The sequence below is a fragment of the Heptranchias perlo genome, unplaced genomic scaffold (genome assembly GCF_035084215.1).
Source record: "Heptranchias perlo isolate sHepPer1 unplaced genomic scaffold, sHepPer1.hap1 HAP1_SCAFFOLD_60, whole genome shotgun sequence".
In the NCBI taxonomy this organism is placed as follows: Eukaryota; Metazoa; Chordata; class Chondrichthyes; order Hexanchiformes; family Hexanchidae; genus Heptranchias; species Heptranchias perlo.
The window spans coordinates 1,340,776-1,400,895 of NW_027139623.1; the positions used below are offsets into that span (position 1 = coordinate 1,340,776).

General features: G+C 44.7%; 2 protein-coding genes and 8 non-coding genes across 11 annotated transcripts in view; 4 read left to right on the forward strand and 6 right to left on the reverse strand.

The window, feature by feature from the left end:
• The window catches only part of LOC137316732 (zinc finger protein 664-like), a 2,129-nt gene extending 1,947 nt beyond the window's left edge, over positions 1 to 182 (reverse strand). The window contains exon 1 of the mRNA XM_067980591.1: positions 1 to 182. This exon is cut by the window's left edge and continues 137 nt beyond it. The gene's annotated coding sequence lies outside the window, so the exon portion shown is untranslated.
• A 2,299-nt stretch (positions 183 to 2,481) lies between these two features.
• On the reverse strand, positions 2,482 to 2,553 carry trnag-ucc (transfer RNA glycine (anticodon UCC)). Its single transcript has one exon. It is a non-coding gene; the product is annotated as a tRNA-Gly (tRNA).
• A 3,668-nt stretch (positions 2,554 to 6,221) lies between these two features.
• LOC137316724 (zinc finger protein 436-like) lies at positions 6,222 to 14,221 on the forward strand. Of its 2 annotated transcripts, none has more exons than XM_067980576.1 (3): positions 6,222 to 6,470; positions 7,073 to 7,159; positions 12,865 to 14,221. In XM_067980576.1, the coding sequence occupies exon 3, from the start codon at positions 13,215 to 13,217 to the stop codon at positions 14,055 to 14,057; it is 843 nt and encodes a 280-aa protein (XP_067836677.1). In that variant the 5' UTR covers positions 6,222 to 6,470; positions 7,073 to 7,159; positions 12,865 to 13,214; the 3' UTR covers positions 14,058 to 14,221. The 2 variants fall into 2 exon arrangements, with proteins under 2 accessions (XP_067836677.1, XP_067836678.1); XM_067980577.1 differs by having other exon boundaries at positions 6,222 to 6,403.
• A 17,303-nt stretch (positions 14,222 to 31,524) lies between these two features.
• trnaa-ugc (transfer RNA alanine (anticodon UGC)) lies at positions 31,525 to 31,596 on the reverse strand. Its single transcript has one exon. It is a non-coding gene; the product is annotated as a tRNA-Ala (tRNA).
• Positions 31,597 to 33,021: 1,425 nt separating this feature from the next.
• Positions 33,022 to 33,093, reverse strand: trnaa-ugc (transfer RNA alanine (anticodon UGC)). Its single transcript has one exon. It is a non-coding gene; the product is annotated as a tRNA-Ala (tRNA).
• A 472-nt stretch (positions 33,094 to 33,565) lies between these two features.
• On the reverse strand, positions 33,566 to 33,637 carry trnaa-cgc (transfer RNA alanine (anticodon CGC)). The gene has a single exon. It is a non-coding gene; the product is annotated as a tRNA-Ala (tRNA).
• Positions 33,638 to 33,886: 249 nt separating this feature from the next.
• Positions 33,887 to 33,958, forward strand: trnaa-cgc (transfer RNA alanine (anticodon CGC)). The gene has a single exon. It is a non-coding gene; the product is annotated as a tRNA-Ala (tRNA).
• Positions 33,959 to 34,419: 461 nt separating this feature from the next.
• Positions 34,420 to 34,492, forward strand: trnaa-ugc (transfer RNA alanine (anticodon UGC)). Its single transcript has one exon. It is a non-coding gene; the product is annotated as a tRNA-Ala (tRNA).
• A 1,845-nt stretch (positions 34,493 to 36,337) lies between these two features.
• Positions 36,338 to 36,409, forward strand: trnaa-ugc (transfer RNA alanine (anticodon UGC)). The gene has a single exon. It is a non-coding gene; the product is annotated as a tRNA-Ala (tRNA).
• A 1,710-nt stretch (positions 36,410 to 38,119) lies between these two features.
• trnaa-ugc (transfer RNA alanine (anticodon UGC)) lies at positions 38,120 to 38,191 on the reverse strand. Its single transcript has one exon. It is a non-coding gene; the product is annotated as a tRNA-Ala (tRNA).
• Positions 38,192 to 60,120: the final 21,929 nt, after the last annotated feature.

Sequence of the window (60,120 nt, forward strand, 5' to 3'; positions counted from 1 at the left end):
ACACCGAGTGCGGCTCAGACCCCGAATCAGAGCCGGGGGGCCCGGCGGACGGGCGCGCGGGGAGCCCCTGTCACCATTAAACCCCTCACCCAGCGCCTCCCCCTTCCGACCCGCCGCTTCCCGGTTTCTTCTCCCGTTTCCACCGAGTCTGACTCGCGACAAACTGAAGGAGCGACGCGCTCCCAGAATGCAAGGCGGGCCTGGGGAGCATGCGCAGTCTGAGCGGAAAAATCAGCACCTTGGATAGAGGGGTTTCTGGGGCGCGGCGGATTGTGGGGCCTTCGGCCGCCATTGGTCGCCGGGTGTCGGTCAGTGTTTTTTTGCCCGTGTCGCTCACAGAACCGTGTCCAGTGATACGGACTGAGGAGTTCAGAGCCGGTTTGCTGAACAGACACTGACCGTCCAATGTAGAACAGTGTTTCTCAAACTTCTTTCCTCTTGACCCGGTGGAAGAAAAGCACTTCCCCCAGGGACCCAAAACGAAAATATCTTCTGACTGGAGTTTTCATCAAATCTCAATAAAGGTCAGTCCATGCTCGCTCTTCACTTCATTTCAAGTAATAACTAAAATTAGACATCGACGTTACTTGAACAACATTTTAAATACAGTATAAATACAGTAAAAGATCAGGTTCAGTTTTACTTACTTAATATGACGGGTGGGTCTGCCTGTTGTTCATGATCTCCTTCCAATCTGGATCAAGAGATGAAAGCGCTGCACGCAGATCAGGTGCGCTGTTGAGTCGGTTTCTTTCTCTTGTTTTTAACCTTCTCAAAGTCGAAAATCCCAGTTTGCACATGTCGGTTGTTGTGAACGGCAGCAATAACAGAACACTAATCTTATTCTACAGAGGATATTCTTTGAAAGCACTGATCGAAAAATATGACAAACTGAATGACTTGTGGCGTGTTTTCAGTGTGTTATCACAGGTGAGTCGCATCAGCTCGTTTTCTTGCTCAGGCATCAAGTTTCGCTTCATTATTGATTCAGGATTTTCGAAAGCAAAAGGATCTTTCACCCAACGCTTTTCCATCAAATTTTCAAATCCGTCTGCAGGGAAGTAGCGATCAAAATGGTCAGACAGAGCAGCGAGATGTAATTGTATGACACAGTTCATTTCATTCCCTTTATCTTCGTCGATACAGTTCTCTCCACCCCAGAGGGTTGTGGGTGTTCAGTCGTTTAGTGTATTCAAGATTGAGTTTGATAGATTTTTGTACAAGGCAATCAAGGGATATGGGGATCGGGCAGTTAAGAGCAGATGATCCATTGAATGGCGGAGCAGGCTCGAGGGGCCGTATGGCCGACGCCTGCTCCTATTTGTTATGTTCTTATCCTGCCAGAGGTGCGGTGCCCAGAGCTGAACACAGTCCTCTAAATGAGCTCTAACCAGAGCTCTGAATAACTGTGACATAACTTCCACTCCTTTTTATTTCATGTCCCTTGAAATAAACATCAAAATACCATGAACAATTTAAATTATTTTTCCACCTTTTAGTGAATTCTGTACTTGGTCTCATTAATCCCTCTGCTCATCCACAGTTCCTAGTTTCTTGCCCTTTAGAAAATACTCTGATCGATCTTTTTATGGTCCAAAATGGATGACCTCACACTTCCCCACGTTGAACTCCAGCTGCCACAATTTCACCCACTCACTTAATCTATCAATGTCCTTTGCAACTTTCTGCTCCCATCTATAATATTGACGGTGCAAGCTAACTTAGTGTCATCAGCACACTTGTATAAAAGGCTCTCTTCATAAGAATATAAGAAATAGGAGCAGGAGTAGGCCATACGGCCCCGCGAGCCTGCTCCGCCATTCAATCAGATCATGGCTGATCTTCGACCTCATCTCCACTTTCCCGCCCCATCCCCATATCCCTTGATTCTATTCGCGTCCAAAAATCTATCGATCTCAGCTTTGAATACATTCAACGACTGAGCATCCACAGCCCTCTGGGGTGGAGAATTCCAAAGATTCACAACCCTTTGAGTGAAGTAATTTTTCCTCATGTCCATGCTAAATGGCCAATCCCTTATCTTGATACTCTGACCTCAAGTTCTTGACTCTCCAGTCAGGGGAATCAGCCTCTCCGCATCTATCCTGTCAAGCCGTCTGATAATTTTACACGTTTCAATGCGATCATCTCTCATTCTTCTAAACTCCAGCGAATATAGGCCAATTTTACACAATATGTCCTCATAGTACAATTGCAGCAAGTCCTCATTCCTCTTATATTGCAACACCCTTGCAATAAAAGCTAACATATCATTTGCCTTCCTCACTCTCATTAGACCCTTGGTAGCTCACTATTTCCAGTATATTTGTCATCTATTCCTTCTATAGGAAAAATAAATTAACGTTGAAAACATTTTGCTGTAATTATACCAGTTTATGTTTTGGAAACAATATCCAGCTGAACTGCAACAAATTCGATGGCAAACTTAATGATGGAAATAATTTAATAAGAATACTGAAATGCGATGGCCGGGAATCGAACCCGGGTTAACTGCTTGGAAGGCAGCTATGCTCACCACTATACCACCATCGCTGACAATCAGGGATGATCAAATTGCTCTCAAACATCAGACCCTGAACAGACACTGCAGGCTGTTGGATTTTGTTCTTCATTGAAACTGGTTTCTGACGGATCCTTTCTCGCTCTGTTGCAGTTCCCGTTTCCGCCCAGTAGATGACGCCAACCCCCAATCAATGGAAATTACACAACAGCCAGTAATTCTTCACCTGATATCGGACTGAAGAGACAGTCGATACCTGCAATACTTGACCGGCTGGAAATACATTTTGCCGCAGCTCACATCAGCCATTGAGTAAAGTTAGATAATTACATTAAATCATTACAGAGACCTGACTACCAGCTGGGCACGAATGGCAGCTTCATATTCAAGTCTATAAGATCGTTAGAAAGGAAAGGGAAAGAGGGAAAGGAGGAGGAGCAGCAATATTACTAAAGGACAATATTACAGCAGTTCAAAGATAGAATATCAGTGAGGGTGAGCGGGCAGTGTAAACACTCTGAGAGAGACCCAAGGAGAGCAAGGTTCATGTAATTGATGCAATATATTTGGATTTTCCGAAGGCCTTCGATAAGGTAATGCATTGTCCACTCATGGCTAAGTTCAGAGCACGTGGGTTCAGGGACAGGTGATAGAATGGTTTGCAAGCTGGCAACAAAACAGAAAACAGAGAATAGAGGTTAAGGGTAGTTACTCAGATTGTCAAAAAGGTGGGAAGTGGAGTTCCACAGGGATCGGTGTTAGGACCACCGTTCACAATTTACATTAACAATTCGGGACTCGAGAATCGGAAGTACAATTTCAAAATTTGTGGACGACAACAAATTGGGCGATGTAGTTAATACAAAGGAAGAATGCATCAAAATGCAAGAGGACATTAATAAAGTTGCAGAATGAAGAATAAGGAGGTCACACACTGCTTGGATAATAAGAGTCGAAACGGGCTAGAGTAGCAAATGGATCTCGTGGTACAGATATAAAAATTACTGAAAGTAGCGACGCAAGTTAATAAGGTCACAAAAAGGCAAATCAAACAATGAGATTCATTCTAGAGAGATAGAATTGAAAATCAAAGAAGTTATGTTAAAATAGTATGGAACTTTGGTTCGACCACACTTGGAGTACTGTGCACAGTTCTGGTCTCCATATTATATAAAGGACTTAGAAGGTGCAAAAAAGATTCTCATGATACGAGAAATGAGAGGATATTCTTATTGGGAAATGCTGAACAGACTGGGGGTCTTTTCACTCGAAAAGAGAAGGCTGAGGGGTGACTTGATAGAGGTCTTATGATAGGGTTTCATAGGGTAGACATAGAGAAAATGTTTCCACTTGTGGGGAGTCCAAAACTAAAGGTAATAAATATAAAATAGTCGCTAATAAATCCAATAGGGAATTCAGGAGAAACTGCTTTACCCAAAGAGTGGTTAGAATGTGGAAAATGCTACCACAAGGAGCAGCTCAGGCAAATAGCACAGGTGCATTTAAGGGGAAGCTAGAGAAACACATGAGGAAGGAGGGAATCGAAGGGTATTCTGATAGAGTTAGATGAAGTAGGGAGGGAGCAGCCTCGTGTGGAGCATAAACGGCAACACAGACCAGTTGGGCCGAATGGCCTGTTTCTGTGCCGTAGTTTCGATGTAACTCGATGTAAAGGCTCTTTTCAGAGCCACCCACTGTATCTGTGAAAGGGCTGGTTACTGTCTGAAGGGAGACGCTGATATCATGCTACCAGCGTGGCTTTGAGCTGCTTTATTCTCGTTGTAGCCGAGATGAGGTATTAATGGGACTGGAGTCAGGGCACCGACCACAGTCCGGTAATTTAAATGGTGACTTATGGACCCCAGTCCACACATCACCAGATTTCTTGTGTTTATTTGAAATACTTGCCATGCTGGGCTCGTAAAGCATCACCAGAACTGCTCGACTAACCTTTCTACATCTGTGGGATTCAGCGCTTCGCTCCCTTTCTGTTCTATTTTGTTAGATTATTTACATAACGCATTAAACACACTGGGGAATCATTGAAATGTAACTCTGCACAGAAACAAATAACAGTGAATTGCCTGGTGCTCAGGAGATCAGAAACATTACTCGCCTTTTGTCTTGTTGACTAATGAACCGAGTTTAGAGTCCAGCTATCCGCTTTGGTTCCATATGGGGGATTGAACAGAGAGGGAGGGAGCGGAGGAGACAGTGAAAAACAGAGCAGAGAGCGGCCTCTGATCTTCCAGCTCCACCTCCAGCTTTCTCCATCCGCCAATTTCAAACCGTTTATCGATAATAGAACCGAAACACAGCGCTCCGCACAAACCCTTACAGACTCGGGCTTCATATTCAAAGATTTCCAGAAATCCGGAGCTTTTAAATAAGCCCCGTTGCAATTAACAGTCAGTAATATTCCTGCCGAAATACAATCCCTTCGTTAACAAGTCAACCCGCCTCCTTCCATTTCAGTCCCAGACCCGATTCTATCTCCCCACACATTCCCTCCCAGACGGGTTCAGCAGTTCACAAACACTTTATTCCAGCTGATGTTGAGAATCTCATCTGTTGGGGTTTGAGTTATGACGCGGAGTTTCTCCACCAGTGTTACCTTCTCACAGAGACACTTGCCCTCAATCTGGGAAAAGATGATGACCTTGAACTGGGACTGGAGCCGAACACATCCCCAGTTACAGTGAGGCCCGGCCCGGACATCCCATTCCCTCTGTTTTATATCAGACAATATCACACCTTCATGTCCAGCATTAGAGAAAGACAAACATACACTGTCAGTCTTACACTTCCTATCAGTGTGTTCATCTCCAGCACCAGAAAGCGAGATAAAGCGAGACAGATACGGTGAGAGATAGCGCGGAGAGACACAGTGCCAGAGTATCAGTTGCAGACTGAGCTGCAAAGCTAAGTGTTATCCAGAAAGATCCCATTGGAGAGACAAAAGATGCAATCTCATCTCTCACTGATATTGGACCAGAGGCAGACACACTATTAATCCCACCCTCAGTTCAGAGAGTGAAAAAACAATGGGCCACATTTGACTCTCTCTTGCCTGTTGTACTTTATTCTGTTTTGCAGCAGAGGGACGTTCGGTATTACTCTCAGTCATCGAGAGTATTACTCTGATTAAATTAATCTGGGACTTCTGCTATCGGATATTAATCCTACATGGTCCCGACAAACACACCGACTCACTCTTTCCTCCATGTTTTTCCAGGATTGGTTTGAGAAATCCTTCCTCCAGTTTCTTCCTCACGCGTCAGTTTCATCATAAAAGGGTCCAAGAATGAACAGAGCCCATTGGCTCATTTCAGAGCCGCCCACTTTATCACTGAAAGGCTCTTTACCATCAAAAGATACCGAGAGAAACAGCAGGGATGGAAACATCTAGTTTAATAGTTAGAGATTGTAAAGTCAGTCTGGATTCCAGCGTTAGGCACTGGTGGAATCCCATCTGTTTCCCATTCTGGTGCCTGTTCCTGCACTGCCTGTGGACCCCATTCCCTCTGACCTTTCCCCCAGACCCACTTCCTTTGCTCAGACTCTGAAAAATTCCAATTGGGGAAAGTTTCCATCGATTTTTGTATTGGGAATTAAACCAGATATCTGCGCATGCGTGACTCAGCCCCGCCCCCAGCGCTGGCCGTTGGTGAGCAGAAGAGCGCATGCGCGCTCCCCTCCCCCAGCTCGGCCTGTGGGCGCCATTCCCTCAGTGAGCGGAAGAAGATGGTTTAAAACAGCCGGGAATGGAGAGATCACGGCCCCCGGGGGAAGGGAGCAAAGAGCAGCCTCGTTACAGCAGCTCATCGCTTCGGGACCGTGTCCGCAGATGGGCTCAGAGATCGGCATTGAGTCCGGGGGAAGGTCAGGGGGAGTCCGGGGGCTGTTTGTAAGAGGCGGAGTGGATAAGGAACTGGTCCCGGAACATGGAGTGAGCGGGGGAAGGGAGAGGTCATTCTCGGGCTGGGTGTGTCCAGGGTGTGTCCAGGGGAAGGGAGACAGAATGGGAAGAACCTGCTATTTAAAATCATTGCTGCTTTCTCTCCCCAAATCAGTGGTGAATGTTCCTGGTTCAGTTCCAGTCTCACCCCGTTACTGGACAGTGAACAGTCAGGATGTGGGGAGTTAGACAAACAGTATCTATTGCAGGCACCAGGTGAGAAGTGTGAAGGACACATTTTAAACAGCGGTTGCTTGGTTTCGGGTGAACGGTTAGTCCCATGTTCGAGGAGTTGAGAAACCTGACCGGTTAAAAAGGTCCCTGCCCCATCGGGTAGTCCCATTCACGGATCAGTGCAGGGGTTGGGTTGTGTCTGGATGTCACGAAATTGTTTTAAAATCGTCGAACACACCTGGTGTGCAGAAACTGAGTGTTGCAGTACTGCAGTGGAGTCAGACATTGACACTGTTTGTATCACTGGTTTTCATTTGTGGATATTCAAAATGATCATTAACAGAGATATTAAACTGATCACTTTTGTATTTTCTACCTCACCTGTTCCTGAGTAACAAGAGATAATTTTCTTTCTACAGGCAAATCCTTGAAGGATCCAGAATGAATGTGATGTTTCCTCCACCCGAGGCACAAGGAACAGTGCAGCCAGCTCCTTCTCACACACAGTAAGTACGGAATCACAGACAGCTCATCAGCTCCACAGTCTCAGACAGCAGAAGTCGTCAGTCCCACACTGATCCCAAGACCCAGGGACACATTTTCAATCTCACTGTCAAACAGAGCAGGTGAGGCAGACACTGTTCCATTTCCCCCTAACTCAGTCCCGCTGACAGGTGGATACATAAAGCCCAGTCCAAAATCACACTCTCGGATTGAAAGGCACTGTGTCAATCTCACAATAGGGCAACATTAAATACCAGATAGAAATCACACATGGTACTCAATTGAAAGGGACAGAATGAACCCCAATAATGTACCCTGAGATTCCAATTGAATACCACCCCACAACTCGCACATGTGACTTTAATACATGCAGTATCCATTTGAATAGTGTATCATGAGATACAAATTGCAGCCAAGTCCAAAACTCATCTGCAGTATCAGACCGAGAAATGCTGTGACAGTGTAACCTGAGAAAGAAATTAGAAACCAGTTTATAATACACTCATAGTATGAGAGTTAAAGATACAGTGTCAATTCTATTAGTGCAGACTGAGATACACATTACATACCAGTCCAAAAATCTCATACAATATTAGACTGAAAAACACAGTATCGATTACAATAGTACAGACTGAACTACACATTATATACCAATTCAAAAATCATTATCAGTTTGAAATATATATTACCATTCACAATAGTACACAGAGATATTGATTTAACAGTAGTCCAAAGATACACAAATTATCTGATTAAAAACCTCCAGCATGAAATTCTAAAGTTTAGCCATATTTACCAATTAAATGAGAAAAAACTATTTAAACATGAAGATATTAAAGCTACAGTATTGAACACTATAATGTAATCAGAGAGAATAATTATAGACAGATACAGAATAAATCTCACACTCTTTTATGGTACCAAAGTTGACATAAAATGAATCCCAAATATCTCATAATGTAGCAGAGACTGGCAGATAAAGTCTGAATCCCACACTCACACAGCATCAGAGACTGTATATATTGAATGAATCGCAAACTCAAACAAACTACTCACAAGATACACAATAAATCCCACACAGTATCACGGACTGAGAGATACAAAATGAATCTCACAGTCACCTACATTCGTGCAGACTGAGTTACAAATTAGGGACCAGTCCACAAATCTCAGTGTCAGATTGAAAGATACAGTATCAATTCCATTAGTGCAGACTGAGCTACATATTATATACCAATACAAAAGACCAATACAGATTCAAAGTGAAATATACAGTGTTCCATTTATGCAGACTGAGCTACACATTGTAAACAAGTTCAAAAATGTCACCATATCAGTTTGGAAGATACACTAAATCACAACTGTGTTCACATCGATGCAGATTTAGTAGTAGCCCAAAAAGTGCACTCATTCTCTGATTATGACCGACAGCATCAGATTTTAAAGGATATGATTATCTACCACTTAAATACTGGGAAAAATTATTTATACATTTAGGTATTAAAGATACAGTTTTGAGCACCATGCTGTAAACTGAGATACAAATTAGATACAGATAAATAATGAATCTCATACTCAGATCCAGTGCCAGAGACTGACATATAAAATGAATCCCTCACTCACACAATGTACAAGTGACTGACAGATACAGAACGAATCCCACACTCACATACAGTAGCACAGACTGACAGATACAGTATATATATCACTCATATACAGTATCAGAGATTGATGGAAATGGAATGAATGTCTCACTCACATACAGCACCAGACACTGACAGATATGGAATTAATCCCAAATTCACACACGGTGCCACAGACTGACAGGAACAGAATGAATCTCATTCACATACAGTACCAGGGACTGACATATAGAGAATGAATCCTACACTCACACACAGTACAACAGGCTGACAGATACAGAATGAATCACAAAGTAACAGTCAGACAAATACAGAATGAATCTCTAAGTCAAATTACTGCAGACTGAGTTACACATAACATGCCAGTCCAAAAATCTTAGTGTCAGATTGAATGATAATGTATCAATTCCATTTGTGCAGACTGAGCCAAACATTATATAGCAGTCCAACACTGTCAGACCATACCAGACTCAAAGATACATCAATTCCATTCGCACAGACTGAGCTACATGTTACACACCAGTCCAAAAATCTCATACAGTAACAGACTGATTGATACATTATCAAATCTATTAGTGCAGGCTGAGCTATATATTACATTCCAGTCCAAAAATCTCAGTGTCAGACTGAGATACAGAATTAATTCCATTATTATCGACTGAGCTACACATTATATACCAGTTAAATAATTTCACCATGAACAGATTGAAAGGTACATTATCATTCACAACAGAGTTCAGAGATGAAGATGTAATACTACTCCAAAACTCACACACGTTGTTTGATTAAAGAAAATCCAAAAGTGTATCAATATTTACAAATTAAACACTCGATAAATACTGCATATACTTTAAAGTATTAAAGATATAGTTTCAAATACAATAATGTAAACTGAAATAAGAATATAGAATGAATCCAGACTTGCACATGGTCTCAGAGACTGAATTATAGAATGAAACCCAGACTGACATAAATTAGCTGAGACTGACAGATACAGAATGTATCCTAAACTCACATACAGTATCAGAGACTGACAGATACAGGAGAAACCCCACATTTGCATACAGCACCAGAGACAGACAGAAACAGAATGAATCCCACACTCATACACAGTACCAGAGACAGACAGATACAGAATAAACCACATACTCATGTACAGTACCAGATACAGTATAAACCCCACACTTATATACAGTGTCAGAGACTGAGAAGTACAGAATAATCCACACACTCCTATACAGCACCAGAGACAGTCAGAAGCAGAATAAACCTGACACTCGCATACAGTACCCGTTACAGACAGATACAGAATAAACCCCACACACGTACAGTACCACAGACTGACAGGCACAGATTGTATCCCACACTCACACACAGTACCAGAGACTGACAGATACAGAATAACCCTCACATTTATATTCAGTACCAGACACAGACAAATAAAGAATGAACCCCACACTCATTTGCAGTACCAGAGACTGACAGATACAGAATGAATCCCACACTCATACACAGTACCAGAGACAGACAGATACAGAATAAACCACATACTCATGTACAGTACCAGATACATTATAAACCCCACACTTATATACAGTGTCAGAGACTGAGAAGTACAGAATAAACCACACACTCAGAGACAGCACCAGAGACAGTCAGAAGCAGAATAAACCTGACACTCGCATACAGTACCCGTTACAGACAGATACAGAATAAACCCCACACACGTACAGTACCACAGACTGACAGGCACAGAATGTATCCCACACTCACACACAGTACCAGAGACTGACAGATACAGAATAATCCTCACATTTATGTACAGTACCAGACACAGACAAATAAAGAATGAGCCCCACACTCATTTGCAGTACCAGAGACAGACAGATACAGAATGAATCCCAAATTCACACACAGTACCAGAGACTGACAGATACAGAATAAACCCCACATTCATATACAGTACCAGAGTCAGACGGAATACTGAATAAACCCCACACTCACATACAGCAGCAGAGACTGACAGATACAGAATAAACCCCACATTCGAACAGTACCAGAGACAGACAGATGCAGAATAAACCCCACACTCATTTCCAGTACCAGAGACAGACAGATACAGAATGAATCCCAAACTCACACACAGTACCCGAGACTGACAGATACAGAATGAATCTCACAATCAAATACAGCACCAGAGACTGACAGATACAGAACAAAAACCACAATCATTTCCAGTATCAGAGACAGACAGATGCTGAATAAACCCCAAACTCATGTACAGTATCAGCGACTGAAAAATACAGAATAAACCCCACACAGGTACAGTACCACAGACTGACAGGCACAGAATGAATCCCACACTCTCACACAGTACCAGAGACTGACAGATACAGAATAAACCCCACACTCATATACAGTACCAGAGACTGACAAATGCAGAATAAACCCCACATTCAAACAGTACCAGAGACAGAGAGATACAGAACAAAAACCACACTTATTTCCAGTATCAGAGACAGACAGATACTGAATAATCCCCACATTCACATACAGTGTCAGAGACAGACAGATACAATATGTACCACCCACTCATATACAGTACCAGGGACAGACAGATACAGTATATACCCCCCACTCATATACAGTACCAGAGACAGACAAATACAGAATAAACACCACACTCATATACAGTATCAGAGACTGACAGATACAGAATAAACCCCACAATCACATACAATACCAGAGACTGACAGGAACAGAATGAATCTCATACTCACACACATTATCAGAGACCGACAGATACAGAATAAACCTCACAATCATGTAAAGTGCCAGGAAAAATTGTTTGGTTAGGGAGTGTCTGTAAATGATGGAAACATGGTGTCTGGTAAGGGAGTGTCTATACATGAAGGAAAAACGGTGAAGGGTCAGGGAATATCTATAAATGAAAGAGAAATGGTGACGTGTCAGGGAGTGTCTATAAATGAATTTGAAATGGTGTCTGGTAAGGGAGTATTATAAATGGGAGAAGACATGGTGACAGGTCAGGGAGTGTCTAAAAATGAAGGCGAAATGGTGACGGGTGACGGAGTGTCTATAAAGGAGGGAGAAATGGTGACAGATGAGGCAGTGTCTGTAAATGATGGAGAAATGGTGACTTGTCAGGCAGTGTCTGCAAATGAAGGAGAAATGGTGTTTGTTCTGGGATTGTCTGTAAATGAAGGCAAAATGGTGACTGGTCAGGGGGTGTCTGTAAATGAAGGAGGAACGGTGATTGGTCCGGGAGTGTCTGTAAATGCAGGAGAATTGTTGACAGGTCAGGTCGTGTCGATATCTGAAGGACAAAAAGTGATGGCTCAGGGAGTGTCTATTAATGAAGGGACATGCTGACGGGTCAGGGAGTGTTTGCAAATGAAGGAGAAATGCTGAAGTGTCAGGGAGCGTCTATAAATGTAGGAGAAATTGTGTTTGATCAGGGAGTGTCTGAAAATGAAGGAGAAATTGTGATAGGTCAAGGAAAATCTTTAAATGAAGGAGAAATGGTGACTGGTCAGGGAGAGTCTGTCGCCAAAATTGGGAGATGGACGGCATACAGGCAGCTATAGGGAGGGACATTGTGTGGAAATGAGGGGCAGAGCATATACACACAGCCAGAGTCAGCATATTCAGGAGAGGAGAGGGGAATCAGTGAGTGTAGAACTGAATCCAACCAGAGTCAGCAACTTCAGGGGAGGAGAGGGAGGGGAACCATTTAGTGCAGAACTGAACCCAGTCAGAGTCAGCACCTTCAGGGGAGGAGAGGGAGGGGAACCACTGAGTGTAGAACTGAACCCAGTCACAGTCGGGATCTTCAGGAGAGAGAGAAAACTTAAATAGAAGGAAAAATGTTGGAGGTGGTGCGATCGGTTTGGCTTTCAGCAGAGGGAGGAGGGTGAGTGTGTGGACGGGGATTTACAGTCTGGGGGAATGAGCGGGAAGAATGTTCCATAGGAACTGGAATTGCCTGTTCTGAATTTCTATCCTGTATTCACAGTGAGGACTTTTGTTATCTCCTTTTACAGGGTATTACAAGGGGCGGATTTGCAGACGAGAAACTCAAACCAAACATCACGTCAAGATCTGACTCCATTCACCAGCACCTGAAGATTATCGGCCTTAAAATATAGGAGAAATGTTGATCTGTTCGATCTGTGGGAAAACATTTCAAACATCACTGTGACTGCAATAGCAGCGAGACACACACACCCGATTGAGAGTGTTCCAGTGCACTGACTGTGGGAAGAGCTTTCACCAGTTACACAGCCTGAAAAAAACATCACACCATTCACAGTGGGGAGAAACGAGACACGTGTTCTCTGTGCAGACGAGACTTCGACTGATCTCCAACGTGGAGAGAGAGGACACCCGCACCATGGAGAAACCGTGGAAATGTGGGGACTGTGGGAGGGGATTCAGTTACTCATCCCGGCTGGAAACTCATCGACGCAGACACACTGGGGAGAGGCCGTTCACCTGCTCCGTGTGTGGGAGCGGATTCACTCAGTCATCCCACCTCATTGAACATCAGCTTGTTCACACTGATAAGAGACTTTTTAAATGTTCTGTCTGTGAGAAGAGCTTTAAAAGAAAAAGTGATCTTCTGACACACCAACGTACTCACACTGGGGAGAGGCCGTTCACCTGCTCCGTGTGTGGGAAGGGATTCACTCGGTCATCCAGCCGACTGATACACCAGCGAGTCCACACTGGGGAGAGGCTGTTCACCTGCTCCGTGTGTGGGAAGAATTTCACAAAATCATTCCACCTGCTGAGACATCAGCAAGTTCACATCGGGGAGAGGCCATTCACCTGCTCCCTGTGCGGGAAGGGATTCGCTCAGTCATCCACCCTGCTGACACAACAGCGAGTTCACAATGGGGAGAGGCCGTTCACCTGCTTCATATGTGGGAAGAGAATCATTCAGTCATCCACCCTGCTGACACACCAGCGAGTTCACACTGGGGAGAGGCCATTCACCTGCTCCGTGTCTGGGAAGGAATTCACTTGTTCATCCGGCCTCATTGAACACCAACTTGTTCACACTGATAAGAGACCCTTTAAATGTTCAAACTGTGAGAAGAGCTTTAAAAGAACGTGGGATCTGCTGAGACATGAACGTATTCACACTGGGGAGAGGCCCATCACCTGCTCCGTGTGTGGGATGGGATTCACTCAATCATCCCACCTGCTGAGTCACCAGCGAGTTCACATGTGACTGCAGGGGTTGGATTCTGCTGTTATTGCTGATGTTAATCACATCCAGGACTGAACCATGTTCATTCTGACAGTTGGGGTTTGTTTCTGATGTTAATGATCCCTTTAACTGGGCTGGCGTTTAATATTCTGTACAAGTGTCAAATAAATCAGCTTTCTTTTAAACACAGTATTTCTAGTGCTTGATATCTCGATGATAAGACAAGCTGATTGAGGACTGATGATGAAGTGAGTGGAATCCATCTTGGAACTGAGTTCCTCCACCATTTTAAAAGATGGATCTACAAGATGTCCAACTCTGACAGGACAGAAAATTTTATTATATCACAGGGTCCACTTCAATCAGCCTGAGCAGATTTCCACTACCCTTGTGTGAAAAAGAGTTTCCTGATTTCATTCCTGGACCTCACAGCTCTAAATTTAAGTTTATGACCTCTTGTTCTGGATTCCCCCACCAGAGAAAATAGTTTCTATTTCTACCCTATCGAATCCCTTTATAATTTTAAATATCTGGATCAGATCACCCCTCAAACTTCTAAACTCAAGGTAATGCAAACCAAGTCTATACAACCGGTCCTTATAATTGACCCCTTCAAGCCCCAGTGTCATTCTGGTGAATTTGCACTGTACCCCCTCCAAGGCCAATATATCCAATATGTCCCAGCACTGACTGTGTGTATAACAAGACTGACTGTCCCAGCACTGACAGTGTGTACAACAGGACTGACTGTCCCAGCACTGACTGTATGTATAACAGGACTGAGTGTCCCAGCAATGACTGTGTATATAACAAGGCTGACTGTCCCAGCACTGACTGTGTGTATAACAGGACTGAGTGTCCCAGCATTGACTGTGTGTATAACAGGACTGAGTGTCCCAGCACAGACTGTGTGTCCCAGCATTGACTGTGTGTATAACAGGACTGAGTGTCCCAGCATTGACTGTGTGTATAACAGGACAGAGTGTCCCAGCACAGACTGTGTGTATAACAGGACAGAGTGTCCCAGCACAGACTGTGTGTATAACAGGACAGAGTGTCCCAGCACAGACTGTGTGTATAACAGGACAGAGTGTCCCAGCACAGACTGTGTGTATAACAGGACAGAGTGTCCCAGCACAGACTGTGTGTATAACAGGACAGAGTGTCCCAGCACAGACTGTGTGTATAACAGGACTGAGTGTCCCAGCACAGACTGTGTGTATAACAGGACTGAGTGTCCCAGCACAGACTGTGTGTATAAGAGGACTGAGTGTCCCAGCACAGACTGTGTGTATAACAGGACTGAGTGTCCCAGCACAGACTGTGTGTATAACAGGACTGAGTGTCCCAGCACAGACTGTGCGTATAACAGGACTGAGTGTCCCAGCACTGACTGTGTGTATAACAGGACTGAGTGTCCCAGCACAGACTGTGTGTATAACAGGACTGAGTGTCCCAGCACTGACTGTGTGTATAACAGGACTGAGTGTCCCAGCACTGAATGTGTGTCTAACAGGACTGAGTGTCCCAGCACTGAATGTGTGTCTAACAGGACTGAGTGTCCCAGCACTGACTGTGTGTATAACAGGACTGAGTGTCCCAGCACTGACTGTGTGTGTATAACAGGACTGAGTGTCCCAGCACAGACTGTGTGTATAACTGGACTGAGTGTCCCAGCACTGACTGTGTGTATAACAGGACTGAGTGTCCCAGCACTGAATGTGTGTATAACAGGACTGAGTGTCCCAGCACTGAATGTGTGTATAACAGGACTGAGTGTCCCAGCACTGAATGTGTGTCGAACAGGACTGAGTGTCGCAGCACTGACTGTGTGTATAACAGGACAGACTGACCCAGCACTGACTGTTCTTCCAGTGTACATGGGCTGTGGAGGAGGTAAATGGGTGGGGTAGAATCCATGATAGGGTGGAGTGACATCGGGTTTTTGGTCGAGATGAAATCGGTATTCGAGGAGGTTACAGAGATCGGGAGAGGCCGAAGACCATGGAGGGATTTGAAAAATAGGACGAGGGTCTTAAAATCGAGGCTTTGTCGGATCGGGAGCCAATGTAGTAACACACGAACAGAAACTTACGGTTCACTGCCCGGCAGACATGTGGGGAAGACATTGACGTCCACGGGGGAACAGTCAGGGTCACAGCAGCAGTCGAGTTCGCAGACTCCGCCAGTCAGGTCACAGGTACAAATGGGAACGGCTGGAACAAGACACACACAGTGAGATCTTATAACAGAGCACGGACGGTCTCAAAGACCACCTCCCTCCCTTGTCTGAATCCACGATCACCGTCTTCACCATCTCCCAAAATCAATCTGCAGACTTATCCTCCCACTGCTTTCTACTCACCGAATTACAGCTTCCAGATACCCAGCACAACCCACTTAATAAATAATAATAATTATGAGGAGAGAATAGAGAAGCTGCGATTACTCTCTTTGGAGCAGAGAAGGTTCAGGGGAGATTTACCAGAATGGTACCGGGGATGAGGGACTTCAGTTCCCGGGAGAGACTGGAGAAGCTGGGATTGTTCTCCTGAGAGCAGAGACGGTTAAGGGGAGATTTAAGAGAGGGGTTGAAAATGAGGAGGGGTTTTCATGGAGTCGATGGGGAGAAACTGTTGCCACAGGCGGGAGGGTCGGTAACCAGAGGACACAGATTGAAGGGAATTGGGAAAAGAGCCAGAGGGAGATGAGGAGAATGTTTTTAGGCAGCGAGTTGTTCTGATCTGGAATTCACTGCCTGAAAGGGCGGTGGGAGCAGATTCAATAATAACTTTCAAAAGGGAATCGGGTCAATCCTTGAAGGGGGGAAATTTGCGGGACTGTGGGGAAAGAGCAGGGGGGAGTGGGACTAATGGGATCGCTCTTTCACAGGGCCGGCACAGGCGCGATGGGCCGAGCGGCCTCTTTCACAGGGCCGGCACAGGCACGATGGGCCGAGCGGCCTCTTTCACAGGGCCGGCACAGGCACGATGGGCCGAGCGGCCTCTTTCACAGGGCCGGCACGGGCGCGATGGGCCGAGCGGCCTCTCTCTGTGCTGTTTGATTCTCGCTCACTTTTGGGCTCCGACCCACGGCCCGTTTGACGGGGAGGCGGGAGAGTGACTCCCCCCCGAGCCCAGCTCGACACCGGGCGCTGACAGAGTGGAGATTCAGGAGGCCCCGAGTAACTTCCCCCGTCACCCCACCCTCCCCTCTCAGGCCACTCCCGGGTGCGGGCCCTCCCTCTGTCGGCCTCGCCCCCGCCCACAGCACCGCCCGCCCGCCATCATCTTCCCGGCCTGTTGCTGAGGGAACGCGGCACAGGAACCGCGCGGCGCATGTGCGGCATCCCTCTGGCCCGAGCGGCACATACGCCTCGTGACGTCAGCGCGCAAAGGTGAGTGACGCTTCAGAGTGTCACGTGGTGGAAGGTGTCAGCCCAGGAGACGGCGGGAGGAGAGAGCTGTCAATCAAAGGGCCCGGATTCAGCACTCACTGCGCACAGGGTTTGGAGAATTTGTTTAAAATGCAAAATGTTCATGAATGAAATAAAATTAGAAATGTACCAAAAAGGGAAAAAAACTGCAAATACAATAATCTGAATTTAAAACAGAAATGTCTAAACTCACATAAGGCTGATGGTCTGGGTCCTCCCGCGACTATCAGTCTTCTCGACCTGGGGCTTCGGATGAGCAGAATGCTTGAATGTACCTTTTTTTAATGCAGATGTATGGAATGGACCAGCGAGGGAGGCTGTGGGGCCTGATTGTATCAGCAATTTCCAGAGAGTTGGCGAAGTACCTGACAGTGGTACCTTGGGATACGACAGCCTCGAAATTTAAAATTATTTTGGTACATGTGCACTCCCTTTTTGTGATTGGTGTACCTGGACACTTAAACCCCTTTGCTCCTCTACAGTCTCTAGTTTCTCACCGTTAAGAAAAGTCTCCTATTTCTCACTTGGTGCCAAGTGAATGTACAGAAGGCCGGTGTTTATGCTCTGCATGAGCCTCCTGTCACCCTTCTTCATCTAACCCTAACAGCATATCTTTCTATTCCTTGGGATATGACAGCCTCGAAATTGGGATCTTCAATGTTGTTTTTGATACATGTGCACTAGATTTCCAATCTTCGCCATCCAATAATAACAGACTTTTACTGATTGGTGCACCTGGACACCAAAGCCGCTTTGCTCCTCGACAGTCCCGACAGATGCTCTTTGTATTACTCCCCGCATCTTTACAGTCTGGCAGTGTTTACTCTCTTCACTGTCCAATAACAACAGAGACGGCGAGATTGGAACTTTTTTTTGTATTTCAAAATATAGTTTAATTCATAAAAACAATGAATACACACAGATCAATGTAAATATTCCAGTTACAATTCAAAACAATCAATACAGATCGTGCACACTACGATTCTATTTTTACAATTCAACACACAGTATATATTTTCTCGGACATGATGTACAATACAAGGTGAAATAGCCTTACACAGTGGCCTTTCCCCATAGAGCCTTTGCCTAGGCCGCACCTCGCTTCAGTGTGTCCCACTGCTGTCGGGGGTGAACCCCTCTTCGACTCCATTGTATAGTGATCCTGTCTCTGTGGATGGAGGTTATCACCTTTTACCCGAATACATGGATCCATTCGCCCACATTCATGTTAGTGTTTGGCGAACACTGTCTGATGTCTTTCACACACCTGTAGAAGCTTGGGGTCAGAGACGTAGGGGGTAATTTCACCTTCACTGCTTGGGCGGTAAACTGACGGAGCAGAAATTAAAATCGGGCCGGTTCGTTAAGGGCGGGGGGGGGAGGTGATCCACTCCATCGGTTCAGCCCCCAGCGATGATGAAAATTTCCCTCCACGTGTTGTGAACCGGTGCAGTTTGAGACAATGGACCAGCTTATGGGCATCGAAGATTGATACGAGGGCGGAGGTCAGGAAAGGTGTGGCCGATTTTATGCATCCCCGCCGGGCGGAAATGGGGCGGTAGAGGCGAGTAAATGGTGTCAGGTCACTTACCGCCCCTTTAACGTTGGAGTTCCTGCCTCCACCACCGTGGGTCGGGTCCTGAGAAGAGCGGCCGGAGCAACACCCACCTGTTTCCGGGTCAGACCACGTGTAATATGTAAATCAGAGTATTATGACGTAAACGGGACACCATTTAATGTCAGTTACAAATGGGAGGAGGAGCCGCCCTATCGATGGGCATTGAGTGATCCAGAACACTGAGAAGTTTTTTTTAACATATATTTTGTGTGGCGAGGAGGAGCAGGAGAGCTTTCCATTGGCCTGCTGCGGCCGTGAGAAATCTCCCGCCTCCTGATCGTCTCAGAAATATATCAGGAGGTTTCCTTATAGATCTGTGTAACCAGGCCCAGCCTCATGTCCCATTAAACTCCCTGCAGTGAGTAAACATTGCTGCACAGCAGCTCAGAGAGGAAACGATATCCGGAACTCCCCACTGGAGTTTGAAATTACATTAATATTTTACCAGTTAGTAACGGTCCGGGTGTTGGTCCATTATTATTCTGTTCTGGTCAAAACAAATGTCCCAATGAACAGGACCCTGACAGCTCAACCTCAGTCCATCCCACCGGGCAGTGTGTGTGATGGGAAATTCATATTTTATTCATTTCAGGATTAAACATTTAATATTGAAATTGTATTATTTACAGACTAATAACAGCAAACCATTTCATGTTAGAATCACATCTTGTATCATTTCACAACACCGCATTTGTCGGGTAAAATATAATTCCTGTCCGCTGTTTCCAAATTTATTTGAAGTATTGGATTGATATCAGTTACTTTAGTGAGCTCATTGATGTCAATAGATAGTAAAATCAGGCGCAGTGAATAACAGGCGGCCGATCAGCTACCGCCGACTTACACCACCGCCAAACCGGAAAATCCACTCTCATTGACTTTTTATGCAATTTCGGATGAAAAGTCTTGAGACGTTTCTATGATTTAACTAATGTAACAATTAGATTCAGTGGGTATTTCACCCCGTTCTTCAGCTCCTCTCTGAATTTAGTCTGGGTCACAGCATAAATACACGTGTTGGTGCAGGAACTGAGAAGTTGAAGCATGAATCCGGCTGACTCAATGTCACTGGCCGTATAGTACTGGGCGTTTTTTGTATGCAGAGAGATAACATAAAAAACGAATGTGCTCCATAACAATATAAAACTGCCTGATATACTGAAGAGTAAAATGATGGATTTCCTTCGGTTCTCCATCTCTGGATCCTTGTGATTCTCTCCATTGCTGCGGCCCCGGAGTCCCCTGCGGACTCTACTGGCCGCTAAAATGTGCCTGGCGGTGAGAACATTGAACAGCAAAATCAGAATGAATGGGAGACAAGGCATTAACACAAGATGAAACAAGTCAAACGCTGTCCATGTGGGTGAAGTGAAAAAGGTCGGTTTCCAGACACAACCCCGGGGTACATTGTCCATTATATATTCCGGATCAAATACAAAGTACCAGGGAATGTTTAGTAAACAGCTCAGCGCACTCACCACCCCGATAACAACAGCCGCCGTTTTCTCGGTGCAATATTTTGTTTTCAGCTTCTGACAACAAATGGCCACAAATCGATCAAAGGTGAAAACCACTGTGAACCAGACAGAGGCCACTGTGGCTGAAAAAGTCATGGTGACAATAAGACGGCACACGGGGGTAATGGTCAAGAATGAAACTGGGAAATATATCCTACCAGTCACCCTCAATATCACATCAGTGATAATGACCAGGAGATCGGCCGCCGCCATTCCCACCAGGTAGCGAGTGATACATTTGGAGAGGCCGCACTTTCCTCGGGACAGGATCACAATCGCCACCAAGTTAACTGTAAGAGAGAGAAACGGAAGCAGAGAAATTACTGATCAGACCTGGAGACAAAGCGGCAGTTTGAGAGGATCAGGGTGAAATTTCCAGCTTTGTTGCTGCATCAAACGGTGGAAACTGATTCACTGACCTGGGCAGCGCTTTCGGGCAGAGAAATGTTTTTAAACACAATTATAAACAATGAATTGGGAAATTGATACAGAAAGTGAATAAAGTGAGCACCGGATCCACTCAAAGAGACGAGAGAGGGCGCAGAGCCGGTGGGCAAGGGAGAAGGGGTTTTACGGACAGTGAATCCAATAGATTAAATCCGAATTTGGGCTCCAGATGGACGGGAAAGTGACTGAGAGCCTGGAAGGTGATGGGACAGGGGGAGGTGCTGCTGGTTTGTTACTCTGGGTGAAGAGAGCCGACAGGGGCTGGCACAAGTCGAGGAAGACTGACATCCATGGCGGTGAGTTTGAGGCTTCGGATCGGATTGGAAGAGGCTGTTGGAGGCCGAGGCAGTAAGTGAGATTCGGAGGGAGACAAGGAAAATGGCATAAGAACTGGAGGGGAGACAGGAGCACGTGGTTTGGAAAAGCGGATCAAATGAAAGAATGAATAAGGAGGCAGAGAATTCAATGAAGCGGGAGGAGAGGCTGGGATTCACCGGGAGAGACTGCAGTTGGAGGAAATCTAATCTACTCGTCCCAGTAACACAAGGCAATTAATGAATTCAAATTTTATTTTTTGTGGTTATTGGTTGCATAATATTTCCAATAAATTCACTTCGCACATTCAATTAAAATTAAAATAAAATCCAATTATTAAATTAACCTCGTTCTTTGAAGCTGACACATGGCTTCTAGAATACAGCATCCTAATAATTCAATGCTATCAACAAATCACTGATTTTATTCATAAAATACATTTCAGTTTTGTTTATTTATTCAGTCAGTAAACAAGTGAACGGAATATTCACATAAACAGACTGAGGACCTGATAGTGATAAACACACCCGGAGAGAGTACAATAAAACTCTCACAATCTGACAACATCATAATAACACCTTCAATTCACATTTCATTTTCATAATTGTACTGGATGTTTCAGTAATTCATTCCGGTGAATTATTCACATCGCTGTCGCTCTGTCTCTCTCCCCCTCTGTCCCATTCTGTTTGTGTGTATCTCTCTCTCTCTCCCTCATTCTCCATGCGTCTCTCTCTGTCTCTCTCTATTCCTCTCGATCCTTCTCTCCCCCTTTCGTTTTCCATCTCATTCGCGTTCTCTAACGCCCATCTCCAGCTCTCCGCACTCTCTCTACTCTCTCTCTATGCCGCTTTTCACATCCGAGTAAATCCTAACATCCTGCGCCTGCTTTCTCTTCACCAGCCCCGTGTTCCAACGATCCTATTCTTAGTGTCAGTTTGTTAAATGGTGAAGTCTCTGTGAATGTTTCTTCAGACCATCCAAGTCGCCACCTGTTCACCTGCACTGTTCACTTCATCTACAATGTATGGAATAAACAGAATCGAATGCCTGTTCCAGACACACCTCACAATGATTGAAATTCCTTCTCCTGTAATTACAAAGTACAGCGTTAGATGGCGGCATTGTTCAATTAACAAAACACCAACATCACCGCTGCAACTTATCATCTACAGATAAATAGAAAGGCTCCTGATTCCAACAGATAAAGTTCAAACTGATACAACATAACTTCAAAACATTGCATTTTACAGTGAATTCATCCACAGTGAAGCAGAGAATGAGATGTGAAAGAATCAGCAGCAAACTCAGTTCAGCAGCCAGACTTCTGGAGCTGTGACAGACACACACATAACGAAATATTTCATAACAGTGAGAACCAATAAGTAGATTGAAATCCCAGTTAAACTGAACCATGTTATTGTGGAGGGAGGACATTGCGCTGCCTCCTTGTAACACTGAGACCGTGAGCTGTCTCATTATCAATCACTGAAAACACATTTATGGAAATATATTTCACAACATGAAACTGTTCCAGTTCCTGATGGTCTGATACCATCTCTTAACCCACACACCTGATTCCAATGCATTCAGTACAGAGAATAATCCAGTAACAATGCCAGGGTTGGATAAACAGTGTTCACGGCAGAAATAATGCAATTGCTACAGGACCGAAGGATGGACCGTTATTCCACAATAAATTCAGTGCAGAGAATAATCCAGTAACAATGACTGTGTTGGATATGTAAAGATCATAACAGATATAATTCAGCTGTTACAAGACTGAACGTTTTGAAGTTAAGGACATACCATTAATCAACAGTATATTGAGTACAAAGAAGAGTTCAGTAACAGTGCCAGGGTTGGAAATACAATGTTCATTACAGATATAATGCAGCTCCGACAAGACCAAAAGAGCAGAGACTTTAAACAATCTATCATTCAACTGAAATAAGAGAACGGCTGGCTGCGTAAAATATGGTGGGAGAAAAAATAATTAACCAAGTACAGCAGCACAGTTAACACCGATTTACAATATTCACAGATGAGATAACGGCTTACCTGGAACTCCAATGGCTGCAAGAACAGGATAGTAAATGCGTTCAATCTGAAAAATTGCTGAATATCCCATTTCTGTGAGAAGCAGTGACTTCTGTTGAACTGAAAACCGCAGCTCCGGCAGGCACTCTGAACTGATACATTGCAACAAGCCCTGATTTATACAGAGGATGAATCTCCACTGACACGGTTATACCCTGGATCATTGCTATTACTTACAGTCGCCGAAACAAATACATTGCATCAGCAGCTTTGTCTCCAATGTAAATAATGACGTGGATATATCGCAAACATCTCAATGTCCAGAACATTATCTTAATGAGACCTCTCTCAGGAATAAAGTTAAAAGCTGTGCTCAGAAAGGACTGGTCCAACAACAATGAGCGGCTACATTTACAGTTTTCATATAATTGTATTGATCATGTTCACTCCTGACGATTCATCTATAAATTTTACCGATTTCTCTGAATGTACACTGAATCCAGGGGCACAAACAGACCCGTTTCACTGTTCCTGCAGATTCTCGGTCAAAATATGAATTTTGTGTCTCTGGCACAGGGACAGTTAAAGGGCACGTTGAGGATTGTAGCCGAGAAATGACAGTGGGTGATATTGGGGGTTGGACACTGAACGAGCTTTATTGCCATTCCTCTCTCCGTTATTTTACTGCAGATGTTTACCCGTTTATTTTACATTGGTTGATGGCTCCAGTAAATTGGTCCGGTGTAAACCCGCTTCCCTCACCCGCCTTCATTCATTCCTCAGCCAATTGTCATTGAAACCCTCATCAATGCCTCTGTCCCCTCCAGACCCCATTCCTCCAGTTCACTCCTGACGGCCAGCCACCCTCCACCTTCCAACCAGCAGCAGGTCACTGACCCTCACTGACTCCTAGTTCCTGATCGCCCAATAGTTCACATTTTCATCCATGGCCCACCTCTCCCAATCTCCGCCCTCTCCTCAACACCTACAGGAAACCCACCCGTCACCTCCTCATTCATCGATCGTTGGCCTCTTTTGGTGGGACATCCCTCGCTTGGTTCCACTCACCTATCTGATCATAGCCAGGAGAAGCTTCTCTTCCCACCCTATCACCGTTATATCTGATGTCTCCAAAGGTTCAATCCTTTGCTCCCTCCTCTTCCTCATCTACATGCTGCCCTTTGGTGACATTGTCCACAGACATGGACCAGTTTTCAGCTGGACTTCCAACTTCTTTGTGTTGTCAGAGCGACATTCTGTTTAGATGAGCCACGAATTCAGCCAGTAAAAAATTGGGAACTCATGATCTTTGACCCCACAATCTCCACATCATTTCGACTGATTTCATCCATTCTCCTCTCTTTTTGATTGGAGAGTCCATCACTAATCATCCAAATTCTCAATGGCTTCCAGTCTCCTAAGCCTGTAGTTTATTTTTATTCTTTCTTACACTTAAATCCACCGGGGCCTCACCCCTCCCTATCTCTGTAACCTCATCCAGCCCCGCAGCCCCTGCCAAAGACTCTGCTCCTCCACCTGTGGCCGCTTGTGCAGCCTCAGTCCATTTGCCCTACTTTTGACAGCCGTGCCTTCAGCCATATCCACGCTCCAGGATTCCCACTCTGTACCACTCTATCTCCCTCTCCACCTTTCAGGTTTCAGCCGTGGTTCACTGGCAGCAGTCTCGCTTCTGAGTTAGAAGGTTATGAGTTCAGTCACAGAGACTTGAACACATAATTCAGGCTGACATTGCAGTGCATCACTGAGGGAGCACTGGACTGTCGCAGGTGTTCACTTTCTTAGGACATGTTAAACGGAAAACCTATCTGCCCTCTCAAGTAGATGTAAAAGATTCCACAGAAGTATTGGAAAAAGAACAGGGGAGTTATCCTGCTTTCCTGGATAATATTTATCCCTGAAACCAACATTACTAATCCCTTGCTTCATGATTTTGTTATCCCTCCTAATATCTCCTTCTTTGGCCGGGGGTCCATTTTTGTCCGATTATACTTCAGTAAATCGCCTTAGGATATTAATCTATGTTAAATCCGCTGTATAAATACAAGTAGTTATTGTTATATTTTACCATCCTCCACTCTCTTCATCTCACCATTGGCGGCCATTCCTTCAGACAACTAAATTCTACTTTCAAAAACCAACCTTATTCCCTCCGTCTGTCCATTTGCTTCTCTTCATTTTACACCCTCCTTACACCCACTCTTTGACCAAGGTTTTTTCACCAGTCCTCCTGATATCTTCTTATTCCTTTAGTGCCCGTTTTTACCCACCCCTCCGTGAAGCCCCCTGGGAATGTTTATTACATTAAAGGCGGTCTGTGAATGCGAGTTGTTGTTAACTTTCATTGGACTGTGTTCATTAGTTGTCCACTGAATGAACAAATCTAATTTCTGGGCTAATATTTTTGTACCAGAAAAAGATTTATATAATAGACGGACTTGTTGAGATAAATTAACATTGGCCATTACTTGTGGACACTGTATTGTTTGAACAACATAACTCGGTTTATCTACAACCATCGCATTGCAATAGAGGGCATTCTAGTGCATGGATATCGCTGAAGGCAGGGCTGTCAAAAATGGGACAAATGGACTGCGGAGGCAGCCTTTAGGGAGTCGTCTATGTATAATGAGACCAGTTACAGTGACCAGGGTGAAGGTTTATTAGTTATTTGTCTTTTCTCTCTTTGGTAAAACCTGGTTTACTTCTGGCTCGGGCTGATAGGAACATATAAATATAGAAAACAGGAGCAGGAGTAGGGCCATTGGGGCCTTCGAGCCGGCTCCGCCATTCAATATGATCATGGCTGATCCTCTATCTCAAGACCATATACCCGCTCTCTCCCCATACCCCTTGATGCCTTTTGTGTCTAGAAATCTATCGAGCTCCTTCTTTAATATATTCAGTGACTTGGCCTCCACAGCCTTCTGTGGTAGAGAATTCTGCATGTTCACCAGCCTCTGAGTGAATAAATTTCTCCTCATCTCAGTCCTAAATGTCCTACCCCGTATCCTGAGACTGTGACCCCTCAGCCAGAGGAAACATCCTCCCTGCATTCAATCAGAACTTTATACCTTTCAATGAGATCCCCTCTCATTCTTCGAAACGCTCGTGAATACAGGCCCAGTTGACCCAATCTCTCCTCATGCGACGGTCCTGCCATCCCAGGAACCAGTCTGGTGAACCTTCTCTGCACTCCCTCTATGGCAAGTATATCCTTTCTTAGGTAAGGAAACCAAAACTGCACAGTATACTCCAGGTGTGGTCTCACCAAGGACGGGTAAAACTGCAGTAAGACATCCTCGATCCTGTACTCAAATCCTCTTGTAATGAAGGCCAACACACCATTCGCCTTCCGAACTGCTTGCTGCACCTGCATGTTTGCTTTCAGTGACTGTTGTACAAGGACACCCATGTCCCTTTGTACATCAACATTTCCCAATTTATCATCATTAACATAATACTGTGCCTTTCTGTTTTTGCTTCCGTCACGTTATACTGCATCTGCCATGTATTTGCCCATTCATTCAACTTGCCTAATTCGCCTTGAAGCCGCTTTGCATCCTCCTCACAACTCACAATCCCACCAAGTTTTGTGTCGTCAGAAAACTTGGAAATATTACATTTGGTTTCCTCACCCAAATGATTGATATATATTGTGAATAGTTGGGGCCTAAGCACTGATCCCTGGGGCACATCACCAGTCACCGCCTGCCACCCCGAAAAAGACCCATTTATTCCTGCGCTCTGTTTCAAAAGACCCATTTATTCCTACTCTCTTAATATGATGCAGCTTTATGAGTGACTCTCTTTGGTTAAAGCCCGTAGATCCAGAGTACAGTCTGCAGTTTTGACGGCCATTATAGAAACTGCACTCAACGCATAGAAAGCACAATGTTGATTGCCTCGAATGAGGCCAGGGAAGGGAAGCTGTATGAGGAAAGACGTGAAATTCCGGGAATTTTTCTATGGAAATGGAGGAGAGGAAACTTAAATTTCAAATCATGAAGTTGTTTGATAGAGTAATAGAGAATTACTGTATCCTCTGGTTGTGAGGATCAGTGATAGAGTAATAGAGAATTACTGTATCCTCTGGTTGTGAGGATCAGTGATAGAGTAATAGAGAATTACTGTATCCTCTGGTTGTGAGGATCAGTGATAGAGTAATAGAGAATTACTGTATCGCCTGGTTGTGAGGATCAGTAATAGAGTAATAGAAAATTACTGTATCCTCTCGTGTGAGGATCAGTGATAGAGTAACAGAGAATTACTGTATCCTCTGGTTGTGAGGATCAGTGATAGAGTAATAGAGAATTGCTGTATCCTCTGGTTGTGAGGATCAGTGATAGAGTAATAGCGAATTGCTGTATCCTCTGGTTGTGAGGATCAGTGATAGAGTAATAGAGAATTACTGTATCCTCCGGTTGTGAGGATCAGCGATAGAGTAATAGAGAATTACTGTATCCTCTGGTTGTGAGCATCACTGATAGAGTAAGAGAGAATTACTGTATCGCCTGGTTGTGAGGATCAGTAATAGAGTAATAGGGAATTATTGTATCCTCTGGTTGTGAGGATCAATGATAGAGTAATAGGGAATTACTGTATCCTCTGGTTGTGAGGATCAGTGATAGAGCAATAGAGAATTACTCTATCCTCTGGTGTGAGGATCAGTGATAGAGAAATAGAGAATTACTGCATCGTCTGGTTGTGAGGATCAGTGATAGAGTAATAGAGAATTACTGTATCCTCTGGTTGTGAGGATCAGTGATAGAGTAATAGAGAATTAATGTATCCTCTGGTTGTGAGGATCAGTGATAGAGTAACAGACAATTACTGTATCCTCTGGTTGTTAGTATCAGTGACAAGAGGTCAACAATTCCAGCTCATCATGAAAGAGTTTAATTTTAAATTCTTCACGCAGAGATTTTTTGGAGCATGGAATATTTTACCATCGGGAATGGAATAACCAGAAAAGGTACAATAGCAATTTTTACCATTGTATCATTTAAGAGAAAATTGAATACATTTTTGAAATTGATGAAGATAAAGGGCACTTGGGAGAAAGTTTGCCATTGCATACATTTTGAATTGCTTTAACCATGAACAGACACTGACACGATGGGCCCCTGTTCTGTAATCCTCTAAGCTTCATGTTTCTCCTAGATTGTGATTTGTGACGTGCTTGAATGATCCTGGAGGCCGGTGTGCTGCCCCGTGTCTAACAATATGACGGTGTAACCCAGGGATGTAACAATAGTTCCCCCTTCTAATCTAAACTGGATATTCATGTTCCTACACTGCCCAATGTCTAACAATATGATCGTGTAATTCAAGGATGTAACAATAGTTCCCCTTATGATTTGAACTGGATATTCATGTTTCTGCACTGTCGAATATCTAACAATATGACAGTGTAAGCCAGGGCTGTAACAATAGTTCCCTCCTTATAATCTGAGCTGGACATTCATGTTTCTGCACTACCGAATACCTAACAACATGATAGTGTAGCCCAGTAATGTAACAATAGTATCCCTTTATAATCTGAACAGGATATTCATGTTTCTGCACGGTCCAATACCTCACAATACTATAATGTAATCCACGAATGTAACAATAGTTCCGCTTTTAATCTGGCCTGAATATTCGTGTTTCTGCACTATCCAATATCTCACAACACGACAGTGTAACCCAGGGATGTAACAATAGTTCTCCCTCTATTCTGGCCTGATTATTTGTGTTTCTGCACTACCCAATATCTCACAACACGACCGGGTAACCCAGGGATGTAATTATAGTTCCCCCGTGTAATCTGAACTAGATAATCATATTCTGCACTGTCCACTTTCTAACAATATGACAGTGTTACGCATGGATGCATCAACAGATTCCTTTTTAAACTGAACTGTACATTCGTGTTTCTGGACTGCCACATAACTAATAATAACACAGTATAACCCAGGGATGTGACAGTAATTCCCCATATAATCTGAACTGGATATTCGTGTTCTGCACTGCCCAATATCTAACGATGCGATAGTTTAACCCACGGATCTAACAGTTGTCACCCATGGGATTAAACGGACAGTGGCAGCGCGGATACAAAATTGACTAGGAGACAGAAAGCAGAGAGTAATGGTGAACGGTGTTTTTTCAGACTGGAGGGAAGTATACAGTGGTGTTCCCCAGGGGTCACTATTAGCACCACTGCTCCATATGATATATATTAATATCCTGGACTTGGGTATAGAGGGTATCATTTCAAAGTTTGCAGATGAAACAAAACTCGAAAAGTAGTAAATAATGTGGAGGATAGTAACAGTCTTCAGGAGGACATGGACAGACTGGTGAAATGGGAAATACATGGCAGATGAAATATAATCACAGAAGTGTGAAGTGATGCATTTTGGTAGGAAGAATGTGGAGAGGCGGCTCTTCTTTTCCCAGTGAGTAGTGAACCTCTGCAATGCGTTGCTGGCTGATGTAGTGGGTGCTGACTCTCTGTCTGCCTTCTCCAGGGAACTGGACCGGTTTTTGGCTGGGGAAGAGGTCGCAACATATAAAAAGTAAGAGGATTTACTATTAACGTGCTTCTGATCCATATGATCTCCTGGACTGATTTCGATCACTTGAGGGGATCGGGGATGAATTTTCCAGTGTATTCTATCCCCTAAAGGCACAGGATTTTTTCTCAGGATCTTTGCCTCTTCCGGGAGATTCCATGGCTGCGGGCGGGGGGAGGGGGAGTCAGTGTCAGTAATGATGCTCCAGCCATCCCGAGTGAGGGGCAGGCTTGATGGACCAGCTGGTCTTTTACTGCCCGTCATTTCCGTTTGTTCGTGTGCGTCCCCAGCTCGTCAAGGTATTTTCAATGAAGCGATCGTCACACAAACCCACTCCTGCGGCATGTCCTGCGTCTGTCTTTAGTGAAACGAGACTCAATGTCTGTGCGTCTCACGTTATTCTCCTCTGAAGCTCAAGGGCTCGAAATATTCTTTCAGGCCTCTGCTGCAATGTGCCTGAGAATTTCTCGTCCCGTCCAACCGTCCGCTACGTGACTAGGTGGCTGTTGTCTGCTTGGAGCACAAGAGGAGATGATTTTAAGCCCAGTAAATCATTCGGTGGTCTTAAGACAGTGAACACCCAGTTCTTCTACCCTTGGTTATAGGTCTATTGGATTCGGGGTTGCAGCTCAGTGGTATAGCGCCTGCTTTGCGTGTATAAATTTCTGGGTTCAATATCTAACACCTCCACCATTTATTTTCACCAGAATGTCCAACAGAAAGACGAATCGTGCTTTCAGAGGGAAGCGAGTTCCAACTTCTGAGACAAACATTCAATTGTCCCGAAGCAGGATTTCATCTCACGGTCCCCTCAGCAGCTCAGCTCATAACAGCCGCCGACTGACCAGAATTCAAAAGGTAAAGTGTTTGGGGATAGAACCTGAGACCTCATGCACGCGAAGCATTCGGTCATTCACTGAGCTCCATCACCAGATAATAACGACCTCTAACCAAGTGTAAAAGGACTGAGTGCCTCACTTTCCTAAGGAAACCCGAGGATTTAATGTGCTGAAAAGCATTTCCTCTTTTCAGCTGCTTTGAGGTATGCGGACCTGATACTAGTATTTTAATTCCAGATTTTATTTAATTAATTAATGTTAAATTCCGCAGCTGCCGTGGCGGGATTCGAATTCATGACGCCACCTTATTCGTTCAGGTCTCTCGATTGCTAGTCCAGTAACCTAACCACTATTCTACCGTACCCGGTGGGTGAATAGAAGAAACCAGGACTCCTCACTCAAAGAAATGAGAAAGGGAGTGTTGCGAAGAAAGTCTGGGAGAGAGGAGAGTCTCCTCGGGCTGTGCCGACCAGCATTTCTGTTTCAGGTCGCCGTTCTTCGAACTGCTCGCTGGACATTGCACCGTCACACATTCCGATCAGTCGGCGGCTGTTTTGAGCTGAGCTGCTGAGGAGACCGTGAGATGAAATCCTGCTCAGGGGCAATTTGATGCTTGTGGAGCCTCAGAGGTTGGAATTCGCGGCACACCGAAACCAAGATTCGCCTTTCTGTGGGTAATTCTGGTGAAAAAATAGCTTTAGAGATGCTGGGGATTGAACCCAGGACTTCATACATGCAAAGCACGCGCTCTACCACTGAGCTACATCCCCAGATAAGCGCACATTCGAACGAAGAGCTGATCTCCTTCATTTTATGAGACCACAAAAGGTTTTTTTTGTGCTTCAATTCATCTCCTTTTCTGCTCCAAACAGACAATTAAACATGAAGTTTGCGGACCTGATATAATTGTGGGTGAACGGAAGAAACCAGGCCTCGGCACTCAGAGCAATGAGAAAGGGGGCATTGAGAAGAAAGGGTGGGAGAGAGGGAGAGTCTCCTTTGGCTGTGCTGTCACCATCATTCCGATTTCAGGGCACATTTTTCGAACGCTCCCGTTATCAGTCACTTTGCTTACGGTTGGACGGGACTAGAAATCCTCAGGCACATTGTAGCAGAGTTCGGAAAGAATATTTCGAGTCCCCGAGCTTCAGAGGAGGGTAAGGTGAGACACAGACAGCATTGAGTATAATTTCACTGCAGACGGATGCAGGACTTGCCCCTGGTGTGGTTTTGTGTTTAAAGATCACTTCACTGAAAACACCTTGACGATCTGGGGCTACAGACGGACATGATGGTCAGGAAAAGACCAGTTGGTTCATCAATCCTGCCCCACATGCCTGGAGCATCGTGACCAGACACTCCCTACCGACACCACCCGCCCCTCCCACCGGAAACATGTAATCTCCTGGGAGCGGCGACAAACCAGAAACAAATCCAGCGCCAATAAGGAGGGGAAATTCTGGGAAATTCCTCCCCGAATCCCTCCGGCGATCGAATCGAGTTCAGTGGATCACACTGACCATGTGTAGGTTAACTGTAAAACCACTCACCTTCTATATGATGCGATCTCTGCCTCAGTCAAGAACTGGTCAAGATCCATCCAGAAGGCAAAGAGAGAGTCAACACCCACCACACCAGCCTGCACTGCATTCCAGAGACTCAGTACTCTCTGGGAAAAGAAGAACCGCCGAACATCCAGACTATTCCTACCTCTGTGTCGTCTGAACGCCTGTCCGCTGCTCCTCCCCGATCTGTGAAACTGGGAATAATCTATTTCGTCACTCAGAGGGTGGTGAACGTGTCGAATTCTCCACCATAGGATACTGTGGAGGCCAAGTCACTGAATATATTTAAGAAAGACAAATTTGTCCACACAGAAGGCAACAAAGCGTATGGAGAGAGAGCGGAAATGTGGTATTGAGATAGAGGATCAGCCATGGTCATATCTAATGGCGGAGCAGGCTCGAAGGGCCCAATGGCCGACTCGTGATCCTATTTTCTCTGTTATTATTTCTGGGCTCGCTCTCCAGCCCCGGGATGGGAGCCATTTCAAAAGCGCGTGCGTGCTTCCATTGAATTTTATCGTGTGCAGAGCGTTCGGTTTTTCTCGAGGTGAAGAAACCCTTTCCTGTCCTTGTGTGTGAAGGTGAGGTGAGAACAAGAGGGTCTTTTCAAAATTCGAAACATAAAGCGTTTGGAGATGCCGGGGATTGAACCCGGGACCTCATACATGCAAAGCATGCGGTCTTCCACTGAGCTACATCCCCTACCCACAACTACTTCAAATTTAGAATAACAAAAGTGGGCTTCCCGCTCTGTCTCTCCCGGACAACGCGATGCCCAGTCGTCACACGTGCTCACAATGTTCAACCTCTGCTTCATTTCACGGGGTTTCTGCTCCTCTTGACTTTGAACTTTCCAAAAACAATGTCAGCGGAAATAAAAAATATATATAATTGCCACTACTCAGTGACGAGGTTCACATCCAAATTCTGAATCATAAAGTGAGATGGATGAATGACACAGCGTCAAACAAGAGCTGGGACTGCTCGCTCGACATTGCACTGTCACACATTCCAGTCAGTCGGCGGCTGCTATGAGCTGAGCTGCTGAGGGGACCGTGAGATGAAGTCCTGCTCCGGGATAATTTAATGCTTGTGGAGCCTCAAAAGTTGGAACTCGCTGCGCTTCGAAAGCGCGTTTCGCCTTTCCGTGCGTAATTCTGATGAAAAATATTTTTGGAGATGCTGGGGATTGAACCCAGGACCTCATACATGCGAAGCATGCGCTCTACCACTGAGCTACATCCCCACACAAGAAACCAGTCTAACCAGGGAAAGAAGAGCTGATGCATTCCAGAGACTTACTACTCTCTGGGAAATGAAGATCCGACTAACATCCAGCCTATTCTTACCTCTGTGTCGTCTAAACGCCTGTCCCGTGCTCCGCCCCAATCTTTGAAACTGCAAATAATCTATCACGTGGCAGACCCACCTTGGACGGGCTCAGAAAATGAGAACGGTCAGTTCTTCTTTCCTTGGTTAGCTATTTATTGCATATGGGGATGTAGCTCAGTGGTAGAGCGCATGCTTCGCATGTATGAGGTCCTGGGTTCAATCCCCAGCATCTCCAAAAAATCTTTTTTCATCAGAATTACGCACGGAAAGGCGAATCGCGCTTTCTGAGCGCAGCAAGTTCCAACTTCTGAGGCTCCACAATTGTCCCGTCGCAGGAATTCATCTCACGGTCCCCTCAGCAGCTCAGCTCACAGCAGCCGCCGACTGACCGGAATGTGTGACGGTGCAATGTCGAGCGAGCAGTCCCAGCTCTTGTTTGACACTGTGTTATTCATCCATCTCAATTTATGATTCAGAGGTTGGATGTCAGCCTCGTCACTGACTATTGGCAATTGTATTTTTTAAAATTCCGCTGACTTTTTTTTTGGAAGGTTCAAAGTAAAGAGGAGCAGAAACCCCGTGAACTGAAGCAGAGGTTGAACATGGTGAGCACGTGGAACGACTGGGCATCGCATTGTCCGGGAGAGACAGAGCGGAAAGCCCACTTTTACTCTAAAGTGGAGGGCTTGTGCCCGTGGGGATGTAGCTCAGTGGTAGAGCGCATGCTTTGCATGTATGATGGTCCCGGGTTCAATCCCCAGCCTCTCCAAACGCTTTATATTTCGAATTTTGAAAAGAGCCTCTTGTCCTCACCTCACCTTCACACACAAGGACAGGAAAGGGTTTCTTCACCTCGAGAAAAACCGAACGCTCTGCACACGATAAAATTCAATGGAAGCACGCACGCGCATTTGAAATGGCTCCCATCCCGGGGCTGGAGAGCGGGCCCAGTCATAATGACAGAAAAAATAGGATCACGAGTCGGCCCTTCGAACCTGCTCCGCCACGATATATGATCATGGCTGATCCTCTATCTCAATACCATATTCCCGCTCTCTCTCCATACGCTTTGATGCCTTCTGTGTGGAGAAATCTCTCTTTCGTAAATATATTCAGTGACTTGGCCTCCACAGCCTTCTTTGATAGAGAATTCCACAGGTTCACCACCATCTGAGTGAAGAAATAGATTATTCCCAGTTTCACAGATTGGGGAGGAGCAGCGGACAGGCGTTCAGACTACACAGAGGTGGGAATAGGCTGGATGTTAGGCGGTTCATCTTTTCGCAGAGAGTACTGAGTCTCTGGAATGCATTGCCGGCTGGTGTGGTGGGTGCTGACTCTCTCTTTGCCTTCTGGATGGATCTGGACCAGTTCTTGACTGAGGCAGAGATCGCATCATATAGAAGGTGAGTGGTTTTACAGTTAACCCACGCATGATCAGTGTGATCCACTGAACTCGATTCGATCGCCTGAGGGAGTCGGGGAGGAATTTCCCAGAATTTCCCCTCCTTATTGGCGCTGGATTTGTTTCTAGTTTGTCGCCGCGCCCAGGAGATTTCATGTTTCCGGTTGGTGGGGCGGGTGGTGTCGGTAGGAAGTGTCTGGTCACGATGCTCCAGGCATGTGGGGCAGGATTGATGAACCAACTGGTCTTTTCCTGACCATTATATCCGTTTGTAACCCCAGATCGTCAAGATGTTTTCAGTGAAGTGATCGTTAAACACAAAATCACACCTGGGGCAAGTCCTGCATCCGTCTATAGTGAAATTATCCTCAATGCTGTCTGTGCCTCACCTTACCCTCCTCTCAAGCTCAGGGACTCGAAATATTTTTGCCGGCCTCTACCACAATGTGCCTGAGCATTTCCAGTCCTGTCCAACCGTAAGCAAAGTGACTGATAACGGGAGCGTTCGAAAAATGTGCCCTGAAATCGGGAGGATGGTTACAGCACAGCCAAAGGAGTCTCTCCCCCTCTCCCAGCCTTTCTTCTCACGTGGCAGACCCACCTTGGGTGGTCTCATAAAATGAGAACAATCAGCTCTTCTTTCCCTGGTTAGACTGAATTTTCATTTGGGGATGTTGCTCAGTGGTGGAGCGTATGCTTCTGCATGTATGAGAAAGTGGGTTTAATCCCCAGCATCTCCAGCAACATTTTTCATCAGAAGTCCGCACGGTAAGGCGTATCGCGCTTTCTGAGCGCAGCGAGTTCCAACTTCTGAGGCTCCACAAGCATTAAATTGTCTCGGAGCAGGACTTCATCTCACGGTCCCCTCAGCAGCTCAGCTCACAGCAGCCGCCGACATGACTGGAATGTGTGACGGTGCACTGTCGAGCGAGCAGTCCCAGCTCTTGTTTGACGTTGTGTCATTCATCCATCTCACTTTATGATACAGAGGTTGGATGTCAGCCTCGTCACTGACTATTGGCAATTGTCATTTTTTTATTTCCGCTGACTTTTTTTTTGGAAAGTTCGAAGTAAAGAGGAGGAGAAACCCCGTGAACTGAAGCAGAGGTTGAACATTGTGAGCACGTGGAACGACTGGGCATCGCGTTGTCCGGGAGAGACAGAGCGGAAAGTCCACTTTTTATTCGAAAGTGGAGGGCTTTTTTGCGTGGGGATGTAGCTCAGTGGAAGAGCGCATGCTTTGCATGTATGAGGTCCCGGGTTCAATCCCCGGTATCTCCAAACGCTTTATGTTTCGAATTTTGAAAAGATCCTCTTGTTCTCACCTCACCTTCACACACAAGGACAGGAAAGGGTTTCTTCACCTCGAGAAAAACCGAACGCTCTGCACACGATAAAATTCAATGGAAACACGCACGCGCCTTTGAAATGGCTCCCATCCCAGTGCTGGAGAGCGGGCCCAGGAATAATAACAGAGAAAATAGGATGACCATTCGGCCCTTCGAGCCTGCTCCGCCATTATATATGATCATGGCTGATCCTCCATCTCAATACCATATTCCCGCTCGCTCCCCATACCACTTGATGCCTTCTGTGTGTAGAAATCTCTTTCTTAAATATATTCAGTGACTTGGCCTCCACAGCCTACTGTGGTCGAGAATTCCACAGGTTCACCACCCTCTGAGTGAAGAAATAGATTATTTCCAGTTTCACAGATCGGGGAGGAGCAGCGGACAGGCGTTCAGACTACACAGAGGTCGGAATAGTCTGGATGTTAGGCGGTTCTTCCTTTCCCAGAGAGTACTGAGTCTCTGGAATGCATTGCCGGCTGGTGTGGTGGGTGCTGACTCTCTCTTTGCCTTCTGGATGGATCTGGACCAGTTCTTGACTGGTGCAGAGATCGCATCACATAGAAGGTGAGTGGTTTTACAGTTAAACTACACATGGTCAGTGTGATCCACTGAACTCGATTCGATCGCCTGAGAGATTCGGGGAGGAATTTCCCAGAATTTCCCCTCCTTATTGGCGCTGGATTTGTTTCTAGTTTGTCGCCGCTCCCAGGAGATTACATGTTTCCGGTGGGAGGGGCGGGTGGTGTCGGTAGGATGTGTCTGGTCACGATGCTCCAGGCATGTGGGGCAGGATTGATGAACCAACTGGTCTTTTCCTGACCATCATGTCCGTCTGTAGCCCCAGACCGTCAAGGTGTTTTCAGTGAAGTCATCGTTAAACACAAAACCACACCTGGGGCAAGTCCTGCATCCGTCTGCAGCGAAATTATCCTCAATGCTGTCTGTGTCTCACCTTACCCTCCTCTGAAGCTCAGGGACTTGAAATATTCTTGCCGGCCTCTGCCACAATGTGTCTGAGGATTTCTAGTCCCGTCCAACCGTAAGCAAAGTGACTGATAACGGGAGCGTTCGAAAAATGTGCCCTGAAATCGGGAGGATGGTGACAGCACATCCAAAGGAGACTCTCCCCCTCTCCCACCCTATTCCTACCTCTGTGTAGTCTGAACGCCTGTCCGCTGCTCCTCCCCGATCTGTGAAACTGGGAATAATCTATTTTTTTACTCAGAGGGTGGTGAAGCTGTGGAATTCTGTCCCACAGAAGGCTGTGGAGGCCAAGTCACTGAATATACTTAAGAAGGCGATAGATGGATTTCCAGACACAGAAGGCATCAAGGGGTATTGAGAGAGAGCGGGAATCTGGGGTATTGAGATCGAGAATCAGCCATGATCATATCCAATGGCGGAGCTGGCTCGAAGGGCCGAATGTCCGACTCGTGATCCTATTTTCTCTTATTATTACTGGGCCCGCTCTCCAGCCCCGGGATGGGAGCCATTTCAAAAGCGCGTGCGTGCTTCCATTGAATTTTATCGTGTGCAGAGCGTTCGGTTTTTCTCGAGGTGAAGAAACCCTTTCCTGTCCTTGTGTGTGAAGGTGAGGTGAGGACAAGAGGGTCTTTCAAAATTCGAAACATAAAGCGCTTGGAGATGTCGGGGATTGAACCCGGGACCTCATACATGCAAAGCATGCGCTCTTCCACTGAGCTACATCCCCTCAGGAAAAAACGCTTCAACTTTAGAATAAAAAAGTGGGCTTTCCGCTCTGTCTCTCCCGGACAACGAGAGGCCCAGTCCTCACACGTGCTCCAAATGTTCAAGCTCCGTTTCAGTTCACGGGGTTTCTGCTCCTCTTTCCTTTGAACTTTCCAAAAAAAAAGTCAGCGGAAATAAAAAAATACAATTGCCAATCGTCAGTGACGAGGTTGACATCCAACCTCTGAATCATAAAGTGAGATGGATGAATGACACAGTGTCAAACAAGAGCTGGGACTGCTCGATCGACATTGCACTGTCACACATTCCAGTCAGTCGGCGGCGGCGATGAGCTGAGCTGCTGAGGAGACCGTGAGATGAAGTCCTGCTCCGGGGCAATTTCATACTTGTGGAGCCTCAGAAGTTGGAACTCGCTGCGCTCAGAAAGCGCGATTCGCCTTTCCGTGCGTAATTCTGTTGAAACTTTTTTTGGAGATGCTGGGGATTGAACACAGGACCTTGCGCTCCACCACTGAGGGATATCCCCAGATGAAATGCTTTTTTAAACAGGGAAAGAAGAACTGATTGTTCTCATTTTATGAGACCATCCAAGGTGGGTCTGCCAGGTGGTAGATTATTTCCAGTTTCAAAGAAGTGGAAGTGTCCGGGGGTATGCTTCTGACAGGCAACATGTCAGAGTCCATGAGGAAAGGCATCATCATCGTCATCTACAAGCGGAAGGGCGAGAGGGAAGAAATCAGAAATTAGGCACCCGTTTCCATGCTAAATGTTGACTACAAGATTCTGTCTGAGGTCCTCCCAACCGGCTCTGCTCTGGAGCTGCTGATCCACCCGGATCATACCTGTACTGTACCTGGCAGGAAGATGCCTGATAGCCTGGCACGACTCAGTGATACGATCGCCTACGTGCAGGATGCGGGGTGAACACCTGGCTCATCAGCCTGGACCAGCAGAAGGACTTCGACTGAATATCCCACATGTACATGATGGACGTGCTCTTTAAAATGTAGTTTGAGGAGGCAATCTGCGATTGGATCCGACCGATCTACACGGAAATCTATAGCGCAGTCCTAATCAATGGTTGGGAGTCCGAGAGCTTTCCATTCACATCTGGAGTCAGGCAGGGCTGTTTCTCTCTGTGGTCTTGTTTGTGTGTTGTATCGATCCGTTTGCTGCATCCATCAGGAAGGTCGCAGGCATGGGGGAGGGGGGGGATGGGGTTGGTGACGATCCCAGGCAGTGGAGGCTCTCAGGTTAAAGGTTTCCGCTACATGGACGACGTCACCGTCTTCTGCTCTGATCAGCGGTCGGTTCACAGACTGATGGGCATCTGCGACCGTTTCGAGCTGCCCTCGGGGGCTAGAGTGAACCGAAATAAAAGCGAGGCCATGTTATTTGGCAAGTGGAGGCCAAGTCCTTTGTCCCCTTCACTGTTAGGTTCGACTATATGAAAGTGCTGGGCATGTGGTTCGGGGGTCCCTGGCCTGCACCATGAAACGGGGAGAGCGGGTCGCCAAGTCCAAACAGAAGCTTGTTATGGAGGTGGGGCTCTCCCTCTCCATAACCGGCAGGGACCTGGTGATAAGGTGTGAGGTACTCGCAGTTTTGCTCCACGTGGCCAGGGTCTGGCCCATACCCCGCTGATCCGCCGTCACAGTCACCCGAGCTATCTTGCACTTTGTCTCGAGGTCCAAGGCAGAACTTGTCCGCAGGGACACCACGTCCAAGACCCCAGACAAAGGGGGGAAGACTGTCCCCAAAACTACTCTGATGCTGATTGCCACCTTTGTGTGTGGCTGCCTGGGGATATGTGTAGAGCCCCAGTACGCAAACACCAAGTGTCACTACGTGCTGCGTTTTTACCTGTCCCCCACACTGAGAAGGCTGGGTCTGGCCACGCTGGCCGAGCAGACGCAAGACGTCTCGGCCAACTGAACCGTAATCCCCCAACCCCACCTGTCCCAGATGGAGAGGATCCTGACGACCACAAGGCCGCCAGACAGTGGGAGTCCTGCAGGTAAAGGAGAGGGCGGATCTGATCCAGCAGTTCCCCGACCAGACGGTCGATGCCATTTGGCAGAATGACTCATTGCCAGAACTGACCAACCGGCGCCAGGATGTAGCCTGGATGATGGTGAGAAGGGCCCTGCCACTGCGGTCCTTCCAAAACTCACGCAATCTCAGAACCACCGCGAGCTGCCCTCGAGACTGCAGCAAGGAGGAGACCATCGTCCATCTCCTGGTGGGCTGACCCTTGGTGCAGAAGATGTGGAGACAGATGTATTTTTATCTGTCCGGGTTCATCCCCAACACCTCAGTAACACAGGACAGTGTGCTCTCCGGGCAGTTCCCCAGGACGCACACCAAGACAGAAATCAACTGCTTCTGGAAAACCATCAAGTCGGTGAAGTTGGCCCTTTGGTCCGCCCGAAAACTGCTGGTCTTCCAGCTGAAGGAGCTGTCCATGATCGAGTGTTGCCGACTGGCACACTCCAAGTTCCAGGAGTACGTGCTGAGGGATGTAATGAAATGAGGTGCGGCCTACATAAATGCTCTATGGGGAAAGGCCACTGTATAAGGCCATTTCACTTTGTATTGTACAGCATGCATTAGAAGATATGTTCTGTGATTTGAATTATAATAATGAGGTCATTGTGTGAACGATCTGTATTGTTTTGAACGGTAACTGTGATTTACATTGAAATGTGTATATCCTTAAATTTTAAGAAATAAAGTATATTTTGAAATTTTAATAAAATTTCGGGCACAAATACACAAATCACGAAAAGTAGCGACGCAGGTGAAAAAAAGGCAAATCAAGCACTGGGATTCAAATCTAGAGAAATAGAATTGATAAGCAAAGAAGTTACGTTAAACCTGTATGAAGCCTTGGTTAGGCCACACTTGGAGTATTGTGCACAGTCTGGTCGCCATATTATAGGAAGGATATAAAGGCATTGGAGATGGTGCAAAAAAGATTCACAAGGATGATGCCATAACTGAGAGGTTATCCTTATCAGGAAAGGCTGAACAGGATGGATCTCTTTTCTGTAGAAAAGAGAAGACTGAGGGGTGACCTGACAGAGGTCTTTAAGATAATGATAGGTTTTGGGAGGGTCGATGTAGAGAAAATGTTTCCACTTGTGAGGGAGACCAAAATTAGAGGTCATAAATATTAGATAGTCACTAATAAATCCAGGAATTCAGGTTAAACGTCTTTCCCTAAAGAGTGGTTAGAATGTGGAACGCGCTACCACAGGGAGTAGTTGAGGCAAATAACGTAGATGCATTGAAAGGGAAGCTAGATGAGGAGAAGAGGGAGAAAGAAATATGGTGTCCTGATAGGGATAGATGAAGTAGGGAGGGAGGAGGCTCGTGTGGAGCCTAAAAGCTGGCATAAACCAGTTGGGCCGAATGGCCTGTTTCTGTGCTGTGGTTTCGATGTAACTCAATGTACTGTTTTGAGGGCGGCGGAAGAGAAGTCGGACCTGGGGGTGCATATTCACAAATCTTTGAAAGTGGCAGGGCAAGTTGATAAGGTGGTTAAGCAAGCGTATGGGATACACGGGTTTTTACATAGGGGCATTGAATACACAAATAGGGAAGTCATGTTAAACCTTCACAAAAAGACTGGTTAGGCCTCAGCTGGAGTATTGTGTGCAACACTGGGCATCACACTTTAAGAAGGATGTCAAGGCATTGGAGAGGGTACAGAGGAGACTTACCTGGGTGATGCCAGGGATGAGTGACTTCAGTTATGTGGAGGGATTGGAGAAGCTGGGATTGTCCTCCTGAGATCAGAGAAGGCTCAGGGAGACCATTAGTGGTGTTCAAAATAATGAGGGTTTTTTATAGAGCAAATAGTGGAAACTGCATACTCTGGCAACTGGATTGGTAACTAGAGGTCATCGGTTTAAAATAATTGCCAAAACAACGAGAGGGGAAATGTGGAGCATATTTTTTACACAGAGGGTTGTTAAGCACTGCCTGAAAGGATGGAGTCCCTTTTAGAGACTGTCTTCGTGTCAGAGACTCAAAATTCATACTTCAACTGGGAAACTGCAGGAACAGAGTGAAACGGGTTTACTTGTGTCCCTGGATTCAATGCACAATGTGGAGAAATCTGTAAAATTTATAATTGAATCGGCAGGAGTGAACATGGTCAATACAATTATATGAAAACTCTAAATGAAGCCGCTCATTGTTGTTGGACCAGTCCTTTCTGAGCACAGCTTTTAACTTTATTCCTGAGAGAGGTCTCATTAAGACAAGGTTCTGAACTTTGAGATGTTTGTGATATATCCACGTCATCATTTACAAGGAGGCAAAGCTGCTGAAGAAATGTGTTTGTTCAAATGACTGTAACTAATAGCAATGATCAGGGGTATAACCGTGTCAGTGGAGATTTACCCCCTGTATAAATCAGGGATCGCTGTAATGAATCCACACAGACTGCCTGCCGGAGCTGCGGTTTCCAGGCCAACAGAAATCATTGCTTCTCACAGAAATGGGATATTCAATAATGTATCTGATAGAATGTATTTATTATCCAGTTCTTGCAGCCGTTGGAGTTCCAGGTAAGCCATTATCTCAGCTGTTCATGGTCTAAATCGGTATTAACTCTGCTGCTGTACTTGGCATTATTTTTCTCCCATCGTGTATTATACAGTGGACTGTTCTGTTCTATCAGTTGATCGATTGTCCTAAGTCTCTGCTATTGTTGTCTTATAGCAGCTGCATTGTGTGCCTTATGATCTTGTATATCCAACCCTGGCATTGTTACTGTATTATTCTCTGTACTGAATGTATTGGAATCAGGTGTCTGGGCTAAGAGCTGGTATCAGACCATCAGGAGCCGTGAACAGTTTCATGTTGTGGAACTAACCTCTCCTGGAATATTTTTTCATCAATGTGTTTTCAGTGATTGATAATGAGACAGCTCACGGTCACGGTGTCACAAGGAGGCGGCGCAATGTCCTCCCTCCGCGATAACATGGTACGGTTTAACAGGGATTTTAATGTATTTATTGGTTATCACTGTTATGAAAGATGATTTCATTGTGTGTGTATCTGACACCGCTTCAGATGTTTGGCTACTGAACTGAGTTTGTTGCTGATTCTTTCACATCTCGTTCTCTGATTCGCTTTGGATGAATTCAATGTAAAATGCAATATTTTGAGGTTACGTTTTGTCAGTTTGCACTGTTTCTGTTGAGATCATGAGCCGTTCTATTTATCGATAGATTAGAAGCAGCAGCGGAGATGTTGGCGTTTTGTTAATTGAACAATGCCGCCATCTAACGCTGTACTTTGTAATTACAGGAGAAGGAATTTCAATTATTGTGAGGTGTGTCTGGGAGAGGCATTCGATTCTGTTTATTCCATGAATTGTAGATGAAGTGAACAGTGTAGGTGAACAGCTGGAGACTTGGATGATTTGTGGAAACATTAAAATATTCACAGAGGCTTCACCATTTAACAAACTGACACTGAGAATAGAATCGTTGGAACACGGGGCTGGTGAAGAGAAAACAGTCGCAGGATGTTAGGATTTACTAGGAAATGAAAGGGGGCATTGAGAAAGAGTAGAGACAGTGCGGAGAGATAGAGTGCAGCGATAGAGAACGTGACTGAGAAGGAAAACGAGAGGGACGGTGAGGAGGAAAGAGAGGAAGAGATAGACAGAGAGAGAAAAATGCACACACGGAGAACGAGAGAGGGGAGAGAGAGAGCAGCAGCGGTGTGAATAATTAATCGGAATGAACTGCTGAACCTTCCAGTACAATTATGAAGAGGAAATGTGATTTGAAGGTGTTATTAGAATGTTGTCAGATTGTAAGAGTTTTATTGTATTCTCTCCGGGTGTGTTTAACAATATCAGCTCCTCAGTCTGTTTATGTGAATGTTCCTTTCACTTGTTTACTGATTGAATAAATAAACATAATTGAAATGTATCTAAAGAATAGGATCATTGATTTCTTTATCGCATTTAATTATGGGGATATTGCATTCTAGAAGCTATGTGTCAGTTTTATTCAATAAAGAACGAAGCGAATTCAATGATTGTATTTTCATGTAATTTTAGTTGAATATGCAAAGTAAATTTATTGAACACATTATGTAACCAACGAGCAGTTCATTGACACCAATAACCAATAAATTAATGGTTGAATTCGTTAACTGGATTGTGTGAGTTGGACCTCTTGATTAGATTTCCTCTAACACTCTGCTGCAGTCTCTCCCTGTGAATCCCAGCCTCTCCTCCCACGGCATCGAATCCTCTGTCTCCTCATCCGTTCCTTCAGTTCATTCGCTTTCCCAAATTATCTGCTACTGATTCCCCTCCAGTTCATACATGTCCTTTTCCTTGGTCTCCCTCCCAAACGCACTCGTTCGCTCGGCCTCCAGTTGCCTCTTCTAATCCAATACGAAGCCTCAAACTCACCCCCACGGATCTCGGTCTTTCCCGTTTTGTGCCAGCCCCAGTCGGCTCTCTCCACCCAGAGCAACAAACCTCCCCCTGTCCCCTCACCTTCGCTGCCCTCGCTCACTTTCCCGTCCATCTGGAGCCCAAATCCGGATTCAACCTGTTGGACTCCCGGTGTTTAAATACCTCCTCCCTTCCCCACCGGCACTGCCCCCTCACTCGGCCCTTCCAGTGGATCTGGTGCTCACTTTATTCACTCTCTGTATCAATTTCCCAATTCATTATTCATAATTGTGTTTGAAAACATTTCTCTGCCCGAAAGCGCTGCCCAGGTCAGTGAATCAGTTTCCACCGTTTGATGCAGCAACAACGCTGGAAATTTCACCTCAGATTCTCTCAAGCTGCTGCTTTGGCTCCAGGTCTGATCATTAATTTCTCTCCTTCCGTTTCTCTCTCTTACAGTTAACTTGGTGGCGATTGTGATCCTGTCCCGAGGAAAGTGCGGCCTCTCCAAATGTATCACTCGCTACCTGGTGGGAATGGCGGCGGCCGATCTCCTGGTCGTTATCACTGATGTCATAATGTGGCGCATTGTTGAGATTTATTTCCCAGTTTCATTCTTGACCATTACCCCCGTGTGCCGTCTCATCGCCATCCTGATCTATGCAACCACAGCGGCCTCTGTCTGGTTCACAGTGGTTTTCACCTGTGATCGATTTGTGGCCATTTGTTGTCAGAAGCTGAAAACAAAATATTGCAACGAGAAAACGGCTGCTGTTGTTATCGGGGTGGTGAGTGCGCTGAGCTGTTTGCTAAACATTCCCTGGTACTTTGTAATTTCTCGGAATATATAATGGAAAATGTACCCCGGGGTTGTGTCTTGAAACCGACGTTTTTGACTTCACCCGCATGGGCAGCGTTTGACTTGTTTCATCTTGTGTTAATGCCTTGTCTCCCATTCATTCTGATTTTGCTGTTCAATGTTCTCACCGCCAGGCACATTTTAGCGACCAGTAGAGTCCGCAGGGGACTCCGGGGCCGCAGCAATGGAGAGAATCACAAGGACCCAGAGATGGAGAACCGAAGGAAATCGATCATTTTACTCTTCAGTATATCAGGCAGTTTTATATTGTTATGGAGCGCAGAAGTTTTTTATGTTATCTCTCTGCGAATAACAAACGCCCAGTTCTATACGGCCAGTGACATTGAGTCAGCCGGATTCATGCTTCAACTTCTCAGTTCCTGCACCAACACGTGTATTTATGCTGTGACCCAGACTAAATTCAGAGAGGAGCTGAAGAACTGGGTGAAATACCCACTGAATCTAATTGTTACATTAGTTAAATCATAGAAACGTCTGAAGACTTTCCATCCGCAATTAAATAAAAAGTCAATTAGAGTCAATTAGAGTTTCACATTTGTCCGTGGTGGAAGACGGGCGGCAGCGGATCATGCGCCCGTTATTCACCGCGCCTGATTTTACTATCTATTGACATCAATGAGTTCACTAAAGTAACTGATATCAATCGAATACTTTAAATACATTTGGAAATAGCAGACAGGAATTATATTTTACCCGACAAATGCGGTGTTGTGAAATGATACAAGATGTGATTCTAACATGAAATTATTTGCTGTTATTAGTCTGGAAATAATATGATTTCAAGATTAAATGTTTAATCCTGAAATGTGTAAAATCAAATGCTCCTTTCCGGTTGGTGATTATTTCCCATCACACACACTGCCCGGTGGGATGGACTGAGGGTGAGCTGTCAGGGTCAGACAGCGTCCTGTTCATTGGGACATTTGTTTTGACCAGATCAGAATAATAATGGAGCAACACCCGGACCGTTACTGACTGGTAAAATATTAATGTAATTTCAAACTCCAGTGGGGAGTTCTGGAGGAATGTGCAGGTATCGACTGTCTCTTCAGTCCGATATCAGGTGAAGAATTACTGGCTGTTGTGTAATTTCCATTGATTGGGAGTTGGCGACATCTACTGGGCGGAAACGGGAACTGCAACAGAGCGAGAAAGGATCCGTCAGAAACCAGTTCAAATGAAGAACAAAATCCAACAGCCTGCAGTGTCTGTTCAGGGTCTGATGTTTGAGAGCAATTTGATCATCCCCGCTTGTCACCGATGGTGGTATAGTGGTGAGCATAGCTGCCTTCCAAGCAGTTGACGCGGGTTCGATTCCCGGCCATCGCATTTCAGTATTCTTATTAAATTATTTCCATCATTAGGTTTGCCACCGAATTTGTTGCAGTTCAGCTGGATGTTGTTTCCAAAACATAAACTGGTATAATTGCAGCAAAATGTTTTCAACGTTAATTTATCTTTCCCATAGAAGGAATAGATGACAAATATACTGGAAATAGTGAGCTACCAAGGGTCTAACAAGAGTGAGGAAGGCAAATGATATGTGAGCTTTTATTGCAACGGTGTTGCAATATTAGAGTAATAAGGACTTGTTGCAATTGTGCTATGAGGAGATATTGTGTAAAATTGGCCTATATTCGCTGGAGTTTAGAAGAATGAGAGATGATCGCATTGAAACGTGTCAATTTTTTAGACGGCTTGACAGGGTAGATGCGGAGAGGCTGATTCCCCTGGCTGGAGAATCAAGAACTTGAGTTCAGAGGATCAAGATCAGGGGTCGGCCATTTAGCATCGACATGAGGAAAAAATTCTTCACTCAAAGGGTTTTGAATCTTTGAAATTCTTCACCCCAGAGGGCTGTGGATGCTCAGTCGTTGAATATATTCAAAGCTGAGATCGATAGATTTTTGGACGGTAATGGCATCAAGGGATATGGGGATGGGGCGAGAAAGTGGAGTTGAGGTCGAAGATCAGCCATGTCTCGGAGCGGCTACAGAACATTTTGGAGGGGGAGGGCGAACAGCCAGCTGTCGTGGTGCACATAGGCACCAACGATATAGGTAAAAAAGGGGATGAGGTCCTAAAAGCAGAATATAGGGAGTTAGGAGGTAAATCAAAAAATAGGACCTCAAAGGTAGTAATCTCAGGATTGCTGCCAGTGCCACGTGCTAGTCAGAGTAGAAATAGGAGGATATTTCAAATGAATACGTGGCTAGAGGAATGGTGCAAGGGGGAGGGATTCAAATTCCTGGGACACTGGAAACGGTTCTGGGGGAGGTTGGACCAGTACAAACCGGATGGTCTGCACCTGGGCAGGGCCAGGACCGCTGTCCTAGGAGGAGTGTTTGCTAGTGCTGTTGGGGAGGGTTTAAACTAAAGTGGCAGGGGGTTGGGAACCTGAGCAGGGAGAGAGAGGAAAGCGTAACAGGAAGGGACAGAAGGTATGGAGTAATAGGTAAAGTGTTAAAAAAGGAAAAAGCAGGAACTAAGCGTCACAAAACAGATTTGAAAGTTCTTTATCTGAATGCACGTAGCATTCGTAACAAAATGGACGAGTTAACGGCACAAATAACTACGTATGGGTATGATCTTGTGGCCATTACAGAAACATGGCTGCAGGGTGACAACGACTGGGAATTAAATATGCCAGGGTATTTAACAATCAGGAAGGACAGGCAGGAAGGAAGGGGAGGTGGGGTGGCTATGTTAATAAAGGAAGGAATCACTGTAATACAGAGAAATGATATTGGGACAAAGCATCAAGATAATGAAACAGTTTGTGTGGAGATAAGGAATAATAAGGGAAAAAAACATTAGTGGGCGTAGTATATAGGCCTCCTAATAGTTGCAACTCTGCTGGAAGAAGTATTAATCAGGAGATAGTCGGGGCATGTAATAAGGGAACAGCCATAATTATGGGGGATTTTAATTATCATATTAACTGGACAAATCAAATTGGGCAGAGCAGCCTTGAGGACGAGTTCATTGAGTGCATCAGGGATGGATTTCTTGAGCAGTATGTAACTGATCCTACAAGGGGGCAGGCAACCTTGGACCTGGTCCTGTGTAATGAGTCAGGATTAATTAATAATGTCCTAGTTAAGGATCCCCTTGGAACGAGCGACCACAACATGGTTGAATTCCATATCCAATTAGAGGGTGAGAAGGTTGATTCTCAAACAAGCGTACTGAGCTTGAATAAAGGAGACTATGATGGTATGAGAGCGGAATTGATTAAAGTGGACTGGGAAAATAGATTAAAGGGTAAGACGGTACATGAGCAGTGGTGTTCATTTCGGGAGTTATTTTACAACTTTCAAAATAAATATATTCCACTGAGGAAAAAAGGGTGTAAAAGAAATGACAGCCATCCGTGGCTAAGTAAAGAAATCAAGGATCGTATCCGACTAAAAACAAGGACATATAAGGTAGCCAAACTTAGTGGGAGGATAGAAGATTGGGAATTCTTCAAAAGACAGCAAAAAGTAACTAAAGGATTGATTAAGAAAGGGAAGATAGATTATGAAAAGAAATTAGCAAAAAATATAAAAAAAGATAGCAAGAGTTTCTATAGTTATATAAAAAGAAAAAGGGTGGCTAAGGCAAACATAGGTCCCTTAGAGGATGAGACCGGGAAATTAATGGTGGGAAACATGGAGATGGCAAAAATGCTGAACAAATATTTTGTTTCAGTCTTTACAGTAGAGGACACTAAGAATATCCCAACACTGGACAAACAGGGGACTCTCGGGGGGGAGGAGCTAAATACGATTAAAATCACTCAGGAGATGGTACTCAGTAAAATAATGGGACTCAAGGCGGATAAATCCCCTGGACCTGATGGCTTCCATCCTAGGGTCTTAAGGGAAGTGGCAGTAGGGATTGTGGATGCTTTGGTGATAGTTTTCCAAAATTCCCTGGACTCAGGAGAGGTCCCGGCAGATTGGAAAACTGCTAATGTAACACCGTTATTTAAAAAGGGTAGTAGGCAGAAGGCTGGAAATTATAGGCCAGTTAGCTTAACATCTGTGGTGGGTAAAATTTTGGAGTCTATTATTAAGGAGACAGTAACGGAACATTTAGATAAGCATAATTTAATAGGACAAAGTCAGCATGGCTTTATGAAGGGGAAGTCATGTCTGACAAATTTGCTTGAGTTCTTCGAGGATACAACGTATAGGGTGGATAAAGGGGAACCAGTGGACATAGTGTATTTAGACTTCCAGAAGGCATTCGACAAGGTGCCACATAAAAGATTATTACTTAAGATAAAAAATCACGGGATTGGGGGTAATATTCTGGCATGGGTGGAGGATTGGTTATCGAACAGGAAGCAGAGAGTTGGGATAAATGGTTCATTTTCGGACTGGCAACCAGTAACCAGTGGTGTTCCACAGGGGTCGGTGCTGGGTCCCCAACTCTTTACAATCTATATTAACGATTTGGAGGAGGGGACCGAGTGCAACATATCAAAATTTGCAGATGATACAAAGATGGGAGGGAAAGTAGAAAGTGAGGAGGACATAAAAAACCTGCAAGGGGATATAGACAGGCTGGGTGAGTGGGCGAAGATTTGGCAGATGCAATATAATATTGGAAAATGTGAGGTTATGCACTTTGGCAGGAAAAATCAGAGAGCAAGTTATTTTCTTAATGGCGAGAGACTGGAAAGTACTGCAGTACAAAGGGATCTGGGGGTCCTAGTGCAAGAAAATCAAAAAGTTGGTATGCAGGTGCAGCAGGTGATCAAGAAAGCCAACGGAATGTTGGCTTTTATTGCTAGGGGGATAGAATATAAAAACAAGGAGGTATTGCTGCAGTTATATAAGGTATTGGTGAGACCGCACCTGGAATACTGCATACAGTTTTGGTCTCCATACTTAAGAAAAGACATACTTGCTCTCGAGGCAGTACAAAGAAGGTTCACTCGGTTAATCCCGGGGATGAGGGGGCGGACATATGAGGAGAGGTTGAGTAGATTGGGACTCTACTCATTGGAGTTCAGAAGAATGAGAGGCGATCTTATTGAAACATATAAGATTGTGAAGGGGCTTGATCGGGTGGATGCAGTAAGGATGTTCCCAAAGATGGGTGAAACTAGAACTAGGGGGCATAATCTTAGAATAAGGGGCTGCTCTTTCAAAACTGAGATGAGGAGAAACTTCTTCACTCAGAGGGTGGTAGGTCTGTGGAATTTGCTGCCCCAGGAAGCTGTGGAAGCTACATCATTGAATAAATTTAAAACAGAAATAGACAGTTTCCTAGAAGTAAAGGGAATTAGGGGTTATGGGGAGCGGGCAGGAAATTGGACATGAAGCTGAGTTCGGATCGGTCAATGCCCTGTGGGTGGCGGAGAGGGCCCAGGGGCTATGTGGCCGGGTCCTGCTCCGACTTCTTGTGTTCTTTAGATTTGTGGTTGGGATCAGATCAGCCATGATCTTATTGAATGGCGGAGCAGGCTCGAGGGGCCGATTGGCCTACTCCTGCTCCAATTTCTTATGTTCTTATGTTCTTTTGTCATCTTCTTATTTAATATCGATCAATGAGAAATTCCACCAGCTATTTGTGTCTGTTCAGTGGCTGATGATTGTAAACTATTTATTGTCTGTGTTTAAAGTGCTAGAAAACCAAATTCCAAACTCCAGAGAAACACTCTATTTTTCCCTCCTTGTGAACTAAGGTGCTACAGTGGTGAGCAGAGCTGCCTTCGAAACAGTTAATTCTAACAGTTTTGAATCCCAGCACGATTAAATCACTAACACCAAGACTGGAACCGATCTGATGCTGTTCAGAGGGATAGTTTTTCCAAAACCGAAACAGGTCTAATTTGTATTAACAATATTTTTAAAATTCATTTATTTCCCCCATAATGTTGAATTTAACTCTGTTCCTTTGTATTATTATTTCCCCTGATCTGTACAGTGGATACGGGACACAATTGCTCGGATTCAGTGAAATTAATTGATTTTTTGAAGTTTTTCCCTGTGCTGATTCCCGTTCCTTATTTAAATTATGTCGGATTAACCTTTCTGATCTATAGAAGGGTCATAGTCCTGAACCGTTAACCCGAGCTTCCCTTCTCCACAGATGCTGCCGGACCTGCTGAGTCTTTCCAGCATTTTCGGTATAATATTTTGCATAATTTATCCTTTTCACCTTTGACGTTCGCCATTGAAACTTCCAGATTTGCGCTCAGTTTTTATTCGTGTTTCAGTTCGGTTTATTTGAATTAATATAAATCGTGTCCTGAGAAATCAGACAGAAATATTGCGCAATGTAGAGTGAAATTTAATTCACAACTTTGGAATGAGCAAAACAAAAACTTTATTATGAATCAATTGGCTTAATTTTTCACTGAAAAAATACGAGAGTAGAAGATACAGAGAGAAACTATTTCCTCACATTGCACATTTTCCTGTTTCTGTCACAACCACAGATAATGTGAATTTGTTGCACTCTGTTGCAGTTCTCCCTTACGGCCAGTAGATGTCAGACTGTGTGTGAGTGTGGGATTCATTCTGCATCTGTCAGTCTCTGGTGCTGCGTGTGAGTGAGAGATTCATTCTGAATCTGTCAGTCTCTGGTGCTGCGTGTGAGTGTGGGATTCATTCTGTATCTGTCAGTCCCTGGTATTGTATGTGAGTGTGGGATTCATTCTGAATCTGTCAGTCTCTGGTGCTGTATGTGAGTGTGGAATTTATTCTGTAACTCAGTCTCTGAGACAAAATGCAAGTCTGGATTCGTTCCATATTCTTATGTCAGGTTAGAGTCGATTGCTTGAAACAGTGTCTTTAATTCATTAATGTATGCACAGTCTTTTGTCGAGCATTAATTTGTAATTATGGATACACTTTGGGATTTTGTTTTAATCAAACAATGTGTGTGAGTTTTGGTGTAGGATTACATCTTAATCTCTGTGAAGATTATTGTGAATGATAATGTATGTTTCAATCTGTTACTGTGAAATTATTGGACTGGTATTGATTGTGCAGCTCAGTCTGCCCTGATGGAATTGATATTGTATCTTTCAGCATGACACTGAATGTGATTTATGGACTGGTGTAGCTCAGTCTGCACTAATGGAATTGATACTGTATCTTTCAGTCTGATTCTATGTAATATATTTAGACAAGTGTGTAAGGTGTAGCTCAGTCTGCGCTAATGGAATTGATATTGTATCTTTCAGTCTGATTCTGTGTAATATATTTAGACTAGTGTGTACGGTGTAGCTCAGTCAGCTATAATGGAATTGATACTGTATCTTTCAGTCTGATTCTGTGTAATATATTTAGACTAGTGTGTACCGTGTAGCTCAGTCAGCTATAATGGAATTGATACTGTATCTTTCAGTCTGATTCTGTGTAATATATTTAGACTAGTGTGTACGGTGTAGCTCAGTCAGCTGTAATGGATTTGATACTGTATCTTTCAGTCTGTTACAGTATGAGGTTTTTGAACTGGTATGTAATGTGTAGCTCAGTCTGTACAAGTCAAATTGATACTGTGGCTCAATCAGCTATAATAAGAATGATACTGTATCTTTCAGTCCGATACCGTATGCGGTTTTTGAACTGGTATGTAATGTGTAGCTCAGACAGCATTAATGGAATTGATACTGTATCTTTCAGGCTGAGACTGAACGTGATTTTTGGATGGTATATAATGTGTAGCTCAGTCTGCACTAATGGAAATGATACTGTATCTTTCAGCATGGCCATGAAAGTGATTTTTGGACTGGTAGGTAATGCGTAGCTCAGTCTGCAGTAAAGGAATTGTTACTGTATCTTTCAGTGTAATCCTATATGCGAATTTTGGACTGTATATAATGTGTGGCTCAGTCTGCACTAATGGAATTGATACTGTATCTTTCAGTCTGATGCTGCGGAATATACTTAGACTGATGTGTAATGTGCAGCTCAATCCGCACTAATGAAATTGATAATGTATCTTTCAGTCTGATGCTGCGGAATATACTTAGACAGATGTGTAATGTGCAGCTCAATCCGCACTAATGAAATTGATAATGTATCTTTCAGCATGACCCTGAATGTGATTTCTGGACTGGTATTTAATGTGTAGCTCAGTCTGCACTAATGGAATTGATACTGTACCTTTCAACATGTCAGTGAATGTGTTTTTTGGACTGTATATAATGTGTAGCTCAGTCTGCAGTAATGGAATTGATAATGTATCTTTCATCTTGACCCTGAATGTGATTCTTGGACTGGTATATAATGTGTAGCTCAGTCTGCACTAATGGAATTGATACTGTATGTTTCAGTTTCATACTGTGTGAGATTTATGGGCTGGTATGTAATGTGTAGGTCAGTCTATACTAATCAAATCGATACTATATCTTTCAGTCTTATACTGTATGAGAATTTTGGACTGCTATCTAATGTATACCTCAATCTGCAGTAACGGAATTTAAACTGTACATTTCATTCTGACACTATGAGGTTTTTGTACATGTATGTGAGTCAAATATGGGTAACATCTGAACTGGTATCTAATTTGTATCTCAGGGTACACTATTGGCATGAAGACTGCATCTTTAAACTCATAATGTGTGTGAGTTGTGGGCTGGTATTTAATTTGAATCTCGGGGTACACTATTGTGATTCATTCTGTACCTATCAATCAGTACCATGTGTCAGTTCTATCTGGTAGTTAATTTGTAGCTAAGGCTGATCTAATGTGAGATTGACACAGTGTCTTTCAATCTGATACTGGGTGTGATTTTGACTGGGAATTATTTATCTGCCGGTCAGCGATACTGAGTCGTTGTGAAATGGGAATTATGTCTTTCTCTCCTGCTCTGTTTGACTGTTGGATTGGGATCAGTGTGGGACTGACTATTTCTGCTGTCTGAGACTGTGGGACTGATGACCTGTCTGTGTCTCTGTGCTCTGTGAGTGATAATGTACATACTGTGTGTGAGAAGGAGCTGGCTGCACTGTTCCTTGTGCCTCGAGTGCAGGAAACATCACACTGATTCTGGGTCCTTCAAGTATTTGCCTGTAGAAAGAGAAAGTATGTCTTGTAACTCAAGAACAGGTGAGGAGCAATGTAAATCGTGTCCTGAGAAATCAGAGAGAAATACTGCGCAATGTACAGTGAAATATAATGGGGTAAATTCACAACTATCAAATGAATGAAACAAAAACTTTATTATGAATCAATTGTCTTCATGTTTCACCGTCAAAATGTGCAAAAATAGGAGAGTAAAAGTTACAGACAGAAACTTTCCTCACATTGCACATTGTCCTGTTTCTGTAACCACGACAGATAATGTGAATTTGTTCCACTCTTTTACAGTTCTCGCTTACGTCCAGTAGAGGTCAGTTTCTGGTACTGTATATGAGAGTGGGGTTTATTCTGTATTTTTCCCTGGTACTGTATATGAGAGTGGGGTTTATTCTGTATCTGGCTGTCTGTCTCTCTCTGGTACTGTTTTTGAGAGTGGGATTATTCTGCATCTATCTCTGGTACTGTATATGAGAGTGGGGTTTATTCTGTATATTTCAGTTTCTGGTACTGTATATGAGAGTGGGGTTTATTCTGTATCTGTCTATCTCTGGTACTGTATATGAGAGTGGGGTTTATTCTGTATCTGTCTATCTCTGGTACTATATATAAGAGTGGGGTTTATTCTGTATCTGTCTATCTCTGGTACTGTATATGAGAGTGGGGTTTATTCTGTATCTGTCTATCTCTGGTACTGTATATGAGAGTGGGGTTTATTCTGTATCTGTCTATCTCTGGTACTGCATATGAGAGTGGAGCATATTCTGTATCTGACAGTCTCTGGTGCTTTATGTCAGTGTGAGATTAATTCCATCACTGTCATTCTCTGGTGCTGTGTGTGAGTGTGGAATTAACTATGTACCTGTCAGTCTCTGGTACTGTCTGAGTGTGGGATTCATTCTGTATCTGCCATTCTCTGCTGCTTTATCTCGGTGTGGAATTCATTATGTAATTCAGTCTCTGAGACAATGTGCAAGTCTAAATTCATTCCATATTCTTATTTCAGTTCAGAGTATCGTATTTGAAACTGTATCTTTAACACTCCAAATTATATACAGTTCTTTGTTGAGTATTTAATTTGTAAATATGGATACACTTTTTGATTTTCTTTAATCAAACAATGTGTGTGAGTTTTGGAGTAGTATTACATCTTAATCTCTGAACTCTATTGTGAATGATAATGCACCTTTCAATCTGTTCATGGTGAAATTACTGGACTGGTATGTAATGTGTAGTTCAGTCTGCAATAATGGGACTAATTCTGTATCGGAGTCGAATACTGTGTGAGATTTTTGGACTGGTATGTAATATGTAGCTCATCCTGCACTAAAGGAAATGATACTGTATCTATCAGTCTGATACTGTATCAGATTTTTTGACTGAAATGCAATGTGTAGCTCAGTCTGCACTAATGGAATTGATACTGTACCTTTCAATCTGACACTATGAGATTTTTGGACTGGTATGTAATGTGCAACTAAGCCTGCATTGATGGAATTGATACGGTATCTTTCAGTCTGTGACTGTGAGATTTTTGCACTGGTAAGTAATTTGTAACTCTGCCTGCACTAATATAGGTGACTGTGAGATTCACTTTGCATCTCTCAGCATCTGGTACTGCATGTGAGTGTGGGATTCATGCTGTATCTGTCACTCTCTGGTACTCTATTTGACTGTGGGATTCATTCTGTATATACATTCTCTGGTACTGTGTGTGGGTTTTGAATTATTTCCATATATGCAGTTTCTCATAATGTTTGTTAGTGTGGGATTGATTCTGTATCTGTCAATCTCAGGTACTGTGTGTGTGTGTGTGTGTGTGTGTGATTCATTCTGTATCTGTCAGTCTCTGGTGCTGTGTGTGAGTGTGGGATTCATTCTGTATCTGTCAGTCTCTGGTACTGTGTGTGAGTGTGGGATTCATTCTGTATTTGTCAGTCTCTGGTGCTGTTTGTGACTGTGGGATTCATTCTGTGTCTGTCAGTCTCTGGTGCTGTGTGTGAGTATGGGATTCATTCTGTATCTGTCAGTCTCTGGTACTGTATGCCTGTGTGTGATTCATTCTGTATCTGTCATCTCTCGTACCATACTTGAGTGTGGGACTGAATTTATGTCTGTCAACCTCTAGTACTGTATGTGAGTTTGGGATTCCTTCTGCATCTTTCAGTCTCTGGTACGGTATGGTGAGTGTGGGATTCATTCTGTGTCTGTGTGTCTCTGTCCTGTATTTGAGTGTGACATTCATTCTGTATCTGTATGTAATTATTCTCTCAGATTATATTATGGTATTCAATACTGTCGCTTTAATATCTTAATATTTCAGTAGTTTTTCTCATTATTTAATTGGTAAAAATGGATACACTTTAGGATTTGATGCTGGAGGTTTTAATCAGATAATTTGTGTGCTTTTTGGACGAGTATTGAATGTGTATTTCTGTGATTACTATTGTGAATGATAATGAATCTTTCAAAATGATTTGGTGAATTGGTATGTAATGTGTAGATCAGTCTGCACTAAAGGAATTGATTCTGTAACTTTAAATTTTATTTTATAAGATTTTTGGACTCGTGTGTAATGTGTATCTCAGTCTGGACTAACAGAATTGATACTGTTCCTTTAAATCTCATACTATGAGTGTATTATAAACTGATATCTAATTTGTTTCTCAGGTTACACTGTCACAGCATTTCTCAATCTGATACTGTACGTGAGTTTTGGACTAGCAATTTGTATTCGAATGGTACACTATTTGAATGGATACTGCAAGTATTAAACTCACATGTGTGTGAGAGTTCTGGGCTCGAATTCAATCGGAATCTCGAGGAACGTTATTGGGATTCATTCTGTACCTTTCAATCGGGTACCATGTGTGATTTCTATCTGGTATTTAATGTTGCCCTATTGTGAGATTGACACAATGCTTTTCAATCTAAGAGTGTGATTTTGGACTGGGATTTTTGTATCTCCCTGTCAGTGGGACTGAGTTAGGGGGAAATGGAACAGTGTCTGCCTCACCTGTTCTGTTTGACTGTGGATTGAAAATGTGTCTCTGGAACTTGGGATCATTGTGGGACTGAGTACTTCTGCGGTGTGAGATTAAGGAACAGATGACCTGTCTGTGTCACTGTGCTCTGTGTGTGTGATAATGTACTTACTGTGTGTGAGAAGGAGCTGACTGCACTGTTCCTTGTGCCTCGGGTGGAGGAAATATCACATTTATTCTGGATCCTTCAGGAATTTGCCTGTAGAAAGAAACGTATGTCTGGTAACTCAAGAACAGGTGAGGAAGAAAATACAGAAGTGATCAGTTTAATATCTGTTAATAATTGTTTTGAATATCCATAAATGTAAATGAGCGATTCAAAAAGTGTCAGTGTCTGACTCCACTACAGTACTGCAGCACTCAGCTTCTGCATAACAGGTGCGTTGGCTGTTTTACAACAATTTATTAAATCCGGACACAACCCAACCCCTCCACTAACACATGAATGGGACTACGCGATGGGGCAGGGACCTTTGCACAGGTCAGGTTTCTCATCCCCTCTCCCAGGGGACTAACCGTTCAACTGAAAACAATCTGCCGCTGTTTAAAATGTGTCATTCACACTTCTCACCTGATGCCTGCAATAGACGCTCTTTGTATAACTCCCCACATCCTTACTGTCCGGCTCTGTTTCCACTCTTCACTGTCCAATAACAATGAACAGGGTGAGACTGGAACTAAACCAGGAACATTCACTGCTGGTTTGGGGAGAGAAAGCAGCAATGATTTTAAATAGCAGGTTCTTCCCATTCTGTCTCCCTTCCCCTGGACACACCCTGTTCACACACAGCCCGAGAATGACCTCTCCCTTCCCCCGCTCACTCCATGTTCCGGGACCAGTTCCTGATCCACTCCGCCTCTTACAAACAGCCCCCGGACTCCCCCTGACCTTCCCCCGGACTCAATGCCGATCTCTGAGCCCATCTGCGGACACGGTCCCAAAGCGATGAGAGGGGTGGCGGGCGGAGTGACTCCGGGCCTCCTGCGGGCCCCGTGAATCTCCACTCTGGCAGCGCCCGGTGTCGAGCTGGGCTCGGGGGGGAGTCACTCTCCCGCCTCTCGGTCAAACGGGCCGTGGGTCGGAGCCCAAAAGTGAGCGAGAATCAAACAGCACAGAGAGAGGCCGCTCGGCCCATCGCGCCTGTGCCGGCTCTGTGAAAGAGGCCGCTCGGCCCATCGTGCCTCTGCCGGCTCTGTGAAAGAGGCCGCTCGGCCCATCGTGCCTGTGCCGGCCCTGTGAAAGAGGCCGCTCGGCCCATCACGCCTGTGCCGGCCCTGTGAAAGAGCGATCCCATTAGTCCCATTCCCCCTGCTCTTTCCCCACAGTCCCGCAAATTTCCCCCCTTCAAGGATTGACCCGATTCCCTTTTGAAAGTTATTATTGAATCTGCTCCCACCGCCCTTTCAGGCAGTGAATTCCAGATCGGAACAACTCGCTGCCGAAAAACATTCTCCTCATCTCCCTCTGGCTCTTTTCCCAATTCCCTTCAACCTGTGTCCTCTGGTTACCGACCCTCCCGCCAGTGGCAACAGTTTCTCCCCATCGACTCCATCAAAACCCCTCCTCATTTTCAACCCCTCTATTAAATCTCCCCTGAACCGTCTCTGCTCTGAGGAGAACAATCCCAGCTTCTCCAGTCTCTCCCGGGAACTGAAGTCTCTCATCCCCGGGACCATTCTGGTAAATCTCCCCTGAACCTTCTCTGCTCCATAGAGTGTAATCCCAGCTTCTCTATTCTCTCCTCATAATTATTATTATTTATTAAGTGGGTTGTGCTGGGTATCTGGAAGCTGTAATTCGGTGAGTAGAAAGCAGTGGGAGGATAAGTCTGCAGATTGATTTTGGGAGATGGTGAAGACGGTGATCGTGGATTCAGACAAGGGAGGGAGGTGGTCTTTGAGACCGTCCGTGCTCTGTTGTAAGATCTCACTGTGTGTGTCTTGTTCCAGCCGTTCCCATTTGTACCTGTGACCTGACTGGCGGAGTCTGCGAACTCGACTGCTGCTGTGACCCTGACTGTTCCTCCGCGGACATCAATGTCTTCTCCACCTGTCTGCCGGGCAGTGAACCCTAAGTTTCTGTTCGTGTGTTGCTACATTGGCTCCCGGTCCGGCAAAGCCTCGATTTTAAGACACTCGTTCTCGTTTTCAAATCCCTCCATGGTCCTCGCCCGCTCCCTATCTCTGTAACCTCCTCCAACCGATTTATTCTTCACCGACAACCCCATGTCACTCCAACCTATCATGGATTCTACCCAACCCATTTATCTTCGCTCACAGCCCATGTATACTCTACGCACGATCATTGCTGGGACACTCAGGTCTGTTATACACACAGTCGGTGCTGGGACACTCAGTTCTGTTATACATACAGTCAGTGATGGGACACTCAGTCCTGTTATACACATAGACAGTGCTGGGAAACTCAGTCCTTTTTATACACATTGTCAGAGCTGGGACACTCAGTCCTGTTATACACATGGTCAGTGCTGGGAAACTCAGTCCTGTTATACACATTGTCAGTGCTGGGACACTCAGTCCTGTTATAC

What these genes read in the sequence shown, in the direction of transcription:
- LOC137316724 (XM_067980576.1), top strand. Translation starts at nt 13,215, where the DNA reads ATGGAGAAACCGTGGAAATGTGGGGACTGTGGGAGGGGATTCAGTTAC.